Source organism: Trifolium pratense, linkage group LG5 (genome assembly GCF_020283565.1).
Source record: "Trifolium pratense cultivar HEN17-A07 linkage group LG5, ARS_RC_1.1, whole genome shotgun sequence".
NCBI lineage: Eukaryota > Viridiplantae > Streptophyta > Magnoliopsida > Fabales > Fabaceae > Trifolium > Trifolium pratense.
This window is the reverse complement of record NC_060063.1, coordinates 31,802,428-31,874,516: the sequence shown is the minus strand read 5'-3', so window position 1 is coordinate 31,874,516 and position 72,089 is coordinate 31,802,428. Positions and strand designations below refer to the sequence as shown.

Sequence of the window (72,089 nt, the reverse complement as noted above, 5' to 3'; positions counted from 1 at the left end):
CATCTTCACGCCGCGCGTGATAGCTCCACGCCCCCGGCGTAGTTGTTCCTCTTCTCTTCACGCCGCGCGTGGTCAAGTGCTACGCCGCGCGTGATCAAGTCAGAGAGCAATCCAATTCCTGAACAAAGCTTCACGCCGCGCGTGGTCAAGTGTCACGCCGCGCGTGATCAAAGTGAAAACTTGGCTCCCTGTGATCTCCATCACGCGGCGCGTGATGGGCAACGCCCCTAGCGTAGTGAAAATCAGCAATTTCCTGCAATTTTTCATGTTTTCTTGCAAAACAAGTAATCAAGCTTATGATTAGATTTCTCTTACATTTATTGCTTAAAACCTACTAAAATGCATTTAATGTTGCTAAAATAGGCATGGATTAGAGAGTGTGACGATCCGTCATCACAACCCCAAACTTAAACCTTTCCTTGTCCTCAAGGAAACAACTTTTACCTCAAGCTTTTGTGTCAAGACCTTGGCATTTTCCTTAAATTCACTCGAATCATACATACGTGAGAATCACCTGATGATCAATGATCCACCTGCAAACAATGCTCAATTGCACACTCGTTCCCGCAAAACATTTTCAAGTAATTCACACTTTCCAACCAAGGCTCTAAGATCCCATCACACTACTCACATACACTCATCAGTTTTGGTAATTCACTCAAATCAACACATCAATGCAAGTCAACAATAATTTTGCAAGTAGTCTAAGAATTCATCCGGTTCACTTTGTGCACACACTTTAGAGGTCTTTTAGGGTTATAACGTGGCTTGGCTAGGGTGGATGGTGACATTTTGGGATAAGTAGTAAAAAAACTTGGAGTTAGATCTCCCTAAGGTCAAAAATTCATAAACCAAACCCCTTCTTCTTTTGAACTATAGTGGACTAGAGAACTTTTTCAATTCAACAAGTAAAGTTTTGTAATACTTTTGAAATCAAGGCTATCACTTCTTTTTGTACTTCTTTTCCAATATTTCTTTTTTTTTTTTTTCATTTTCATTTTTCATCATTTTTTATTTTTTCATACTTTTCCTCTTTCTTTCTTATGACTAAAGCCTTGCAACATTTTTGAAATTTTTGAAATCAAAACTTTGTAAGTTCTCTAGTACCCTCACCCCAAACTTTATTTGTTGCTAATTCCAAAGAGCAACCCCAAACTTAGTGGTGAGCAATGCGCATCAACTACTAATTAGGTGCCTAACCTCCAAGAAAGTCATTCCTTTTTTCATCAACATTTTCTTAAGGTTGTGCAAAATAACATTTTCTTTTTCAGCTCAAATTGGTTAAGCAAAGGATAATTATATGTAAGGGTGGATAGAAAAGCTCAAAGATACCAAGGAACATGCCTCGTGTGTGCGACAAAAGTACCAATCAAATAAAAAGACGACAAGCAAAATCGAGAGACAATACATGAGTGGATATCACACATAGAAAGAATGAGAGTGTTTGGCTCGATACCTCACGGTTGGGTCGAATCCAAGAACCGGTCAAAAAGTGTGCGTTCCCTTCCTTTGCCTCTTGATCACAAGAGTGCAACAAGCTATTGCACTGCAAGTTTCACACATCACACACGGAAACAATCAAGCAATTGATACTCAAGTAACTAGAAGGAACATGCCAAAGTATTGAAACAAACTCTAAAAGTAAAAACCATTCCACAATCAAACAAGAGAAGATTCAAATTCAGAGTTTAAAGTACATTCATCCAGCCAATTCAAAGGAACATCAAACAATTATTCATAAAGTAGCATAAGAGTGAAAGGGAAGAAAGGACCGTAAACTCATGGGTTGCCTCCCATGAAGCGCTTCTTTCTCGTCATTAGCTTGACGCTTCATCATCACAAGTTAGGGAGGATACTTCAACTTAGATTCAACCCGGCTCCTCTTGTTCTCTTCATTCAAAGGAGCAATATTAATATCAATAAGTAATGATTTCACACTTCCCGAATCACTCTTGAGATCTTCCCCTTTGGTCTTCAAATTGGTTCTTTCCTTCTTACTAGACCGTGATGGAGATTTCTTAGAGTCTTTCTTCACCGAAGCTTTCAATGTTGAAGTGGAAGACTTTTGAGGATTGACAACCGGATTGGGCTCTTCTTCTTTGGCCACCTTGTGCAAACAATAGATAGGAACCACACCATCCAAGACCCATCCTAGGTCGTCATTCACTTTCTCCGCTTCTTTTAACAAGTCATTCTCTTCTAGTGGAGTGAGCAAATCACTTATGATCACGGGTTTCCTAGAGTCGCCACCCAAAAACACATACTTCCATTTAGGAGGAAGTTCTTTCAATTCCAGTGGCTTTTTAATCGCCTTTGACTCTTCCTCCTCCTCTAGGGGGTTATCCAAGTTTTGAAGAAAAATTTCAATCTCATGATCCCACTCTTCTTCTTTATCCTCTTTTACCACTTCCTCTAGCACTTCCACTTTGAAGCATTCGGATACCACTCCACAAAATTCAAGGTCTTGGTTATTGACCTTCTTCATCCTAGGATAAGGCATTCTAGCATATGGTGAAGGAACTTGAAACTTGGGGCCCTTCACAAGAGGTTCCTTGCCTTTCTTGGCACTAGACTCATTCTCCACTCTCTTTTCAACTTCACCCTCATAAGCTTTTTCTTCCTTACTTTTTTCTTCTTTCTTATTTTCTTTTCTATCTTCAACTACACCATCTTTACTCTCATCCTTTTTAGGCTTCTCCACTACTTCCGGTGATGAAACTTCCATACTCCTCAGATTAATGGAATTACAACTTTCATTACGAGGATCCGTGGTGTTTCCATAAAAACCACTTTGAGTTTGTAGAGAAGAGACTTGCCTTGCTAGTTGACCAATTTGATTTTCGAGATTTTTGATGGAGGCTTCATGACGTTCGCTTGACACTTCTTGGTTTGCCTTCATCACCTCAAAATTGCTTTGCGTCATCTTCATGGCTAAGATAAGAGTATCTTCAAAAGATTCAAGGTGATCTTCATAATGTTGATCTTGAGGAAATGCTTGATTTGGATTAGCTCCATAAGAACAATCCATGTGATTCTTCACTCCAAGATTGTAGGTGTTGAAATGAGGATTATTTTGAAAGGTTGCTTGCACCATACATTGAGCTTCTAGTTGTTTGGTAATGATTTGTAGAAACACATTATTGAACTTGCAACTAGTTAAAAGTGCCTCTTGATTGTATGACTCAAACATGTCTTCCTTCCGCTTTACGATTTGCTCGTGCTGCTTTCTCAATTTCAGAATCGAATTCCAGCTTAATTGGACCTGTTCTCCGCATGCACAAGGAAACACACAAGTAGAACGCTCCGGGAGAAAAATATAAAACAGAAAAATAAGGAAAACACAGAAAATATGAACACTAATGCCTTGTCGAATCAATCACAATCCCCGGCAACGGCGCCAAAAACTTGATGGATAATTTTCGCAAGTGAACGAATTACCACGTAGTAATAAAAATATCGATCCACAGGGATTGTGTGATTAAACTAGTCTAATAGTGTTCATAAACATTATGCAAGAAATACACATAAATTGGGGGTATGTTGCGTGATGAATTGTTAGAAAACGTGCTTTGATATAATGGAAAAGCGAGGTAGAATCATCGGAATCACCTAGTCTATAGCTAAACCACATGCAATCTACTATATCATAGGAATTTACTCAAGTGTTCACAACTAGATCAACAAATTAGTGAATCGCAATCTCTTGTCAAAATCCACTCTATTCGTTGTCGATACTCCCCCGATCTCTCGGGCGGAAGCTACCTACAACGAATGATATGAAAGCGCGTCGATCGTTCGCTACACTCTATGTCTCAATCTCTCGACCGGAAACACTCGAGTGCTCAATGCAATTCAGTTCAGAAATTAAATCAATACTCTCGCACGTGACTTAACTCGAAATCATTACAACACTAATGAAGGATTATAAAGCATTAAGAGACGAATTGCATTAAGTAAACACTGTTACAGAGTAAATCCTTACAATTAAGCAGATTACATGAGATTCATCTACATCCTAAGCTATCCTAGATCCAACCTCCACAAGGGATTTAGCTCCTCATGTTGCTTCGTTCGCGTCCTCGCTTCAACTTCATGGCTTGAGAATCCATGCTATTGAGGTGCTCGGAGCAATCCTATGGAGTCCTTGATCTGGATCTTGATGCTTCCAAAATCAGAGAATAGATGAATATTGCAGAATTTTCCAACCCTTTAACAGAAAAATGCAGAATTCTTATATAATGAACGCAACCACGCCGCGCGCAGATCTATCACGCCGCGCGTGGTTGCACTTTCTTCAACGACGCCGCGCGTGTAACGGTATCCCGCGGCGCGTGATCAAATCTGAGGCCTCTGATCTTTAACTCTGCCATCTTCACACCGCGCGTGATAGCTCCACGCCCCCGGCGTAGTTGTTCCTCTTCTCTTCACGCCGCGCGTGGTCAAGTGCTACGCCGCGCGTGATCAAGTCAGAGAGCAATCCAATTCCTGAAAAAAGCTTCACGCCGCGCGTGGTCAGGTGTCACGCCGCGCGTGATCAAAGTGAAAACTTGGCTCCCTGTGATCTCCATCACGCGGCGCGTGATGGGCAACGCCCCTAGCGTATTGAAAATCAGCAATTTCCTGCAATTTTTCCTGTTTTCTTGCAAAACAAGTAATCAAGCTTATGATTAGATTTCTCTTACATTTATTGCTTAAAACCTACTAAAATGCATTTAATGTTGCTAAAATAGGCATGGATTAGAGAGTGTGACGATCCGTCATCACCAAACGTGGCAAAAAAATAGGACACGCAGGCACACGTATTATTTGACCGTTTAACAGATAAAAATCTGTTCAGACTTGGTCTTAGCACATTTAACATGTGCGAATTAAGGGAAACACTTAAAAGAAATTTAAATTCAAAAATTTCTTTTTTCTTAGTATTAAAAAATTAATATATCACCCAAGCCCAAGCCCAAGCCCGAACCGAACCGAGCCGAGCCGGCCGGAATGACGGCGGCGGCGGCGCGCGCGTGTGATATTCGACATTGTGTGTGGTCTCCCTTTCTTACAAAAGTGGGTACCCCAAGGGCACACCCTTGGTTGCCAACTAGTGGTATATAAACACTACCAAGTAGTGTGATTTTTCCAATGTGGGACTCAAAGAGTCTTTTTTCAATTCACACTTTCATTACCAAGTTCCCTCCAAATTCTTCATCATGTTCCAACAATCCCCCACTTGAATTTAAAAAAGTTGTTTCAGTCATAACGTTAAACGTTTCAGTAAGATTGTGCATAAGCGAAGGTGAGCTAAGTCTTGGAACCTTCACGTAGCCAGTAAGAGCCTGATTAAGCAAGAGTGACGTTTAGTCTTGGAACTCTATCTCAGATTTTCCTCAAACCAGAACACAACCTTTCTTAAGGTGTTTTCTAAGGCCCGTGCATTAATGGCCCTGCACGTCTATCCCAGTTTCATGAATGCTCTAGGAATTCGCCCCGAAACTCCAGAGGAACCGGCCTCAGTTCCACATTCATATAGGTGATTCTATCAAGAGTACTCCTGATGTACTCCACTCCTATAGAGTATAGATTTCATTAAGAGTTATGCTAACTCAACCTTTATCATTTCAGGATTCATGCTTCTTAATTTGCATGTTCATCTCATATTACTCATAACTTGTTGTTTACCCATTGGAACCTAATTCTTGGGATCTCCAGTCTTTTAGGTTGGGTTACCATCATAAGTAATTCACTTCATAGGCATTAGTCCCATCTTGACAGATGTATTATGGACTTTCTCTCTAGCCAGTCCTGCTAGGTTATCATTAGTGCGTACATGATCCACTCTCACAGCACCTGTAGTGATGAGCTCTCTCACTGTGCTGTGCTTTCTTCTAATTTGACGTCTTTTACCGTTATAAAAACGATTCTCAATTTTAGCGATAGCTACAGTACTATCACAATGGATCAAGACAGCAGGCATAGGTTTTTCCCATAAGGGAATCTCAGATAACAAGCATCTCAACCAGCTTGCTTCTTCACTAGCAGTTGCTAGTGCTATCCTTTCAGATTCCATAGTGGACTGTGCCAAAATGGTCTGTTTCTTAGATTTCCATGATACAGCTCCACCGGCTATACTAAATATAAAGCCACTAGTAGCTTTGGAATCATCTGACAAGGTGTTCCAATCAGCATCACTGTACCCTTCAAGTACAGCTGGAAATCTCTGATAGTGTAATCCGAGATTCATGGTCCTTTTCAGGTATCTCATGACTCTCTCAATAGCGTGTCAATGCTCATTACTGGGTCTGCTGGTAAACCTACACAAGAGTCCCACGACATAGGCGATGTCGGGTCTAGTACAATCAGTGGCATACCTAAGACTACCAATGATGCTCGCATATTCTGTTTGTCTTACGCTATCACCAGTGTTCTTAAACAGTTTTACACTGGGATCATAAGGTGTGCAGGCAGGTTTACAGTTAAAGTAACCGTATTTCTTTAGGATCTTTTCCACATAATGTGATTGATCTAGGGATATCCCCTTCTCAGACCTAGTGATTTTTATTCCAAGAATTACACTTGCTTCTCCGAGGTCTTTCATATCAAAGTTGTTACTCAACATTGATTTCACATTATTTATGGCAGAAAGGTTTGAGCCAAATATCAACATGTCATCTACATAGAGACATATTATAGTGCAAATGTTGCCATCACATTTATAGTAAATGCATTTGTCACTCTCATTGAGTCTGAACCCATTCAATATCATTAAGTTATCAAACTTTTCATGCCATTGTTTCGGAGCTTGTTTAAGACCATACAGAGATTTATCTAACTTGCAGACCTTAGTTTCTTGTCCATGTATAACAAACCCTTCAGGTTGTTCCATATAGATTTCTTCTTCTAAGTCACCATTTAAAAAAGCAGTTTTGACGTCCATTTGGTGTACAATTAAGTTATAAAGAGCTGCTATTGAAATAAGTACTCGAATGGACGTTATTCTAGTGACAGGTGAAAATGTGTCGAAGAAATCTATATTTTCTCTTTGTCTAAAACCTTTGGCTACAAGGCGAGCCTTGTATTTTTCAACCGTGCCGTCGGGTTTTAGTTTCTTTTTCAAAATCCATTTGCAACCAATTGGTTTGCAGCCGGGAGGTAAGTCTACTAAGTGCCAAGTTTTGTTAGATTCTAGAGAGTCCATCTCATCATTAATAGCTTCTTGCCAAAGATCTGCATCCATCGATGACAAGGCTTCTTGAAGATTTGCTGGATCTTCATTCAATGTAAAGGTCGCATAATCTGGACCATAGTCTTTAGCAACTCTTACACGTTTGCTTCTACGAAGTTCATTTTCTACTTCGTCGTTGCTATCCGCATTTGGTATCACTGGTAAGTGACTCGACTCAGGAATATTATCCTGTTCAGTGCCCCCACTATTTCTTGATTTAAAGGGAAATTTATTTTCATAGAAGTCTGCATCATTAGATTCTATGATCACCTTTTCATTTAGGTCGTAGAACCTATATGCTTTACTGTTTGCTGCGTAACCAATGAATACACATTCATAGGCTCTACTAGCGAGTTTAACTCGCTTCGGGTCTGGTTTACGGACATAGGCTAGACATCCCCAAGTTCTTAAATAAGACAAGTTTGGTTGTCTTTTCTTTAATATTTCATAAGCGGATTCGCTTCTTTTAGATTTGGGAATTCTATTCAAAACAAAGCAGACAGTCAAAATTATTTCCCCCCACCAATGTTTAGCGGCACCAGAATTTAACATAATAGCAACAACTAATTCAGTAAGAGTTCTATTCTTTCTTTCTGCTTTACCATTCATTTCAGGGGAATATGGTGCAGTCGTTTCATGTATAATTCCGTGTTGTTTATAAAAATCATTAAATAAACTAGAATTATATTTGGTTCCCCTATCACTACGAAGTCTCTTGATTTTCGTATTAAATTGATTTTCTATTTCTTTCACAAAAAATTTGAACATATCAAAAGCATCACTTTTATTTTTCATTAAATAAACAAAAGTATAATCTGAACAATCATCAATAAAAGTGATAAAATAACGTTTGTTATTCCTAGTCATGGTGAAGGAAAATAGCATTTAAAACAGAGTAAAACGCAGCGGAAATTTAAGAATTTTCCTTCGGTGGATCCTTGCGAATGGACATGATCAGGGTTTCGATTATTACCTTTGAAGAACAATTCCTCGATTCTGAATTGATCACAAGAACCGCACGATCGCAGCACCTCTAGCCGGTCCACACGAACAGTTTCCGTTCACCTCTTAGTGCTAGCTTCAAGACGACGGTAGAGGGAGATTTAGTGCGGTTAGGGTTTAGAGAATTCTAGGATTACTCTAAAACTCAGATTATGTGTGTAACACCTGACTGAATTACATAAGGCTCTATTTATAGAGCTTATTATGTTGTCTTCAGGCCAAAGTGGTTATTGGACTTCATAAGCCCAATAACCTACTGTAACTAATCGCACCCCACTAATAAGTCATACTTATTTCTCCCGTCATTAACTGTCCTTATGTGTGTGACCCTGTAGGTTCCTATGACGTTGGCAATAATATTAATCTCAATATTATAAACAGTGAGCGGTATCTAGCAACACATCACTGCTACCCAAGTCACAAGAATGTCACGTGATCTGACAAACCTTTCGTGATAAAACTCGTGTGTATAATTACCCTTTTACCCTTATGTCTATATTGAACACAAGGCATAGTACGTCACCCTTGTTAAGTTCAATATTGGGCCCATAGACATATCTCCCGTTATGTAGGAGGGGTAAATTCCATCTAGGTCACTCATGTCCCTCAGCATGATTCGTGGAATACCCATCAACCAACCTTATAGTCATCCTGTTACGGATAACTTTGAATGGCGACAAAGTACTACACTCCTACACCTAGGGAACATAGTGGTTTCAGGTCGAAGGGTGGAATACACCACTTATCACTATGAGAATATCTTATGACATTTCATAACATACTATGTAGTATTCTCATGGTGGGTCAATCCGATATAAATATTACTCTTAATATTTATATCTATGTGAAGACTTGATAACTCTTTATCTATGATCCGTGAGATGTGATCATCAGTCTACCAACATAATAGTCTCTACGTTTTGATGTTATCCCAATTCACATTAAAGCTCGACTACGGATGTTTTAAGAATAGTGTTCTCATGTGTAATGGATTCTCACGATTAAGTCACACTTAACGTTCCATTCAATGAACTTACTATTCTAGGGACTCTATTATTATTTAACACATAAACATAATAAAGAAAAGCCTTTATTTAATAAGTAAATTATCCAATACAAGTATCATGCAATTATAAATAATTGGCCTCTAGGGCTTACACCAACAATCTCCCACTAGCACTAGAGCCAATCAGGCATACTCCTAATACCTATGCCCCTAGTGTGGCCCTCATGCTTCGGCTGAGCAAGAGGCTTTGTAAGTGGATCAGCAGCATTGTCAAGTGTTGGTACTCTGCATATTTTCACATCTCCTCTATCAATTATCTCTCGAATAAGATGATAGCGCCTGAGTATGTGTTTGGACTTTTGGTGAGATCTAGGCTCCTTAGCTTGTGCGATTGCACCATTGTTGTCACAAAATAATTCAATGGGATCCACAATGCTAGGGAATATGCCAAGTTCAGTAATGAACTTCTTTATCCAAACAGCTTCCTTTGCTGCATTTGATGCAGCGATGTACTCAGCTTCGGTTGTAGAATCAGCAACTGTATCTTGCTTTGAACTCTTCCAGCTCACAGCGCCACCATTTATGCAAAACACATAGCCTGATTGCGACCTAAAGTCATCCCTATCTGTTTGGAAGCTAGCATCAGTGTAACCAATTACATTTAGCTCTTCTTGGCCTCCATATATTAGGAATGAGTCTTTAGTCCTCCTTAAGTATTTAAGGATGTTCTTGACAGCCACCCAGTGAGCCTCACCAGGATCAGACTGATAACGGCTTGTTGCGCTTAAGGCATATGAAACATCTGGTCGAGTACATATCATGGCATACATGATAGATCCTATAGCCGATGCATAAGGGATCTTACTCATGCGGTCCCTCTCTTCCTTAGATGAAGGAGACTGTGTCTTTGAAAGACACAGGCCATGTTGCATAGGAATGAATCCTTTCTTGGAATCATGCATATTAAAGCGTCTTAACACTTTATCTATGTATGTACTCTGGCTTAGGCCAAGCAGTTTTTGTGATCTATCTCTATAGATTCTTATTCCTAATATATAGGCTGCTTCACCCAGATCTTTCATAGAAAAGCAATTCCCTAACCAAGTTTTAATTTGTTGCAAGGTAGGGATGTCGTTTCCTATTAGTAATATGTCATCTACATATAATACTAGGAATGCGACTATGCTCCCACTAACCTTCTTGTAAACACAAGGCTCATCTTTATTTTGAATGAATCCGTACTGTTTTACAGTTTCATCAAAACGAAGATTCCAACTTCTGGAAGCTTGCTTCAATCCGTAGATTGATCGCTGTAATTTGCATATCCTTTTGGCTTCTCCTGGAATGCAAAAGCCTTCAGGTTGTGTCATATACACATCCTCAAGGAGACTCCCATTGAGGAAGGCAGTTTTTACATCCATCTGCCAGATTTCATAATCATAGTATGCAGCGATGGCAAGTAAGATCCGAATGGATTTGATCATCGCAACTGGTGAAAAAGTTTCATCATAGTCTACCCCATGAATTTGTTTGAAACCTTTAGCAACCAATCGCGCTTTGTAGGTCTGTACCTTTCCATCCATGTCAGTCTTCTTCTTGAAGACCCACTTGCATCCTATGGGTTTAATCCCATCAGGAGCTTCCACCAAGTTCCAAACTTGATTTGTGTACATGGAATCCATTTCAGATTTCATGGCTTCAAGCCACTTCTCAGATTCAGGACCAGTAATGGCCTCTTGGTAAGTCACAGGCTCATCTTGATCCATGAGTAATACATCACCTTGTTCCGATATGAGATATCCATATCTTTCAGGTTCTTGACGTATCCTGTTGGACCTACGTGGTTCTTGTGTTACATGAGCAGGGTTCTCTGTCACAACATCTTGTGCATCCTGCTCTTGTTCCTCCATTGGTGTGTCACTACTTTGTGGATCGTGAATTTCTTCAAGATCTACTTTCCTCCCACTGATTCCTTTGGAAATAAAATCCTTTTCTAGGAATACTCCTGTTCGAGCGACAAACACTTTGCCCTCAGAAGGATTGTAGAAGTGATATCCTTTTGTCTCTTTTGGATATCCCACAAAGAAGCACTTGTCAGATTTAGGTTCAAGTTTAGTAGAAATTTGACGTTTTACATAAACTTCGCAACCCCAAATCTTTAAGTAAGACATATGTGGTTTCTTGCCACTCCATATCTCATATGGTGTCTTTTCAACCGTTTTAGAAGGAACACGGTTAAGTGTATAAGCTGCTGTTAATAGAGCATGTCCCCAAAAGGAGTTTGGAAGATCAGCGTGACTCATCATAGACCGCACCATGTCCAACAAGGTTCGGTTTCTTCTCTCAGACACACCATTCCATTGCGGTGTTCCAGGAGGAGTGAGTTGGGATAAGATCCCACACTCTTTTAGATAGTCATCAAATTCTAGGCTTAAATACTCACCTCCTCGATCTGATCGAAGGATTTTGATTTTCTTTCCTAGTTGGTTTTGTACTTCATTTTTAAATTCTTTGAACTTTTCAAAGGATTCCGACTTATGCTTCATTAGGTATATATACCCATATCTGCTGTAGTCATCAGTGAATGTGATGAAGTACTGAAAACCTCCTCTAGCATGTGTGTTCAATGGTCCACATACATCAGTATGTATGAGAGCCAAGTGATCATTTGCCCTTTCACCTTTACCAGTGAATGGGGTCTTTGTCATTTTTCCCAATAAGCAAGATCTGCATGTTTCAAAAGATTCATAATCAAATGAATCCAAGAGCCCATCTTTATGGAGCTTGGAAATGCGTTTCTCATTTATATGGCCCAAACGACAGTGCCAAAGGTATGTAGGATTTAACTCATTAGGTTTAATCCTTTTCGTATCAATGTTATAAATTGGCATTTCAAGATCAAGAATATATAATCCATTACTCATTTGAGCTGTGGCATAAAAGATATCATTTAAATAAATGGAGCAACAATTGTTCTTTATTATAAATGAAAAGCCAAGTTTATCCAAACAAGAAACAGAAATAATATTCCTGCTAATGGCAGGTACATAAAAGCAGTTCTCTAACTGTATTATTAAACCAGAAGGTAAAGTCAAATTAAAAACTCCTACAGCTAATGCGGCAACTCTTGCTCCATTTCCCACTCGTAGGTCGACTTCACCTTTAGCCAATCCTCTACTCCTTTGCAGCCCCTGCACATTAGTACAAATGTGAGAACCACATCCGGTATCTAATACCCATGTAGAAGAAGTAGATAAATTAATTTCAATAACAAAGATACCTGCTGAATTGGAGCTCTCTACTCCATTCTTTTTATCTTCCAGGTATTTTGGGCAGTTCCTCTTCCAATGTCCAGTCTTGTTACAGTGGAAGCACCTACCCTCCTTTGCAACTCCCCCAGTGGGCTTCAAAGCTTTAGGGGTAGGTTTGGGTTTGGCAACTTCCTTGCCCTTCCCTTTACCTCCCTTCCCTTTGTTGCCCTTCCCTTTGTTTCCATTGCCAATCATAAGAACATGGTTGGATTTCCCTTTTGTTTTCATGTTCTGCTCAGCCTGCCTCAACATGCCCAGCAGTTGTGGCAAAGTCTTTTCCATGTCCGACATGGTGAAGTTCAGAACAAACTGATTAAAACTCTCCGGCAACGATTGCAGGATCAGATCAGTTGCAAGCTCATTTCCAAGTGGAAATCCCAATTTTTCTAAGTTCCCCACGTACCCAATCATCTTGAGCACGTGTGGACTTACTAGAGATCCCTCAGATAGCTTAGCTGAAAACAGGGCTTTGGAAACCTCAAACCTTTCAATCCTGGCTTGCTCTTGGTAGAGCGTCTTCAAGTGTTCGATCATATCGAACGCATTCATGTCCTCATGTTGCTTCTGAAGCTCAGAGGTCATGGTAGCCAGCATTAGGCACTTTGCATCCATGGCATCATCAAGACGCTTCTGATAAGCATCCCTTTGAGCCTTAGGGGCATTAGCCGCAGGTTCATCCTCAGGGTTAGGTTGGGGTTCCTCAATAGCATACAGCTTTTTCTCGTGCATGAGGACTATCCTCAAGTTACGATGCCAATCAAGAAAATTTGTCCCAGACAATTTCTCTTTGTCAAGAATGCTTCGCAAAATGTTGTTCGAAGTATTGGTGTTTGACATGGTGATCTACAATTGTAAAAGTGAAAATATAAGTATTTGAACAATTTTAATACACATTTAATTAGGCCTTTAATTAAACATGTGCTCCCACTATTTTACTCAAAACAAATGACCCTCGGCATTTGATTCGGAAAATCCCGTTGGAAGATTTTCTAGTGAGAATGAGATCCATATTTCACTTCGTTTTAAGTCAGCGTTGGGCTGATTACACAAAACTTAGTTATTTAGGTAGGAAACTCCTTTCCAATTGTATCTCATACAACTCTCATATCCTTTCTATTGGGCGAATAACACTTATTCTAATCCATCACATGGAATAACCCAATACTTGCTTCTAAAGTTATATAATCTTATTATATCCTCTTTAGTTAAGTTAGACCCATTAAATAGCGATCGGATAAATAAATTACCTCACCGCAACTTATCAATATTGACAATGCACTTCGCGTTGGCAAAACCTACATTTGTCGATATTGATCTTGAAGGGCGCTATTCGTTGGAAAGCAATAAAACTTAATATTAATTCCTTTGAGGGCTTTTATAATTAATTTGATCTCACCTTACCACGGCTTACATACAATGACGTCACTCCATACATAACATGCATCAACATACATAATATAATAAAATGATATGGTTATGGCCCCTAGCGTGATTGTTCCCTCAAGCCAATGAGAGAACCTATGCTATATTTAACAAAAACCTATACTTCTCCAAGATAGATCTTCATTGCTGTCCTTCCTGTCCTATTTGCTAATCTTATATTACATCACTACAAGAAACTCGTGTTCATACGAGGGAGTGAGATGAGAAAAGAAATTACATCAAGAAAATATAAGAAAGGCACGACACGCAGGCCGTATTTAAATCCCAAATAAAACGAAAAGAAGAACTAAGGCCATAACCATTCATCATGCAACTTTAATAATAATAAACACACAATTTTATTATTATTACATTAGTCCAATTAATAAAACACCATGATTGATCACCTTACGCAGAGTTAGCCGGGGGTTCCGCTGCCCGGTCAGCGGACGGTGGTTCAAAACTTCATCATTGAATCCTAATCGCACCAACACTTGATGCTTCAGGTATAAACCCTAGCCGTACTCTGCTTTTACAAAATTAATACAGTAATCATTCATCAAAACGTTTCAGGATTTTGTTCACCATAAACGATTGGATATATGATGCTTCACCAGTTATCGGTTCCGAAGCTCACGCTCACAATCATCCATGCTCACGACAATCACTTAAAACTTTCAATGAACAATATGTTCTGTTTATATATAACAACACAACACTTGTATTGTTATAAACCCTAATACAACCGCCATTCATCAAAATGTTTCAGGACTGCTAGTTCTAGATGAACGATTGGATATATGATGCTTCACCATAAACGGTTCCGAAGCTCACGCTCACAATCATCCAAATTAAACGCCAATCACTTAAACATTCGAATGAATGACACGATCAATGTATCACATACACCGATGCGCCGTATCAGAAATATATATCACATATATATTTTAAAACCGATCAATCAAATTTTATTAATCCTTGTTATTATTATTAATACCGATTCAAAACCATATTAATAAAACAGTAATAAACAACAAACCGATTCATGGTTTCACAAGTGGCTCTGATACCACTGAAGGAAAATAGCATTTAAAACAGAGTAAAACGCAGCGGAAATTTAAGAATTTTCCTTCGGTGGATCCTTGCGAATGGACATGATCAGGGTTTCGATTATTACCTTTGAAGAACAATTCCTCGATTCTGAATTGATCACAAGAACCGCACGATCGCAGCACCTCTAGCCGGTCCACACGAACAGTTTCCGTTCACCTCTTAGTGCTAGCTTCAAGACGACGGTAGAGGGAGATTTAGTGCGGTTAGGGTTTAGAGAATTCTAGGATTACTCTAAAACTCAGATTATGTGTGTAACACCTGACTGAATTACATAAGGCTCTATTTATAGAGCTTATTATGTTGTCTTCAGGCCAAAGTGGTTATTGGACTTCATAAGCCCAATAACCTACTGTAACTAATCGCACCCCACTAATAAGTCATACTTATTTCTCCCGTCATTAACTGTCCTTATGTGTGTGACCCTGTAGGTTCCTATGACGTTGGCAATAATATTAATCTCAATATTATAAACAGTGAGCGGTATCTAGCAACACATCACTGCTACCCAAGTCACAAGAATGTCACGTGATCTGACAAACCTTTCGTGATAAAACTCGTGTGTATAATTACCCTTTTACCCTTATGTCTATATTGAACACAAGGCATAGTACGTCACCCTTGTTAAGTTCAATATTGGGCCCATAGACATATCTCCCGTTATGTAGGAGGGGTAAATTCCATCTAGGTCACTCATGTCCCTCAGCATGATTCGTGGAATACCCATCAACCAACCTTATAGTCATCCTGTTACGGATAACTTTGAATGGCGACAAAGTACTACACTCCTACACCTAGGGAACATAGTGGTTTCAGGTCGAAGGGTGGAATACACCACTTATCACTATGAGAATATCTTATGACATTTCATAACATACTATGTAGTATTCTCATGGTGGGTCAATCCGATATAAATATTACTCTTAATATTTATATCTATGTGAAGACTTGATAACTCTTTATCTATGATCCGTGAGATGTGATCATCAGTCTACCAACATAATAGTCTCTACGTTTTGATGTTATCCCAATTCACATTAAAGCTCGACTACGGATGTTTTAAGAATAGTGTTCTCATGTGTAATGGATTCTCACGATTAAGTCACACTTAACGTTCCATTCAATGAACTTACTATTCTAGGGACTCTATTATTATTTAACACATAAACATAATAAAGAAAAGCCTTTATTTAATAAGTAAATTATCCAATACAAGTATCATGCAATTATAAATAATTGGCCTCTAGGGCTTACACCAACACATGGTTCCATCTAGTTCACATATATCAGAATGTATAAGGTCCATTGGTTCAGATTCTCGTATTACTGATTTATGTTTGCTCTTTGTTATTTTTGCTTGACTACAAAATTCACATTTTTCTATTTCATTAAAACTAAGTTTAGGAATTAATCCTAAGTTACTAATATTCAAGATTGAACGTTTATTAACATGACAAAGTCTAGAATGCCAAATATTAAAATCACACAAAGAGTAAACAGAAGGAGAAATTTTATTCATAACATTAAAATCAACATTGAGTTTAAACATGCCATCAGAGGCGTACCCTTTCCCAATAAAAATACCATTATTAGTGATGGTGTACATATCAGCCCCTATAGTTTGATTAAACCCAGCCTTATTCAACAGGAAACCAGAAACAAGATTCTTCTTCATCTCAGGAACATGAAGGACTTCCTTCAAGATAAGAGTCTTTCCAGAGGTGAACTTTAGAACAACATCTCCAACACCAGCAACATCAGAGGTATGAGCATTACCCATCTGCACCTTCTTATTTTCAGCATTCGTGTATGTTTTAAACATAGCACGATCATAACAGACATGGCGGGTAGCGCCAGTATCTATCCACCATCCATCAGTACCACCGACCATGTTAATTTCGGTGATCATAGCAGCATATGGCTCATCAGCCACATTCACATTAATATGTGCAAGATTAGCCGGTTTAGGCCTCTTTGGATTTATGCACCTTTTTGACATATGACCTGTTTTCCAGCAATTGAAGCAATAAAATGGCTCAACAGCGTCATTTCTAGGAGGTGGTTGTTGCTGCTGTTGCTTAGCAATATGGCCCCTAACCGGGTTACCATTCTTAACTCGGTTTTGAACGCGGCTCTGATTCTGAATTTTTAAAGGTTTGCCCGTAGGCTTCAGAGCTGCACCGAATTTCTTTTTATTGGTGTTAGAAACAACCAATATCTTTTCTTCCTCTTTCATATCTTGTTTCCGAGATTCTTCTTCTATACGAAGACGGGTAATCAGACCCTCAATGGAAAACTCCTTTGTCTTATGACGGAGCTGATTCTTAAAGTCCTTCCAACTAGGGGGCAGCTTATCAATAATGACAGAAATTTGAAACTGCTCATGTAAAGGCATACCTTCGGTTATAATCTCATGAGCAATCTTCTGCAGTTCATGTGACTGCACTTCCACCGACCTCTCATCAACCATCTGGTATTTCAAATACCTACTCACAGCATACTTCTTTACACCAGCTTCCTCAGTATCATACTTCTTACTCAGAGCCTCCCACACATCACTAGCTGTATTATAGGTTCTATAATAATCATACAGATCATCTTCCAAACCATTAATGATATAGTTTTTGCAAACATAATCATTATCAATCCAGAGCTGCCTATCTATTTCTAGTTGCAGCGCTTTTTCTTTAAGCTGTTCTACCGTGGACCGGGACCGGCTTACCCCGGGGGTGATCCTGTTATGATAAAATTGACAAGATAATTATTATGTGTGTTACACCTTTATTGTTTTATTATCATATTATGAAAACTTCAGGATTATGTCACGATTAGACTATTAGATATTCAGGTTCAGGTTAAAGTTAGAAACTATTAGTTTCAGTTGTCCCGGTGTAGTCACCAGTAGTTGGGTAGTAGGAGCTCACTGAGGCTTAGTAGTCTCATCCCACGACTTTCAATTTTTTTTAGGTAAACAGGTTAACCGGAGCAAGGACCAGGCAGGAACTGATGATCGAGGTTGATCTTGGATTATCGGATTAGAAGACTATCGTCTTCTTTGTTTTTATGTTAATCTGTTAAGTTAGAATTTAATTCTCTTCCGCTATATTGTACCAGATTATCACGTTATTCATGTGATATCTTGTAATTCAATTAATTTATTCTGTAATTTTAATGTACTCAGATTCAATTATTAATATCTCGACTAAATATTCTAGACAATTTAGTTGGGGTGTTACAACTTTTATGTTTGACTATCTAAGATTTTGATTTATTAAAGTGCAATTTTGAACAAATCCAACTTAAATTTTTGTTTTGAATAATTATAAATAATAGTTTTAGTTTAGTGTTGTATAATTAAGGTTTGTATTTTGCTCTCAAAAACATCTTCATGTGCCAACCACGTGATTTGTATGTTTGACTAATAATTGAATTTTTTTGTTGAAGGACTAACTTAGGTTTAGGTTCAGTTTGTGTATTTAACTATTGTGATCGGCTTTTATTCCATTCCAAGTGAATTTTGATTTGTAGTGTTTTTTAATTAGCGAGTGAATGAGTTTAAATGCATACACCGTTAGCCACCTATCAACTAATTAGAATTTAATGCTAGCAGACTTTAACTATCTCAACATGTTGTAATAGTTTATGCCATAATTAGTTGGCCTTAGCTAATTAAGAAACTGATTGCAAATTATTTCTTTTGTTTAAGAGTTTAGGAGACATTGGAGCTACTGTGCATTTAGTTTCACAACTTTCTTGAGTTTTGAAGTCTGAAATAATTGCTTTTCATTTGATAATGAGATATTGAGATTGATACCTACATTGATCATGTGCTAGCTAGAAAGAACATAATATGAATTTGAACTCTCTAAACTTGGGAATACCTCACGAGCCACTATTTTCATTTCACAAGGGAATTGCGCTCATTCTTACTTTCTTACAGTACTTAAAATAAATGCAATGATTGCAGTTTTGGCAAACCATATCTAACAAAATCTAAATGGTGATAGGAGCAGAAAAATCTGAATGGTGATAGGGGCAGAGAAAATTGAAAGAAGAAAAAACAGGCACAATGATGATTGTTTCGTAAAAGATAAGAAATCTCAGCTATAATGACGATTGTTTTGTAAGTTGTGTATAACACAGTCTGCTGCAGATGCTCTCCTTGATAGCATGATAGATTACTTTTAGTGCTTTTTTGTTTTGTTTTGAATTTCATCTTTTTACTTTTTTAATTAAATCATCAAGCTGAAAGAGAGTAAGAAAGAGAGTACTCTGCTGGTGTAGACATTATTGAAGGAAATAGATGTTAGTAGTGAAAAGAGATTACAAGATGAAGCACAAAGAAAGGAAGATAAGTTTAAATCATATATTGGTAATTGTAAAGTGGAAATGTATTCATAGTAGTAATTATGAAAGAAGAGATTATTATGCATTCAAAAGTCTAACACCAAATGACACTCCTTTTAAAAATAAGTGGTTTTTCATTGAATTAGCTGATATAAACTAGGGAGCATGTTTGAGAAATGTTAATTCCAGAAAAATGATTACTTAGATTTTTCAAAGAATCTCTTTGGAAGGTGATTGTACATGTTGATTTGGAGATGGATGATTTTGTGATTTGAGTAATGAGATATGAAAGTGTGATTTAAGGGTTAAATTTTTGTGTTTAACAGAAATGGAGCAATGGAAAGCAAAAGGAGAATGTGAACAATCAGTGGATCTTTCATATATTCATATGCTTCCAAATATAAATTGAGGTACCTAATTTAAATGTATATAACTGTTGTGAGTCTTATGACAGTTCGATTCCTATGCTTCCAGAAATAATGTGGATCTTTTCAATTTTTCTCTATTTTCGGTTTCCCATTCATGAAAAGTATATATCTTGATTTTAATTTGATTGTGCTCATGATTTGTGGAAATACTTTAGTTTATGATTTTATGCAATGTTATTATATATATGGATATTGTATTAATTTTGTGTGTTGATTTGGAGGTTGGATTGTTTGTGATGTGTGTCATGTTAGTAATTTTGTCTGTTGATATTGAATTAGTAAAGTTGAAAATTTTGTGTTATTCCCCATAAAAACAGGGTTGGAGAAGTGACAAATAGATGGAGAGGAACTGGATTGGTGGTCCAACAACGATGCTTAGTTCTAAGGATGGAAGACCGTATCTTCAGTTGGCGCCGGAATTTGCTCACTACAAGGGAAATCACACTTATGTGCCTATGACAAGAAAAGGATATTGGCAGGTTAATTACTAAATATAATTTTTCCCATGTATAATATTGTTATTTTTCGTAACCTTTTTTTTTTTTTTTTTCAATTTAACATGGGAGATGTAATTATTGATGGTAAATCCACTGGTATGTATAGATTGCTATCAGCATAAATTCCAATTTATTTTCCTAATATTTCATAAATTGATCTTAAGCTTTAATTTTATTGGTTTGACGTTTTCTTATTGTCATTCAGGATATTGTGCTGATGGCTGTGCGGCCATTGCTGACTCGAGAACTATTTGTTGGCGGGTCCAATGGTATGAATAAATGGCCTGTAGATATAGATCCATATTTAGCTTTTTCTTTTATTTTTTTTACTGTGGAGTTTGATAGATTGTTAGATTTGCCACTGATAGAAATTGGAAAGAAACTGTTAGATGGGATAGTGATTACTCATTTCTATTTCACTTTAAATTGTTTTCAATTTTAGCATGTTATACTATATGCAGCACTATGATTGGTTCTTTGATGATACAGTGTATCTTTTTTTGGGGGGCTTTAGAAATTGAAAATTTGTATTCTATTGTTCAATTTTCCAACTGAAAAATGGTCTTGAAGAATTTGCTAAATGATCACATGGTCTATCTTAAGAATTATAAACATTCCAATTCTCTTGAAGCAAACTCCAAATTTCAATAACCAAGCCTACGAGTGGACCTCAAAATCCCTGTTTTTAAATTGTGTTTTTATTTTATCAAAAGGTCCCAAAGAAATCAGTGGGGAGCTTTACATCTCTAGAGTGTGTTTTTAAATTATGTCGATTCTTTGTATGAGTGTAGCCATGTGTGTAGCTTTCAAGTTTTCAATAGTTTCAATAGAGGTTTTAAAAGAATACTCTTGATTCCTTTTGTCAAAAGTGTTTTCAATGATATGGAATGTTTTCATTTACTTTGATATTTTCCTTTAGCTTCAATATGTTGATTCTGAAATTCTGGCACACTAGTATAAAGATGTTGTACTCAACGCTTCACCACTATAGTATACTTTTAATGCGTGAATCAATGATCCAACATCCAACAGCGCATACACAAGGAATAATAAACTAAACAAAACTGAAAGTAAATTAACACAGTAATTTGTTAACCCAGTTCAGCATAAGCCTACTCTGGGGGATACCAATCCAGGAGAGAATCCACTATGATAGTATTAGTTTGAAGCCCTCAATAAACCTCCCGTTTATGACTTCTCACCTAATCACCACCCGTGCTATATCCTACCTAAGACACACCTAGGTATGAGAACCTCCGCTCACCTCCTCTTGACCACAGCCACTGTGATCGTACAATACTAGATTTAATATGTGAAGACACACTTCATAAAACACTCACACCACTTCCGTGCTTAAAAGCTTTGGAATGGTATACACACACTATCTCCTTGCTTAGAAGCTCCAGAGATATTACAATGCACAAACACACAGTTCCTAGTCTAGTGGGAAATCAACACAAGACTTAGAACACAATAGACACAATACTAAAACCTAAACTCACGCTTTGTAAGACTCAAATCTGGTTTCAGTTATTTGAACAAAGGCTTCAACCTTCTTTAAATAGCCTTCACGAGCTCAGGCTAGGTCTTCAGTTAGGCTTCAATGGCATAGCTTGATTAATGGATCCTTCAAGGAATATTCTTCGATTAAAATGTTTTGTTTCCTTAACTTGAAGATCTGATTAGTAAGCAAAACTTGATCACGAGATCCATTAATAATTATGCGTGACAACGCTCCTTATCACAAACGATCATTTATTATGGATTCCATATTTAGAACTTAGGCGCGAGATCTCAACATACACAGGCCCGGCCTACTGGATGTGGTATCCAATGTTGAAGCATTGTACCGAACATCTTGCTTATACTGGATGGTGGAAGCATGTAGTTCCACATCAAGAAAGATCACATGTTTTAGCAAAATGAGGCCAACCATACAGCGCCAACAATCTCCCCCTTTGGCAATTTTTGGCTAAAACATCCTAAGATAATATTTCAACCGTCCTAAAGGGATACACAGACTACCTTTTCTTCAACTCAACGTAGGCACACAATCATGAAGTAAAGTAGAATAATTTAACATGCTTGTTTTAATAACCCCTCAAAGACAAATAGCATATTTATCATGTATCACATTAGAACTTCAGAGGCATGCAACAGCGGAAGGATAAGCACAAGAGCCTCATAGAGATTTGCCAATAGAGAGTATAAGATTCTCATAAAAGAAACACTGGGGAAAAATAAATTCCCTCAAAACTGAGAAAAATAAATTCTCAGGAACAGATGATGCTTCAACATGCAGTAGCACATTGTGTGCTAAGCAAGAATATTGCTCCCCCTCAAGAATAGAATCGAGTACCAAGTTCGTCTTACTCCCCCTTAATTCATGCATAGGAGTATTCAGATGATCCAGCATCTGATGGCACATCAAGCTCAGCATCTATTATGGCATACAATAACTACTCCCCCTTTTTAGCCATAAAATAGACAAAATGGGAACTGCATAAAAAAAATATCCAAAGACCGTGCAGATAGTAGCAGAACAGAAAGTGCAGACAAAATATTACAAACCATGCACACTAGGTGCTAAATTCAGGGCTCAGCCCACAGACATGCAAAACAAAAAGATAAAATCCAAATAAGAAAACATCAGAATTACACAGAAGCACTTGGGGAGGAATCACTTTCTTCTCCTTCAGTATCTGAGTCAGCTTCTTCTCCACCACTAGAACCATCATCATCTGCATCAGCTGCTTGAGCTGCAGCCTCTTCAACCCTGAGAGCATGTATCATCCTTTCAAACTGCAACTTCTTTTCATCTAGCTCTTTACAGTTTGCTTCCAGCATAGCAATCATCTCCTTCCTTGTCATAGGAGTGTCAGCAGCAGCATTTGATGGTCCAGCAATATCTGGAGCATGCTGTTTACTGAACAGCTTCTGATGAATGGACAAAGGAGTTGCCCTTTTCTTAGCAGACTCATCCTCATGCCTTATATTCGGATGTTGGGACAAGATGATGTCACAGATCAAAGTTGGAAATGCAATGGGTTGCTTGGTGACAGAGGTTTTAGCATGCTGCACAACTTGATTGAAAATATATAGACCAGCATTAAACTTAGTACCAGTACCAATCATATAAATGAGCTTACCCAGATTAGTTGCAATATCAGATGCATGTGTTGTAGGAACCCAGTTGACAGATGCAATACGATTCAAGATGGCATACTTTTGGGTTAGCTTGACAGCAGGTACCTTCGCCTTCTTTGGCCAGGTTTTCACCTTTTCAGCTGTGATAGTTTTGCAGACCACATTGTCAGATACATCTATGTCAGGGTGAGGATCATCAGCATTACCTAGTACCTTGTTGATCACACTTGGAGAAAATGTCACACATTTTCCTCGAACAAATACCTTCTGAAATTCTTTGTCCAAGGGATTGTCACAACCTATAGGAATGTTGACAACAAACTCCCTAACCAGCTTCTCATAGCAGGAGCCTAAGCCCCACACAGTTTTGATCAATCCAGCATCATTGATCAAACTCACAATCTCTTCACATTCCAGAATATCTTTACCTAGTTCCCTTTCCAGAGCCAATCTTCGTTTGCAAATGATTCCCCATCGTTGAGCATAGGATGGAAGATGAAATGAAACATTGTCACAAGGAAAGTCTTCAATGTCAGGAGCAACAGATTGAGGCATGGCCTTCTTAGCAGACATAGCCTTCTTAGCAGGAGGCTTGATGCTTGAGTCATCCTTTTCAGCTTCAAATTCAGAGTCACTTGATGGTGCACTCTTTCTTTTCAGTACACCCTTTTTCTTTTCAGGAGGAGGTATAGACTTGCTCCAACTTTTCTTAGGCCCATACTTGACAGGCTTCAGAGTAGTGTCCTTTGCTTTCTTGGTGACAGCAGGGGTAGTGGTAACAGCAGGTGCAGGTGTAGTGGTCCTGCTTCTCAGTCTTCTCCCAATTCCTTTCTGAGTAGGTGGAGGTTGCAGATCTTCTTCAGAGGGGACTTCATCAACATCTACTATGTCCTGCTCTTCATTGGTGGTTTTCTCAGAATCTTCACCAGCTTCATTTTCTGGTTCAGAATCAGCCACATCTTCAGGGGTACATTCTTTGTTTACTTCCTCTTCAGTGGAAGCTTCAGTATTAGATCCACTGCCAAACGACCCAGTGGCAGTGTTAGCATGTGGGCTAGATCCTCCTTTGGATGCTTCAACATCCTTCTCAGCATCAGTTGGTATAGAGGATGGTTCAACATCAGTTGGGGCATCGGTTACAACAGCCTTTTCTTGAGATTTTTCAGCAACATCAGTTATGACATTCGTGGGAACTGTCATACTCTCAGGAACACTAGGATTATTGCTCACACCAACATTCTCAGCAATATTTTGGGTTTTTCCTAGGGTTTCAACAGAACTAGGGTTTTCCTCTACAGAAGGGTTTTCTTGATTCACCTTTTCAGACACAGACTTAACAGACGATTCAACATTCGCATTTTTGCCGGAGACAACATCATGCGATTCCACATACGCCGTTTCAGAAAGATCCTTATTCAAGTATAGATCAGACATGCTCAAACCCCTTTTTATGGGAGATTGGGGTTTCTTCTTCTTAGACCTAACAGAATCAGACTTAATAGAGATTGAGGGAGACGATTCACTTACTTTCTTAGTGGATTTTGCAGATTTCTTCTTCTTAGAAGTAGTTGCAGGAATACTTGATAAAGGCATCGCATCTACCACAACAGTTGTTCCTTCCTTCTTAGACTTTGATCTTGTTTTCACAGTATCAGCAATTTTGTTTTTGATCTGAGCGGAACCGGAAGATTGAGACATTTTCACAAAGGACTTGTTGAAGTTTTTGAGATTTTTGATGATTTGAGATGATGATTTGTGTTTGAGGATCGCAGCAGAAAGTTCAGAGGAAGTTGAAAGTTTTGGAACGAAATAATGATGATATGAGAGTTGATAGCGTGTAATAGAGCAGTTATGGAAAGTATTTTTTGTCTTTCCCTGATTTACGTGCGCCAATAGATGAAATTTGGAGAACAAAACGGTTGCGCGCACATAATGCCTTAACTGCTATAATTCCTCATATAGGCAAATCCCCAATTTGCCCCTAAGCCTTTCAAACTGATTTGCATCTAAAGCTTTGGTAAAAATATCAGCTACCTGTTCTTCAGTTGCAACATGCTCCAATTTCACAATATTCTCTTCCACCAAATCCCTGATGAAGTGATGGCGAATGTCAATATGCTTTGTTCTACTGTGCTGAATAGGATTTTTTGAAATATTTATGGCGCTTAAATTGTCACAGTACAATGTTAGAGCATCCTGTTCAACATTGTATTCCTTAAGCATCTGCTTCATCCACAATAATTGAGAGCAACTACTCCCAGCTGCAATGTACTCAGCTTCTGCAGTGGATAGAGAAACACAGTTTTGTTTCTTGCTAAACCATGAGATAAGATTTTCTCCTAGATAAAAACATCCTCCAGAGGTGCTTTTTCTGTCATCTGCACACCCAGCCCAATCTGCATCACAATATCCCATCAACCTAGCATTGTTGGTATGGGAATACATTATTCCATAATCAGAGGTTGCATTGACATACTTCAAGATTCTTTTTACTTGTGTAAGATGGCTCATCTTTGGCTCAGCTTGGTACCTAGCACATACACCAACAGCAAAGGTGATGTCAGGCCTGCTTGCTGTGAGGTACAGTAGGCTCCCTATCATGCTTCTATACAGGCTTTGGTCTACATCTACACCTTTCTCATCCTTGGTTAATTTTAGATGTGTGGCAGCAGGTGTTCTTTTGTGTGCAGCATTTTCCATGCCAAATTTCTTTATGATATTTTTAGCATACTTGCTTTGAGACACAAATATTGTGTCTTCCATCTGTTTCACCTGTAATCCAAGAAAATAGGTTAATTCTCCTACCAAGCTCATCTCAAATTCAGACTGCATCTGTCTCACAAAGTGTTGGACCATCGGTTCCGCCATCCCTCCAAAGACTATGTCATCAACATATATCTGTGCTATCAACAAGTTTCCATTCATTTCTTTGACAAATAAGGTCTTGTCATTTCCACCTTTCTTGTATCCTTGGTTAATCAGGAATTCAGTTAACCTTTCATACCAAGCCCTTGGTGCTTGTTTCAAGCCATACAAAGCCTTTTTCAGTTTGTAGACATGATCCGGATGATTTGGATCTATGAAACCTTTGGGCTGTTCAACAAATACTTCTTCATGAAGATACCCATTTAGAAAGGCGCTCTTGACATCCATTTGGTAGAGTTTGAGTTTGAGGATGCAAGCTACACCAAGAAGCAGCCTTATGGATTCTAGTCTTGCCACGGGAGCAAAGGTCTCATCAAAGTCAATTCCCTCCACCTGAGTGTAGCCTTGAGCTACCAGTCTTGCCTTATTCCTTGTTACTGTACCCTTCTCATCAGACTTATTCTTGTATATCCATTTAGTGCCTATGACATTTACTCCATGTGGTCTTGGAACAAGGTCCCAGACTTCATTTCTCTTGAATTGATTCAATTCCTCTTGCATTGCTTCAATCCAGAACTCATCAGTAAGAGCCTCTTTTATGTTTTTAGGCTCAAATTTTGATACAAAACAAGTGTTTGAGATAGCATCAATCTTTCTTCTGGTAGCAATGCCCTGGTCTGGATCACCTATGATTAGATCTTTAGGGTGATTCTTCTGTGTCCTAATAGATGGTGCTTTTGCTGGGGCAGGTGCAGAGTCTTGATCAGATTCATCACCTTTTAATTCAGACTTTTCACTTTGTGTCATCTCATCAGAGTTGTCAGGAGATGGTTCAACATCAGTTTCCACATCCGATGGTTGAGTGGATAGTGCATCATCAATCACAACATTGATCGTTTCCATAATGACTTTGGTTTTTGTGTTATAGACCCTGTAGGCTCTGCTATTCAAGGAATATCCCAGAAATATACCTTCTTCACTTTTAGGATCAAGTTTTCGTCTTGGTTCTCTGTCAGCAAGAATGTAGCATTTACTCCCAAAAATGTGAAAGTGTTTCACAGTTGGCTTTCTTCCCTTCCATAATTCATACAAGGTTGCAGATGTTCCCTTTTTGAGTGTTACACGGTTGTGTATGTAGCAGGCTGTACTCATAGCCTCTGCCCAGAACTGATATGGAAGACCCTTGGCATGAAGCATTACCCTAGCAGACTCTTGAATGGTTCTATTCTTTCTCTCTACTACACCATTTTGTTGTGGTGTTATGGGAGCAGAGAATTCATGTTGGATACCTTCTGCTGCACAGAAATCATAGAATTTGCTATTCTCAAATTCCTTTCCATGATCACTTCTGATCCTTATGATGACAGACCCCTTTTCTCTTTGAAGTTGTACACATAAGTTTCTAAATGTTTCAAAACTATCTGATTTTTCTCTAAGGAAGTCTATCCATGTAAATCTAGAGAAATCATCCACCATAACAAAAGCATACCTTTTTCCTCCAAGACTTTCAGTCTGCATAGGTCCCATCAAATCCATGTGTAACAATTCAAGTGTTCTGGTAGTAGATTGATGTTGAAGCCTTGGGTGCGCCACCTTGGTTTGTTTGCCTATCTGACATTCTCCACATATTGTTCCTTCGTCTATCTTTAGCTTGGGTAATCCTCTGATTGCTTCTTCAGCTATGACCTTTTTCATTCCTCTCAGGTGTAGATGACCCAACTTTTGATGCCAGAGTTTGACTTCCTCATTTTTGCTTATGAGGCAGGTAGACATATAATTTCCTTCTTCAGACACCCACAAGTAACAATTGTCTTTGGACCTTACTCCCTTCATTATCAGTTTTCCTTCTTCATCTGTAACAAGACATTCAGATTGTGTGAAGTTCACCTTCATGCCTTGGTCACATAGTTGACTGATGCTAATCAAATTTGCTGTAAGTCCTTTTACTAACAGAACATTGTCTAAGTTTGGTAACCCATTATCAATTAGGTTTCCAATTCCTTTTATTTCTCCCTTAGCTCCATCTCCAAATGTTACAAAGCTTGTGGCATAGGACCTTAGGTTGGCTAGATACCCTTCCACTCCAGTCATGTGTCTAGAGCATCCACTGTCAAAATACCAATCTTGTCTAGATGATGCCCGCAGTGATGTATGAGCTATCAAGCTTACACCATCTTCCTTCTTCTTCCATTCTTTCTTGACATTCACGTTCTCAGATTTGGGTTCAAGTGGCCTTGAATTCTGTGGATAGCCGTACAGTTTGTAGCAATAAGGTCTAATGTGCCCTTTCCTACCACAATAATGACACCTCCAATTCCTTCTTTTAGTCCTAGATCTTGACCTGTTGTATTGATGGTGAGGCGGGTGTTGAGGCATCGAGTTAGTCTGGACATGCTGCTTGGGTTTTAACCATGTGTCAGTTCCCTGATGTGTGGGAGGGTGAGGAGGTAGTAACCCACCACTAACAGGAAAAGTTTTATCAATGGGGGTAGTGATTGTAGCTTTGTTGTAACCCATTTCTTGATCCACTATCTCGTAATCAAAGCCAATAGGTTTCTTACCAGCACTTTGTTTTAGCAGCATGGCTTGAAACTTTTCTTCTCCTGATGCAAAAACTCTAACTTGTTTTCTAGCATGCTCCAAGTCTTCATTCAGCTTTTCAATCTCTTTGTTGAGAGTCTTAATTATATCCAGACATTCATTCTTCTCGGCCTGAAGTTGACAATTTGTCTCCTTTTGTTTTTCCAAGGCTTTGCAGAATTCATTGCTCCTGATGAATAAGTCCTTATAGGTAGCCAGCAGTTCTTCATATGATGTTTCATCGCATGATTCAGCATCAGATTCATAGACACCTGTCAATGCATTGACAAGTTTAGCAGATTCACCTTCATCTTCTTCTGAATCATCCTCATCTGACCAAGTAACAGCAAGACTCTTCTTCTTCTTCAGAAAAGTAGGACATTCAGATTTGATATGGCCAAATCCTTCGCACTCATGACACTGAACTCCTCTAGATGAAGTACCTTTGTCATCACTTCTGGTCCTCCTTTGAGTAGATACAGGTTTGTTGGAGTCAGATTTGGTGCTTGGACCATTGAACTTATTGTTGAAGTCAGATTTGGTGTTTGGACCATTGAATTTATTTCTTTTATCCATCCTCTTCATGATACGATTGAACTGTCTACCAAGTAACACCATGGCTTCAGATAAACTTTCATCACTCTCCATATCTATCTCATCATCTTCTGTAGTATTAGAAGTAAAAGCCAAACTTTTGTTTTTCTTCTCTTTTCTTTGGTTTATGCTCATCTCATAGGTTTGAAGTGAGCCTATTAGTTCATCCACTTGAATGTTGGCCAGATCCTGAGATTCTTCTATTGCTGTTACTTTCATGTCAAACCTCTTAGGTAGAGATCTGAGAATTTTGCTCACCAGTTTTTCATCTGATATGGGTTCTCCCAAGGCATCAAATGAATTTGCAAATTCTAAAATATTCATGTGAAAGTCATGAATAGTCTCTTCTTCCTTCATACTCAGATTTTCAAAATTTGTGCGAAGCATCTGAAGTTTGGACAGCTTTACCTTGTTGGTTCCTTCATGTGCTTTCCTGAGTATTTCCCACGCCTGTTTGGCTACAGTGCATCGTTTAACAAGTCTGAACATGTTGATGTCCACCCCATTGAATATGGCATTCAAGGCTTTTGAATTTCCCAGAGCTAGGTCATCCTCGTCTTTGGAATAGTCTTTATTAGGCTTGATTTCACCTGTTAGCTTTCCATCCTTATCAATGACCATAGGGGGTTCCCATCCATTTTCTACAGCTTTCCATGTTCTGCTATCAATGGATTTAAGAAACACCATCATCTTAGCTTTCCAGTAGTCATAGTTCTCAGGCCCAGTTAGCAGTGGTGGTTTAGAAACCGTTCCTCCTTCCTTGTCCATCTCACCAGAATTTTCCGTCCCTGAAGCTCACCCTGAGTTTCGAGCAGGGTGCCTGCTCTGATGCCAATTGAAATTCTGGCACACTAGTATAAAGATGTTGTACTCAACGCTTCACCACTATAGTATACTTTTAATGCGTGAATCAATGATCCAACATCCAACAGCGCATACACAAGGAATAATAAACTAAACAAAACTGAAAGTAAATTAACACAGTAATTTGTTAACCCAGTTCAGCATAAGCCTACTCTGGGGGATACCAATCCAGGAGAGAATCCACTATGATAGTATTAGTTTGAAGCCCTCAATAAACCTCCCGTTTATGACTTCTCACCTAATCACCACCCGTGCTATATCCTACCTAAGACACACCTAGGTATGAGAACCTCCGCTCACCTCCTCTTGACCACAGCCACTGTGATCGTACAATACTAGATTTAATATGTGAAGACACACTTCATAAAACACTCACACCACTTCCGTGCTTAAAAGCTTTGGAATGGTATACACACACTATCTCCTTGCTTAGAAGCTCCAGAGATATTACAATGCACAAACACACAGTTCCTAGTCTAGTGGGAAATCAACACAAGACTTAGAACACAATAGACACAATACTAAAACCTAAACTCACGCTTTGTAAGACTCAAATCTGGTTTCAGTTATTTGAACAAAGGCTTCAACCTTCTTTAAATAGCCTTCACGAGCTCAGGCTAGGTCTTCAGTTAGGCTTCAATGGCATAGCTTGATTAATGGATCCTTCAAGGAATATTCTTCGATTAAAATGTTTTGTTTCCTTAACTTGAAGATCTGATTAGTAAGCAAAACTTGATCACGAGATCCATTAATAATTATGCGTGACAACGCTCCTTATCACAAACGATCATTTATTATGGATTCCATATTTAGAACTTAGGCGTGAGATCTCAACATACACAGGCCCGGCCTACTGGATGTGGTATCCAATGTTGAAGCATTGTACCGAACATCTTGCTTATACTGGATGGTGGAAGCATGTAGTTCCACATCAAGAAAGATCACATGTTTTAGCAAAATGAGGCCAACCATACAGCGCCAACAGATTCTATTACTAATTAATTTAACTGCAACTTAGTTTATAAAAAATATTATGAAAGAGTCCGAGAAAAATGGCAAGATAAGTAAGGTCAATGGGTGCCACCCTTGAAGATTTGGAGTAAGTTTGTTTGTCTAACTCGGTTAGTGCACTTTATTCGATCATTGTTTCCAGTATTCTTATGCATTTGGTTCTTTTTCATTGTAGAGGGAATATGATACACCGTACTTTATGGGATAATCATGACCCATCACTCCCTGTAATAATTATACTTCAGCTGTGCAAACTTAAGAAGTATCTTGGTAAGAAAAATTTGAATATGATTTTTATGATCTACTTCAGGTGAATTTGTTTTCCATGGGAGTTTCATGTTGAAGCTGCACAAGAAATTGATCAATCTCAAGGTTCATGTGTGCATAATATACTTAGCAGCGTTCACATTTTCCATATGGAATATGATCCTCATAGTGTAAGCCTTTTTTTGTTTCCTTTCCTCTCTATGTCTATATAAAAGATTGGTTTCTGTTTTGTGTTTAGGCAATTTAGTGGCAAATATTAGATTCATGTTTGGTACAAAAAAATCATGGTTTGGACTGATTTTTCCAGCACTGCATGCTATTTTATTGTGCTATCTTTGATGCTTTTATATTGCAATGGAAACAATCATCATGTCTAGAGTGTGTACACATCTACATATCCATGGCCAATCAAGAAATTAACATATATCCATGTAGCTTAAATTTTGGCGTTGATGCTCAGGGTGAACTTGCTTGCAAGGTGCTTGGCAGTTGGGCGGATTTATGCAGAGGACATCGCTTGGTCCAGGGTGACAAATTTTGTTTTGCTCTTAATGAACATGCGGTAATTATGTCATGTATGTCTTTGTTTATCCTCTGATAGGGATAAAAACCACCCTTAGTTATCCATTGAATGATGGCTCTTATTTGCCTTTGTATGTCTCCCCACAATATTTTGTGGCTTACTCTTGACTTGTGTTAGTGTGGTTTGGTCACTTTGGTGTACTTTTTAATGTATTAGTGTCTTTGTTTCAAATATTTGGTACTCAATGAAATGTATCCAATCTTCAGTTAATAACTTATTACAAATATTCCTTTCTTTGTTATTATGCAGTTTGAAGTTTTAAAATTTAGGTTCATCATGTTTCACATCAATTGTTCATACAAATATTCATTTCTTTGTTATTATGCAGTTTGAAGTTTTAAAATTTAGATTCATCATGTTTCAAATCAATTCTTCAAATTGCTATAGATCTGATATTCTAGTTCAATTTACTTTTATTAATGAAATGTATTCAATTTGCATTCAATGTTTTCAAATTTATAGTACTGATATTCCAGTTCAATTTTTTTATTTTCTCTTTGAATAAGTTTAAATTTCCATTGTTTTAGCATTCTAATGACACGGTTGAAAGGGTTGGAGAATGGATGGTCGCTACTTTGAGATCTTTTGGGATCAAAATGACAAACAATATAAGCAAAGATGGTTGTAATTTGAGGTTCAACCTCCATGTCTTAACCTTTGAAAGAAATGTGTTATTTGATAACATGGAAAGAAGTAAAAATAATCAGAGATTGGAGTATCTAATTTGATAACAACCACAAACATGAAGTAATCTATGTGTATACATGAGGATGATAGGCATTTATGGTACTATTTTTTAGGGATGGCTATAGATCATGATTCATAGCTATCTTTCAATTTACTAGCCAGCTTCAATGATGACACTCACCAATGATCTAACCTTCTCTTTTACTTATTGCCTCACGTTTTTCCCAAATACTTAATATTTAATCATCATGATTTCTTATAATTAAGGCTAATTTTTGATATAGTTTCTTAATCTCTACACCATATATAAATCTCCATATATCACTTAACATGCCTATGATTGTTAGTTCATAATTGGATACTCATGACCTATTCGCAAGTGTACGAATTCGACACGTAGTAATAAAAAGAGTTGTCGATCCACAGGGATTGCGCGACTAAACAAGTATAATAGTGTCTATAAACATCATGCAATAAGAAAACATAAATTGGGGATTTGGTTGAGTAATTTGACGGTAAGAAAAAAACGTGCTAATTCAATAAGTGGAAAAGCGAGGTAGAATCATCGGAATCACCTAGTCTATAGGTTAATCACATGCAATCTAATGTATCATATGAAATCACTCAAGTATTCACAACTGGATCAACAATATGGTGAATCACAATCTCTTGTCAAAATCCACCATATTCGTTATCGATACTCCTCCGATCTCTCGGACGTAAGCTACATACAACGAATGATTTGAAAACGCGTTGATCGTTCGCTACACTCTATGTTTCAATCTCTCGACCGGAAACACTCAAGTGCTTAATGCAATCAGTTCAGAAATTAAATCAATATTCTCATACGTGACTCAAATCTAAATCCATTATAAAACTAATGAAGATTCATAAGGCATTAAACTCAGATTTGCATTAAGTAAATACTATTACAAGAGTAGTTTCATACACATACAGCAGATTACAAGCAATCAATCTACATCCTAAGCTATCCTTGATCCTACCTCCACAAGAAGCTTAGCACCTCATGTTGCTTCGTTCGCCTCCTAGCTTCAACGTCATGGTTTGAGAATCCATTCAGCTGAGGTGCTTGAAGCTATCCAGTGAGTTTCAGGATCCAAAAGGTATGAATGCTCCGAAATTCAGAATGCAGATGAACCGTAGCAGAAAATCGAACTCCTTGAACCAGAAAATGAAGTTTTAATATATAGTAAACGCAACCACGCCGCGCGCCAGATCTACCACGCCGTGCGTGGTTGCAATTCTCCTGGTCACGCCGCGCGTATAACTGCCTCACGCGGCGTGTGATCATAACTGAGGTCTCTGGTCTTCAACTTTGGCTCCTTTGCGCCGCGCGTGATGGCTCCACGCCCCCGGCGTAGTTCATCTTCTTCATCACGCCGCGCGTCATCAACCTCCACGCCGCGCGCAGTTGAAATGGTGAAAAACCCCTCTCTGGTCCATGAATTACGCCGCGCGTGGTCAGGTCCCCACGCCGGGTGTAATTGAAGATATAATTGGCCTCTCTGGTGCAGACTGATACGCTGCGTGTGGCACATCACGCCCCCAGCGTAGTGTAACTCTGTATTTTCTTGCGCATTTTCCTGCTTTCTTAGAGAACAAGTAATCCTGCTTCCGAGTAGATTTCTCTTGAATTTATTGCTTAAAACCTACTAAAATGCATCTAATGTTACTCAAATAGGCATGGATTAGAGAGTGCGACGATACGTTATCAGATACTGTAATCATGCTCCATCTCTGAGTATCAACAAATGTTAGTAATGCTGATCATCGATAGAGATTCGCGGATTTTTTTTATCCTTACCCCGAATATCAATATAGATACTAATTTATGCGCGCTACATAGTTTCGTAATTTTTGTATCTTTTAAATATAGATGTGTATAATTTGCGCACTGCGTGTAGAGTTCCTAAATTTTTATCCGCTAAAGGCCAAACTCAGAATCACTTCATGCTCTAGAATTCCGTCTATTTAACTTTGAAACTATCTTACTCTTTTTTTTTTTTTAATCTTGTATTTTGAAATTTGTATCGAACTTGACTTCCATGTTCTTTTGAATGCTTTGTCTTAATTTCCATATATGCTTATGACTAACTCCTATGACTCATAGCATCCCTGATTGACATATAAATGCCAAGTTTGCCCCGTTTGATTGATAATAACCATGATTGTTATTATATACTAGGGGTAAACCCGTGCGTTGCACGGGTTCGATTAAATATATAATTAAAATATTTTTATAAATGAAAAATAATAATTGTTATAAATATAATAATATCATATAGTTAAATGATAGATATTAAAATAGCATATTTAACTCCTCTTCGATGTATTATTGGTCAAAAAAGAATAAGAAAATATGAGACATAAGAGCAATTTAAAGTTCGCTTATAGATATGTCGTAAAATAAATTATAACCTTTAACTTCTAAACTTTTGCATAGATCATATACATTCAAATTATTTCTAATGTAGTTGAGACATACATTTTTTTTTTTACAAAACATACCAAATCCATGATTTAAATAGAAGAAAAACTTCCGATCAAATGGACGTGCTCCACAATCATCACACTGCAATGACCACATTTATTGCATAAAGCAATCTTTAAACTTCAGTCCTTAAAAAGATGAAAAATGGATATTGAAAATAGAATAACATTCATATATATATAGACATAATTTGCTAAAATATCTATACATAGAAAACATACAAAATAATTTAAATACAAAAAATGAGAGAGCATGACTAAACAAAAAGTATGTGATACATGTGAATAGATATTAGTTATATAAGGATCATGGTTACATTGAGAAGCATTCCAACAGTCATAAGATTTAATTGTAATGAGTGTTTAGTTATCATTGCATTATATTTTTACAAATTAACTATGCAAATGTTAATTTAAAGCATAAGAAATTAGATCTCTTTATGCAAAAACCACAATAACACATGAAGTTTAATTCTTTTCATTTTAGTGTGCTGTTTCTTTTGCAGATAATCAAAAGTCACACTATTAATTGGTGTTTCCAATTATTTGCAATTAAGCATAAAATAAATCTCATAACTGATTTCAATTATTTTTTCTTCTATGGACCAATAATAAACATGTTATTGTTCTCGTATTTATCAATTATCTTTTCTAAAAAGTCCGGTATCAAATATAAAATTATATTCATAGTTATACAATAACTTTAGTAAAATTGCATATTATTAAAAAAAAATTCTAAGGAAGATTTTTTTTTTTATCAGAGAATTTTTTAGTAAAGTTGGACGCAAAAATGTCAATATGGCGCAATTCAGTTTTTTCTCAATTACATTATATACTATCATTTATCATTATAAGTCCAAATTTAGTAGAAAGCTGAGACAAATAATATAAGAATACATCATTGTTTGTTGATATATCTTCTTGTGATAATTTCATTTTAGAATTCCAACAATCATGAGAATTTGATGGTCATAGTATCATTTATGTCTCTCTCTAAACCATAACCGAGATATAAATTTGTAGGTCTTATTATATTAGTTGGTCACTTTTAATTAAATTTTTCATTTTTCATTATTGATATATTCTTTTGTAAGAAATTCTCTTAGAGGTGTCACATCATCACAAAGAAGGCATAAAAGCAATTCAAGCTTCCTTTTAATAGTAAAAGATGTTATGTCAATTTTCAAGATATAATTTGGTCGATCAATATAATAGATATCCAACCATAAAAAATATGGATTAACATATATGAAGAATATGAAATACAAAATGGATAAATAATAAAAGGGTGAAACTGAATATACAATAGATGATCAAATATTCTTATATGAGTGACTATTTGTTTTACAAATTTCTCGTAAGGATGCATGAAAATCAATAGATATTTTAGTCAATATTCTGCCATAGAAATCAATAAATTAGTGAAGGCATACATGGAAAGTAAGAAAAGAACATAAGACATTATTAAAAGTTGAAGAATACGTACCTAAGAGTTATTTTGGAGAAAGTAAATGATGACTCAAACAAAAAATTTATAAATTAGTAAATACCTTTTTCTTCCTCTGGTTCTATCACATGGATCTGGAGTAAGTAGACTAAAATAATATAACGTGCTATGTTCTCGATAACAAATGAACAACCAATATCAATAAATAAATGAGAAAAATAAGATTGTTTACTTACAATCATTGTTATGATAAAAAATATATTTTAAAGATAACTTTTAAATGAACAATATAATTTGATAAGAGTAATTGAGTATACCGGCCTTTTCATCCATTAACATTCTATTGTAGTGAAAAATTATTTCTTTCAACCTACACATGAAGAACAAAAACTAAACATTAGTACAAATGAATATTGTTGGATATCAATACATAGCACCATGGTAGAAATACGCTCAAAGATTGAGTGAAAATATCAATTATTAAGATTTAAAAATAATAAGTAGAAAAAGAATGTGGGGTGATGGTTATAAAGAGTAAGAGTGAACCTATTAGTCACTAAACTTTCTCATTTTATAGTAAAGTGTTTTTCTAGCTCATACCACTTTCTAGCTCTAGAATTTGAAAGAAAAACCTATCATAATACATAGCACATACCACTTTTTTTTTTCCTTAGTATTGAAAGAATATATTTTGTGGTTATATTGGTCCCTTTTAATTCATTTAGGAACCAATTAACTTGCAATGAAGAGAGACACACGTTTTTTTAATATTAAATTCAGCTCTTTAAGGGATTGATCAAAGAGGTTTGGAATATCAAAGTGACTCACTTGCTTGAAATATAATGATTCCTTTTTTTTATTAGTATTAGTATTGAAAGAATTCCAATAGTCATGAATATTTTGTGGTTATATAAATCTTATATATTAGTTGGTCCATTTTAATTTAATAATTTTTCATTTTAGTTAGTTGGTCCCTTTTAAGAAGTTATATAGTGCTAATTTGATATATTGATAATTAAAATTAAAATGATTTAATTAAAGATAATTAAAATTAAAATGATTTAATCAAAGGAGATGATGAAAAAGTTTTTTAATAGAGATTGTAAACTTGATAATTTGATATATTGATATATTGATAATTTAAATTAAAATGATTTAATTAAAGGAGATGATGAAAAAGTTTTTTAATAGAGATTGAAAACTTTTCTCGTAGAGTGCCACATCATCAAAATACTTGATTGTGAGCAACTCAACATTCCTTTTACTTATAAAAGATATGGCGTTCTGCCAAACCCGTGCAACGCACAGGTCGCTTTCTAGTTGTTGCAAATAGTTGAGTTGAGATATTATCGTATATTTGATTTGATAAAAAAAATTCTAGAAAGGAAAATAAAAAAGAAAGTGAAACGGGTTAAAAACAACCCAACTCATAAAAGCCCAACAATTCACTCGTAAAATGAAAGTCCGGCCCATGTTGTGAATTAGGGTTTTGAGATTGGTTAAATTAAAAAGCAGAAACCTGAAACATTTGATAGCTTCTTCGGCTGCAAAAACCTAACAGACACCGACCGGCGAGAGAGGCGGAAGAGAACACAGGCGGGCGGCAGCAGCAGCAGCAGCCATGGTTCACGTTTCATATTATCGAAACTGTAAGTCTTTTCCATCACCGTTTCTCTATCAATTATTTATTTATTTATTTATTTATTTATTTATTTATTCTTTTTTCCTGATTGAACAGATGGGAAAACCTTCAAGAAGCCACGTCGTCCATACGAGAAGGAACGTTTGGATGCTGAGTTGAAGCTTGTCGGAGAGTACGGTCTTCGTTGCAAGAGAGAGCTATGGAGAGTTCAATATGCTCTTAGCCGTATCCGTAACAATGCTAGGAATCTATTGACACTGGATGAGAAGAACCCTCGTCGGATCTTTGAGGGTGAAGCACTTCTAAGGAGAATGTTTAAGCATGGTCTTCTTGATGAAACTCAGAATAAGCTCGATTATGTTTTGGCTCTCACTGTTGAGAACTTTCTTGAGCGCCGCCTTCAGACTCTTGTTTTCAAATCTGGCATGGCTAAGTCTATTCATCATGCTAGGGTTCTTATTAGGCAGAGACACATCAGGTACTTTTCTCAATTGAATGCCTATCAATCCTCCTTGTCCTTTGTATATATAATAATGATAATTTCTTTTCTATGCTTTCTGTGTTTTCTGCATATTTTATTGTCTTTTTTTCTTCTCTAATTTATTTATATATATATATATATATATATATATATATATATATATATATGTGGAAGAGAGTTTACAGTCATAACTAGTCTTTAATTGGTCTCTTTAGTGTTCCTTGCATGTTTTGTGGCTACTGTACTGCCTTAATCACCAACTATCAAACCCGTAACTTCATCTACGATTGGAATGTTTTGCATTGTTGAATCATTTTCTCTCTTGTAAGGCTAACTTTGGACGTTCTCCTTCATCAACAATATCTCGAGTTTTTTTAAACCATGTGCACGGTAGATTTGAGTCATCCAACATGTTTTTTAGATCGTCTACCAATGAAAGGTCAAAATTATCATCCTCATCAATCATCATCATTAAGTGATCTGCTTCCATATACATGTTTGATAAAAATTTGATGTTAAATTCAAGTTGATTTACGACAAAAAAAACTGGATTTATGTTCATTGGGCTGGGTTTAATTGTGTTTCAGGGCCCATAATGGTATTCATTAATTGTTTTGCTCCAAATTTAAATTTGTAAGAAGTGGTGGGAAAATTCAAATATTTGGTAGTGCTCGTTAGCTTAATTTGGTAAAGGAATGTGAAATTGAAGTGAATATAAGTACAATTTGGTAGTTCAAAATGTTTGGTAGTGCTTTTGGTTCAAAATGTTGACACAATTTAAAATTTTTGATTTCGCCGCACTTTTTTTTGTTGCTTGAAGGTGATTTCATTGCACTTACCTTTTAAGATTTTGACACAATTTAAATGTAAAAGTACTCCACATAAATTTCACATGAGTGTGTTCAAAATTAATATTGAGATACAAACATCTAGATGTTTTGAAAACTAAATCCCACATCATAATTAAATAAACCTAAAATGTTCCTCTATGCATAATTCAGTCGTAGAGACATTGAGTTGCAAATATATAAGAATTGAAATTCGAAATTGAGATTCTCTAACATAACATCCATATATTGATATTTTTAAAAAAGGCATATTAGAGTTTGTCAAAAAAAAAAGGCATATTAGAAGAAATAGAGGTGCAAAGCACAAGGCCCAATTTCTTTTAAACTAAAAATTAACTATTTTATTTCATGGGCCATAAAAAATAACCTAATTCAGACCAAACTGTATTCCCTATTCAGCATGCTTGAGTGAAGGTAATTAGGGTTTGACCTAGCCGCACATAAACCAGCAATGTATACAAAAACAACATACACCGTCCGATCACTCTTCTACTAACCGTCCGATCAACCATCTATTTCATTATATAACCAACCACACAATACACATTCTTCATGCGCCGATCTAATCCACTTCTTTTCCTCTTAGCCCCTTTTCTCAAATTAGGGTTTTCAATTAGGTTTTTTTTTTCAATTTTTTTAATTTCTTATTTTCTTAGCATGTTTATAATGTAGCAATTCGGAATTAGTAGTAGGCTTCACTATCTGGTCGATGTGGATCAATTCAATTCCCATTCAGACTCGTTCCCTTGAAGCAATAGTAATATGTGTTGTTCTTTCAATTCACTTCCAAAATCCCTTTTTTTTGGTTTTGGGAGCACGCTAGAACAACTAAATTTTAAATTTCTTTGTGAAAAATCGTTTTTTTTATTAATGGGTTTTTTGTTTTTGAATCATTTGAGTAAATGGGGTTTTGGTAGTTAACTGTGATGAGTCACATACAGACACAGACCTGTAATGATTTGCGGCTATGATCGCAGATTTATTGAACATCTAAGGGACTGAGTTAACTATTTCTTCTCCCAATTTTAATTTTAATATTTAAGTTGTTTTAATTTTTTTGTAATATTATGGTTAATTAGTTAGTATGTTTTAGTGGCTTCAAATCATGAATTTATTAATGCTTGCATATTTTTGTAATGTGTTTGCAATGTTTTATTGAAGCCTATAATTGTGTTCCCCTCGCTATCCACTACAGCAATTCTAATGCTGTAATTGGACGTCGGGGAACAAAATTTCTCAATTTATTATAAATCTATTTATTTTATTATTATTTGAATGTGTATCATTTATAGTATATATGGTAGATAAGGATGAAGCAAAATATATAATCCAACACTTGATCTGATTTAGTGATGTAAGATATATTACTATGTTTCTGAATCTACATTGTCTACTAAGTTTCATACTCCTTAGGATAAATCTTATGTTGTTATGTAATATTGTTTTATGTTGTTGGGTCATGTGATGAGTTTGGAATAAATCTTAGGACACCTTCCTACACAACAAATGTTGTGGATGAGATGAAATTTCCTTTCTGATGATGTGCCTTAATTGTTGTTAATATGAAATATGAAATTATTATCTTAACATGTATTAATTATAAATCTAGATACTGATTTTTTATATGTATGCTTATGGGGTGCTCCTTATATATCTTCTTTTATTTATTTATTTATTTATTTATTTATTTATTTATGACCCAGGGTTGGGAGGCAAGTCGTGAACATCCCATCCTTCATGGTGAGGGTTGATTCACAGAAGCACATTGACTTTTCACTCACAAGTCCCTTTGGTGGTGGTCTTCCTGGTCGCGTGAAGCGAAAGAACCTTAAGGCTGCAGCTAAGAAGGCTTCTGGTGGAGATGGAGACGAAGAGGATGAAGATTAAATTGTGTTTTTCTTGTGTTTAAATCGAGAGATGAAGATTAAATTATGGTGGCCTTTTTTATCTGTCTTAGACTTTTTAGATATTTTATTATGCATTTACCATCTTGTTGTGTGAGGAAATATTTGCTTGAGATATGTTTATGAATTTTTCTTTTCCAAGTAATAAGTTTTGCTTCTATACCTTTGATGTTGCTTAATCGTGTTTCTAATAGAATATTATTACATGGCATTTTGAATTTGGCTATTTTGATGACATACTTATTTATTCACACAATCAATGCTTCTACTTATTTAACTACGGTGTTGGTCCTGTGTTTTCTGAGAACTTATAATTGTTAAACTTGATTCAAGACTTAATTGTTCTCCGTACAAGTTATAGTTGAAAGATATATAGTTTATGATTTGTACACAAACACCTGACATTTTAGACACCAACCAAACAATTAATAAATGAAATTCTTTTTTTATAATGAGTATAAGTCTTTTAGTACAGAGTTGAATGATGTTCAAGTTTGCTTAATAATCTATACCTATAAGTTTCTTGGATGAACTTTTATTTATTCCACTATACCCTTTAAACATCAACCAGTCTTTGAAGGATTAAGGACGGAGTTCTCAAAAAACTAACTACTGTACAATAAAAAATACATTGAAACTGAAGAAATGCAATTGGCATTTTGGGTGTTTATTTAAGCTTTAAAAAAATTCAGAGATTTTTTTGGAGAGATTTTGAAGAAAATAAAAATACATTGAAACTGAAGAAATGCCAAAAAAATCCAGAGATTTTTTTGGAGATTTTGAAGAAAATTTAAAGCTGCTTTATGTTTGTTTACATTCATAAAAATCTATTTTCTTCTATTGACTTCACTTTGCACATAGTTTGTGATTTGAAAAAAAAATAGATTTTTTAAAAAAACCGTTGAAAATAGTTGTTCATTTTGAAGGAAAAAAATGATTTCTCTACTAAAATGATTTTTTTAAAAATCTGAAACAAACACAAGTAAAATAAAAAAAATGATTTAAAAAATATATAGATTTTTGCAAAAAAAAAAACTGACACAAACGGGACCTTTATGTTCCTTTAAAAATCATCTAACAATGAAAATTTCTCTTCCCACCCCCACGTTTCGGTTATACCCCCTAACTGACGTTTGCCCAAAGTATTTCGGTTTCTATGAATCGATTTTTTTTCATCATTTAAAGATTTCGGTTAATAGAAACCACTCCCTAAATGTTTCGATTTTTGTTAACCGGAGTTAACTGATATAGAAACAGAAGCACAACTTATGTCTTCAGTTACGTTTTTTGAAAAATGAAGCTCCACTAACTCATCTCTTCCTCTCTTGTGCAATTTTGAGCCTCACTTCAACATCCAACTTCAAATCATACTTCATCAAGTAAGTTCCGTACATTTTTTTATCAATCTATGTGTTCGTCTTCAACATTTTCAATTCTATGCGTTTTTTGTTCCTCCCTAAGCAAATTTATATCTCTGAGTTTGTGTTAAATTGTTGATTATCGGTTAGTAGTTACATTGGTTAGATATTAGCATGAATGCATGTTCTATATTAAGTTAAATGTGAACATGAGGTTAATTTTATTATATTGTACTCTAAGTGCTTGACAAAATGTCTGAGTCAAATGGAATGTTTTTCCATATGAATTATGTTTCCATTGGTATAAGAATTAAATGTTTGATTGAATTATAAGTTTGAATTTATCGTAGATTATATGTTTTTATTGATTGTGAATTTATTTTTCTATGTTTAGATATGGAAGAAGATCTTGGTAGAGGTAGGCCTAGAAGAAAGAGTAATGTATATTGTTCCGCTCGTAGAGAGCTTGCTGCAAATGCTCCTGTTGCGAAAAGAGAGCGTCATAAGCAAGGACCACCTCCGGTGCAAGGAACACATGACGCAGAAGCACCACCAATTTAACGAAATGTAGAAGTAGGTTATGGAGGAGGACCAAGTGATTTGTCCCTATTATCGCAGTACCATAAGCAAAGGGCGATTCCGATATGGGATGCACACCCTAATGACCCCAAGGTATAAAACTACGATTATTTTATTAATGTAATAATTGTGTTGTTATTGTAATTAGGATTAGTTAATAAATATTTGTGTTGTTGGATTATTCTAGGTTTTAAAGAAAAATCTACGTTGCAAAAGCCTAATCGTCCAAAAGCCTAATCGTGACGTTGCGTGGTTTTGGGTTCCTATTGAAGCATCGGGGTTGGGGCCGCTTACCCGAACCAATTATAGCATACTTGACCATGGGCTTCTAACGACTTTTGCTGAAAGATGGCATCCGGAAACGAGTACCTTCCACCTTCCAATAGGTGAGTTAGCCATTGAACGGTGTCCAATGTATGTTGCACATTCCAATCGAGGGAAAATCTTTGAACCATAGGAAGATGACAAGGGACAGAGAGGCAGGCATGGTTGGTCATTTCTAGGACTTGGCCGGGAAAATGTGATGGGTTATTTTACAGAAACCAACGGACCACATTTGACGCATGGGACCATGAAGCTGTATATATGAGGTGGTTTTACACAGTGTTACATCCCATAATGCATCTCGTACTGTGGAAGAACCACCAAGGCCACCTAACTTAGAGGTGTTGATAGCATAACAGGAAGAAAATAATGTCCCGGATGCATTGGAGATATGTCGGGATGTCGGGGGGGGGGGGGGGGGGGGGGGGGGGGGGGGGGGGGGGGGAGATTCAGAGGTCACTTAACGCAAGTGAGGCGGAGGAAAGAACTCTAATTTATGTTTGAAATTCCTGGAACACAGTGGACAGGTGTTAAAGGTGCACCAACACTTGTCTACAAACAGAGCAAATAACATAAAACGATAAAGACAATAAAGTAAATAACACACAAGAGTTGTTAACCCAGTTCAGCCTAACAGCCTACTCTGAGGGATACCAATCCAGGAATGAAGTCCACTATCAGCAGCATTACTTCGAAGCTAAACTCACCCGTTTACAACTTCTCACTTAATCACTACCCAATGACACTTCTACCTAGGAACTCCTAGATATGAGACCCCGTCCCAATTCCCACCTTAACAACACACTCAGCGTTATTATAAACTTCAACGATTACAAAAGGTGGAGACACACTCCTATGAAAACTAGGATTCACTCTTGCTTAAAAGCTTGTGAGCAAACCACACAACACACTAGAACAATCTCCGTACTTCAAAGCTTAGGAGAAGTTCACACTTACAACTCAATAAACACAGGTCCTAAGCTTGCATCAATGAGACACAAGAAAGGCTCACAATTAACACTCTAAAATCCCTAAAACACACGCTTTGTAAGAACACGATTTTAGATGCTTGAAACCACATGCTTGCCTTCGTATTTATAGTAGTAGAACGACTTGGGCTTCAAGACAAAATTAGGGCTTCTAGAATTGCAGCTGCAGCTGATATATTTTTGAAAATAATAGTTCTATTTTTGAAGCACAAAAATATATTTTCCAAAAATATAATTCCCTTAGAAAATATAACTAGGGTTTGGCTGCCTCCTGAAACACATTAAACACGTGCGCCTTCCTCTGTAAGAAACCTTGAAACAATTCTTCAATCAAATCTTCAAAAGATTGAGTAGAAAATAAAACCCGCTAGCTGGCGCACACAGATACACAGACAGGTGTTGTTCCAAAGTGTACCCACATTTGTCACAACACTTGGGGTAAGCACATATGTCTCAACACTTGGCTAAAATATGTTTTTGCAAAATGTAGCCAACATACAAAAACCTAACAATCTCCCCCTTTGGCAAATTTTGGCTAAAACAATATTAGACCAGTATATAGAGAGATACAATATTACCTTTCCTTCGAGTCAACATGATCACACAACTAGGAAAGAAAGTAACACATAGTAAAACTACTTCCAAGAGAGGTAAGTAGCATCAGAGGCAATGCAACAGCGGAATAAAAACACAACTAGCCTCATGGAACAACACAAGGGAGAAATAAACTCCTAATAGTTAACGCACATCCATTCATCATAAGAACATCCGGAAAAATAAATTCCCATAAACATCTGAGAAAAATAAATTCTCAGTCATAGTGAATAGTGGACTCATTAGTTAGATGCCATTACATTTGGCACAACACTTGTCATCAAATACATTCAGGCGATCAAGAGATATTATCACTCACACTCCCCCTGAATTTATGCATACTTATCATTAGATAGAAAGAATATTCACTACTCCCCCTCAACACATGCATATTACTCACACTCCCCCTCAATACGAGCATAGATCATTAGCACAGAAACAGTCACCAGATGTGGGAACATCTGTCCACACACTTGTCACACACACACACACACTACTCCCCCTTTTTAGCCATAATTTTGACAAACAAGATGCATATCAAAACACAGAGTAGCAGACCATAATGCAAGAAGTATTAGAGTGCACATATTACAGACCATAATGCACACACAGGTGCTAGAAATCCAGGGCCAAGCCCACAAAAGTAACAAAAGAGAAATACCAAGAGTACATCAAAAAACATAAGAAAACATCAGAAACTCAGACAGAAGAACTTTCATCAGAGTCCTCCACCATATCATCAGAGCCACTAGTTTCCACACCTTCTTGTCCATCAGGCTCACCCTCAGCAGTCTCAGCAGCTTCCTCAGCCTTAAGGGCCTCTATCACACGATCAATTTTCAGTTTTCTGGCCTCAAGTGCTCTGCTAGCCTCAGTCAGATCTGCAATCATCTGCTTCCTAGAGAGTACCCCAGCCTGGACAGATGTGCCAACACTAGCTGCAACATTTGTTCCTTCAAGCAGCCTTTGCTCAATGGTCAGCAATCCTTTCCTTTTACAAGGAATATTAGTACTCCTCAGAATATCTGGATGCTGCTCAAGGATGATATTACATAAAAGTGTGGGAAGAGCTACTGGCTTCTCAACAGCATAGGTCATAGCATGGCTTAATGTTTCATGAAAGAAATAGGACCCATAATCAAACTTTGCCTTAGTACCCACACCATAAATGAATTTTCCCAATCCTCTGGCCACATCACCTGAGTGGGTTGTAGGCACCCAATTGTGTGCAGCAATCCTATTTAAAATGGCATAAAATGGAGAGAGAGATGTTGCAGCCAACTTAGCCTTGCTAGGCCAAACCTTTATCCTGCCACCTGTGAGGACCTTGCATACCTCATTGTCTGTGACCTTTAGATCAGCCACCTCATCAGAATTTCTTTGCAGATATTGGTTAACCACAGTTGGTGAGAATTTGACACATTTCCCACGAACAAATACTTGCCTATATTCAGGACTTGCTGGATCATTACAATTGTCAGCCACATTAATCAAGAATTCTTTGACAAGCCTGTCATAGCACTTGTCCAAACCACAGACAGTCTTCATCAAACCTGCATATTCAATAGCTTCAACAACACTTTGGCATTGAAGGATATCTTCTTTCAGATTCCTTTCTAGAGCCAACCTCCTGTGATACACAAACTTCCATCTAGCAGACCCATTCTCCAGATGGAATGACACATTATCCAAAGGAGCATAGGGAACAGATTGAGGAACTTTCTTTCTTCCTATACTCTTCCTAGATGTGCTGCCAGATGCAGCAACATCTGTCTCTGGTTCAAACTCAGAGTCACTAGTTGGTGGAGCTTTCCTTTTCTTAGCTTTTCCTTTCTCCTCAGTTCTAGGAACCACCTTACTCACAGGTTTTGGAGGTCCATATAGGGGCTTTTTACAGTACCTTTTCCATCCCTAGATGGTTTGGGTGTTTGGACAGGTGTGTTAGCAGTTTCTACACTTTTACCAGCCCTACTTCAAGTCCTCCTAGCTACACTAGCCTCAGAATTTGTAGGAACAGACTTATCACTAACAGTTGTTTCATTCACAATTATAACATCAGGATTTTCATTAACATCCTTATCAGCAGCAATCTCTTCATCAGCAGACTTAGGTTTGGGACTCTCATCAGACTCAGAATAGTCCACAAGGTTTTCTTGTGCCAAGGATGTGGTAACATCTGGCACAACATTTGGCTCAGCGTCAGGTGTCACAACACTTGACGCAGCATGAGTCTCAGGACCTGTTTTCTTCAGAGACTCAGCAGCAACTTCATCATTGGTCTTAGTAGAAGCACCAATATTAGCATCAACAGTAATAGGGGGTTAGGAACATTTTTCCCCAAATTTCCAGATATAGCAGGGTTCTCTACATCTAGGGTTTTAACAGATTTTGGCATATTAAGACCTATATTGACAGAAGTCTTACCAGGTGCGATCACATTCTCAACTGCAGGATTAGCGACAGGCGTTGCGACACCACTTGATGGAAGTGGATCAATGTGAAGCTCAGACATTGTAAAAGGCTTACTCGATTCAACCTTCCCTTTCTTGCTTTTACGCGTTGAATCTTTAATCGAAGCAGGAGAAGAAGGATTTGTACTTGTTCATGATGATTTATCCTTCTTTGCAGTTGATTTTCTCCTCTTTGTCAGACTTGTAGGAGGTATGGTGCTGAGAGGAATGGCATCGATTACCATTTGTTGTAGCAATGGACCACCATCATTCATCGTTGGTGAGGATTTTGCAGAATCAGACATGATGTTTGAATTAAATTTTCTGAGAAAAATAGAAGTTAGAACAATGTTGATGAGGAAGTTGGAGAGAACTTGAATATGAGAGAGATAATGGATGAGTATAAATGATTGTGGTTGATAGAGGTTATGGGAAGTTGAATAAAAACTTCCTTGATTAGCGTGTAACTTTAAGTGGAGAGACAGGTGAGAGGTGGTTACACGCATTACATGCTGTAACTGCTATTTGTCTTCAAAAAGGTAAATTCCAAGTTTGCCTCTCAATTTTTCAAATTGATTCGCATCTAAAGCCTTTGTAAAAATATCTGCTAACTGTTCTTCAGATGCAATGTGCTCAAGTGTAACAATTTTTTCTTCCACAAGCTCTCTTATAAAATGATGTCGTATATCAATGTGCTTAGTCCTACTATGCTGAATAGGGTTTTTAGAAATATTTATAGCACTCAGATTATCACAGTAAAGTGTCATGACATCTTGCTCGACACTATACTCCTTCAACATTTGTCTCATCCATAATAATTGTGAACAGCTACTACCAGCTGCTATATATTCTGCTTCAGCTGTGGATAGAGACACACTATTTTGCTTCTTACTAAACCAAGATACTAGATTGCTTCCCAAGAAGAAACATGCACCAGAAGTGCTCTTTCTATCATCAACACTTCCTGCCCAATCTGCATCACAATAGCCAACTAAGGTAGAATCATTACCATGAGAGTATAATATTCCATAGCCACATGTTCCATTGACATATTTGAAGATTCTCTTTACTTGAGTCAGATGACTCATCTTTGGTTCAAATTGATATCTAGCACAAACTCCTACTGCAAACATGATATCAGGTCTGCTAGCTGTCAGATATAATGTAACGACCCGTTTTTCGTATTCGTATATTTTATTAAATGTATTTTATTTATTAATTGGCTTTTATTATTTTAGTGAGCGACGAATAATTATTTAGCCGATCGTAAGTTATTAGGCGCGAGAACCTTGTTTTGGGCTTAATGGGGCGTGAGAGGCATGGGCCTAAGCCACTTGGGCTTGGTTCATGACACATGAGAAGTAGTATAAGTAGCAAGTCCAACTTATGAATAGTATCATAACTTCATTTCTTGAGTTTGAGTGAGTAGAAGCAAGATAGAGCAAGAGCTAGGGTTTTGGCTAAGAGAAAGCTTGAGCAAGAGAAGGCTTGGATCATCATCTTTGCTTAAGGTAAGAGATTAGAATTCATGATTCTTGAGTGACAAGGAGGGGGGAGATTGTCTATGTCTCCGTTCCCGAACTCTCCCACTCAATTTCTTTTAGACTTTGATTAAGCTTTTGTATGTGAGTCTGATGTTTTTCATCATCACTTTGTATGTGTTAATCACTAGTTTGATTCCATGATGAATATGTATGTGTTTGGATCATTTTTGAAAAGTTTGAGAAAGTTACTTAAAACTCAAGTAATTGCCATGATTTTGATTGTTAGAGGTATTTGGATGTTTGGAAGGGATGATTAATGTTCCTTGATACCATATATGTTTGGAATGGCTGTTTATATGAATTTATAACATGTTTAGATGAATTTTTGAGTTGATTTGAGGTTAAACCGCCTTAGATAACTCAAGAACAGATATTCTGTTCTGGTGAGGTTCGCTAAGCGACCAGGGGTTCGCTGTAGCGAACAGGTTCGCTGGATCTCGCCGAAGCTCGCTATGAGCAGGTGGTTCCCGGGTGAGGTTCGCTTAGGCTCGCTAAGCCTTCGCTCAGCGAATAGTTCGTTGAAGCTCGCCAAGTCTCGCCAAGTCTCGCCATGAGCAGGTGACTTCCTGGTGTGGTTCGCCAAGTCTCGCTAAGGCTTCGCTTAGCGAAGGCCTCTGTGACAGCAATTCTTGTTGATGTTTCTAAGTGTATTCAGGCACTTGTAACATGGTTTTAGAGTATCCTTACATGATTGTTGATAGGGGTGATCGCGGTGCGGTTTGGTTCGGTTTTGAGCATAAAAGTCATCCTAACCGCGAGATAAAAATGCATGCGGTTCGGTTTGGTTCGGTTGATTTTTAAAAAGTCATCCAAACCAAACCAAACCAAACCAATGCGGTTTGGATCGGTTCGGTTGGTGCGGTTTAAAACATAACGATTGTACCGAACAATTGTAAGCATAAAAAAAAAATAAAAAATTGAAGTTCCAAAATAACATTGTAGTACCAACAAAAATTATTTATCCAAAATAACATTACAGTAACTTACAATTTTAAATATATAAAAAAATTGAATTTTCAAAATAACATCACGGTACCGATAAAATTTGTTTATTTAAAATAACATTACAACACCAAAATAAAATTTCAGTACAAAAAATAAAAACAACTTGAAGTTCGATTAATTTGGTCGACTGACTTGGTAATTGGGCATGTATATTGGAATATAAATATATTTTCTTTTACGATATTGGAATATAAATATATAATAGTAACTTAATGCGGTTTTTGCGGTTATCCGCGGTTTTTGCGGTTTGCGGTTTTGCGGTTTGCGGTTCAGTAAGAAAGCCATCCAAATACATCCAAACCAAATGCGGTTTTTGCGGTTTTCGGTTTGGTTTGGTTCAATTTGCGGTTTTACTTTTGGATTGGTTCGGATACGATCACCCCTAATTGTTGATACATGTTGATACTGTTAATGCTTATTGTTAATCGTTATATGATTGATAAACGTGTATGCAATAAGTTGTAGCTTAAAGTGAGCAATGTTATGTTTTGGCATTAATTTGCAATGTTAAGTGAATGTGTTAGGATTGTGTTCCCGCATTCATAAAAGAGTAGCTTCGAGCTAGAGAATATCATATGGTTGATATGTGTATGCATACATGCATTCATGATTGTATGTGAACATTGGAAACTTGGGTTCCAATAACGAAAATGGATTATGTGTCCATAATGAAGCCGAGGATCGGATTAGATGAATCCATGAGTCCAGAGCTGCTATCCAACAGGATATAAAACTGTTTTGGCTTATCCAAGGGAGATAAGATGGTTCGGTAAGTTCCGACATATCCAGCATGATATAAAACTGTTCTTGGTCCACCGTTGGTGAGACATTTTGGTACCACATGCATTTAGTTATGTCTAGGGATGGCATGACAGTGAATTAATTGGCATTAGATACCTTAGGGTAAATGCGCATATATTTGATAAATGGTATGTGACATTATCTGGTTGAATGGTGTTGAACTTTATTAATTGATAATCGTTTAGTGCGATGTTTTGGCGTGAGTTAGAATATGTATGATGTAGTTCGAAAGTGTAAGGTCTTTCTTATGCTCGTATGATATGCGATTATGTTTTCTAACTCTCTGCTTTGTGTTATTTGCTGGACCTTTGGGGGTTCAGATATTCAGGCTGAGGACTGTGCCGACGTTTAGACTGCGGTATTAGCTGGGTGTTGAAGATACCTTTTGGTGAGGAGACTTAGCATAGATTACTCCTCTTAGTACTAGCTTTTGACTAGAGTTTGTAAATAGTGAATGCTCTGGTAATGTAACATCGAGTCGGGGTTACGCTTGGATTTCATCGTATATCGGTGTTACCTTTTGATATGCTAGTTCTTGTATAAGTGACATCCTTAGGGATGAATATGGCTTATGTATATATATATGTATATATATGCATGCTTGGTTTGATTGAATCCGCTGTTGCTTTTCATGTTAAATTTCATGACGCTCTGTGTATATGCTTGTGTTTTAATTACCGCGTGGCACTCTGCCTTTACACTTGTTGAAAAGTTTTTAAAATTACGTTTTTAAGGGTAGTATGGGTTAGGGTGTTACAATAGTGGTATCAGAGCAGGTCGGTTCATGTGAACCAATTAGGACTTTTCTTTTCCCCGTATGAGCATGTGTAGGGAACACTGTTAGTACTTTCTAACGTCTAGTTGTGATTCGTTCAGGAATCATGGCTGCTGCGAGAACGAATGCTCAGATTGCGGAAGCTTTGGCCGCACTCACCAACATTGTGGTTAGAGATCATCAACCTGGAAGAGAGGTAGAGATGAGGTTGGAAAGGTTCATGAAGCAGAAACCGCCAACATTTACCGGAGGTTACAACCCGGATGGAGCTCATGTTGGAGTAAGCCCTAAAAGCCAATCTATTTTGATAGAATCGTCTTTTGTATGATGACTTTGATTTATATATTTAATATATATAATAAGGCATTTCTTTATTATGTTTGTTTCAAGCTAATAAAGTCCCTAGAATAGCTAGTCTAATTAATGGAACATTAAGTGTGACTTAATAGTGAGACTCCATTAAACATAATGACACTATTCTTAAAGTATCCATAGTCAAGTTTTACTGTGATGTGGGATAACAGTAAAACATAGAGACTATTATGTGAGTAGACCGATGACTTCATCTCACGAGTCATGGATATGAGATATCAAGTCTTCACATAGATATAAATATTAGGAGTAATATTTATATTGGATTGACCCGCCATGAGAATGCTACATTGTATGTTATGAAAAGTGTCATAAGTTATTCTCATAGTGATAATGGTGTATACCACCCTTCGACCTGAAACCACTATGGACCCTAGATGTGGAGTAGAGTACTTAGTTGCCGTTCAAACATTGTCCGTAACAGGATGACTATAAAGTCGGTTGATGGGTACTCCACAAATCATGTTGAGGGACATGAGTGACATAGATGGAATTTGCCCCTCCTACATAACAGGAGCAATATCTGTAGGCCTCTTGATGGAATATGACTGATAAAATGCGTGGCCACGCCGAACTAAGTCAATATGAGATATTGAGCTTATTCGTTGCTCAGTATATTCTGGGATCAAGAAATAAGATATTGAACCATACAAGGGTGACACAATCTATGCCTTGTGTTCAATATAGATATAAGGGCAAAGGGATAATTATACACACGATCGTTATCACGGAAAGGTTTCGTCAGATCACATGACATTCTCGTCACTTGGGTAGCAGTGATGTGTTGCTAGATACCGCTCACTGTTTATAATATTAAATATGTGATTTAATATTATTGCCAACGTTACGAGAACCTATAGGGTCACACACAAAGGACAGATAGATGAGAGAAATAAATAAGTAAGACTTATTTATAAAATAATAAGTAGGACTTATTAGTAATTAAATAATTAAGTATGACTTATTATTTAATTTATGAAAATAGAGAAATGTGGTCCACCGTAAGGTACGGTGCAGTGCTTGGCTTGATGACCACACAAGTGGTTCTATAAATAGAACCCTTGTGATGAAGTTTTATAAGCTTAACCTAAGAGTTAGTCCTAAAATTTAGAAACCTAGCCGCCGCTCTCTAAACCCTGTTCTCTCTGAATCTCTGGTGGAATTGGCTAGCACCGGTCATCGGAGAAGTTCTGTTCGTGTGGACTGAGTAGATGCATCGCTACCTTGCTTTGCTCGTGATCAGAAATAGTTTCTACTTCAAAGGTTCTGCACTTCAAGAGGTAAACACATAAACTTGTGGTTTTGTGTTCGTTGATTTGTGATTAATGGTTTAATCAAGATCCGTTCATCGGGATTGTTCCGCTAAGAGGATTAATTTTTTGAAAAACCCCTCTTAAATCCCTTCAGTGGTATCAGAGCACCGGTTCCGATTAAATTATTAATTCGAAACTGAATAATATATGATGATTATATTATGATATATTCCTATATAGTGATATACATGTATGATTAAAACTGTTTAATCATATGCTCTAAATTGAATTTGGATTCGGAAATTCTATGTCGTTAGAGAACTATGTGCGTAGATGAGTTTCCATCAGAATTGGTTTTGAAAGATTGTTACATGATTATTGAGTGCCTTTTGAAAGGAGTTTCAATTTTGTTTATTTTAATTTAAAATAAAAGAATAGGGCCACGTTACCATTATTTGTTTTGAGATTTTGAATTCAAAATAATCATAGTTAATCATGGGAATTAGCAACTCACAATTCTTCTATACCTGTTCATGTATTTGAGGAAACTTTTCAATCGTATATACGGTTGGGTTGTTCTATTAATTGGATTAATATGAACTGTGAATGTGGAGACATTCGTTTTCTTCGACTGTTCATGATTTATCAATTTCAAAATGTTTGAAATTTTTGAACAATAATTCTGTTAATGTATCAGAATTTGATCGGTTTCCAAAAGGATTTTCAAACTTATTGGCAGTACCTTAATTTTTATTGGTAGTACGTGAATTTGAAACCAATTTGACTCTTTGAAATCAAGCACATGTGATATGTATTACTGTTTGGTATTGATCAATTTCTCAAACCTGTTTGCTGCTAATCCGTGAAAAGTTTTTAAGTGCAATCAATTAAATTGATTTGTTTTCAGAATATGATATTTGATTTGGCCACATAATTAATTTTGACTTTTAATTTGGAATTAAAGATATTATTATTTATTGGTAACAAATCAGAAGCTATATGTGGTATAAATATATTTGTGAGACAAATAAAACTGTGATTTGATTTTTCTTAATGGTTAAGAGATCTTTGAATCAATTGCCCGTAATTTGTTGCGATTGGCTCATAATTATTATGATATGATTCAATACTATAAAATTGATTATGAATCAAAAGAGTTTTGATTAAATTACCATATTTGATAATTGGAGAATTGTCAAAGATTTAATTCCAAATATTTAATTTAGAATTAAAAGATTTGAATTAAACTTAATTGATTCGGTACTTTCAAAGCCATTGTGAATCAAAAGGTTTGATTCTATTTTAAATTAATTATTTAAATTCATTTCATATATTCAAATTTGATTTGGTTTGTTTTTATTTGATAAAGTATATACATGATATGATCATATATATTTTGTGTGCTGCTTTGGATATAGCGTGATATACGCATGCTTTATGTCCAAAACAAAACGTATAAAGTCAATGCTTTTAAAATTATTGATATTGTCATTAACATTTTAAAGTAGAAATTAATTACGTGAAAATCCGATTTACATATATTAATTTAATTTATAATGATAACTATAATTTTAATTAGAGGTGTATAGTTATGGCCATAGTTTGTTTGATTTTATTTTGTTTGGTTTAAATACGACCTGCGTGTCGTGGTTTATTTAAAAATACGGCCTGCGTGTCGTGACAATTTATTTTATTTATTTAAATATTTTGTAAATTGTAAATTGCTCATGAGATGACCGGAGACAAAACCAAACAACGACGCCGGCGGAGTAACTTGAGAAGTCTGCTCGAGGGTCAAAGAATTGTAATAAATTAGTTTATTTAATTCTTTCGTTATTAGAAGGCCATAACTATACTACCCATGTTTATTTTATGTATGTGATGCATGAGATGTATGTTTTAATTATATTTGCCATGTATGTTTTATATAATTATTAAACGCATATTTACATGAATGTCATGTAAAGTGAAACGCGTGTATAAGATACACATGTCGGTGAGATCAAATTTAATTAAAAATCCTTCAAGTACTCATAAAGACTAATATTGAAGATGTAGGTCTTGCCAACGCAAGGTGCATTTTCTATACTAGTAAGATGTGTCTATATTAAGTTTTATGCTTTCCAAAGAATAGCACCCTTCAAGATCAATATCGATTAATGTAGGTTTTGCCAACGTAAAGTGCATTGTCAATATTGATAAGTTGCGGTGAGATAACCAGTTTATCCGATTGCTAATTATTGGGTTTAACTTAACTAAAGAAAGATATAATATGATTATATGACTTTAGAAGCAAATGTTGGGTTATTCCATATGATGGATTAAAATAAGTGTTATTCTCCCAACGGAAAGGATATGAGAGTTGTATGAGATACAATTGGAAACAGTTTCCTACCTAAATAACTACGTTTTGTGTAATCAGTCCAACGCTGACTTAAAACAAAGTGAAATATGGATCTCATTCCCACTAGAAAATTTTCAACGAGATTTTCCGAATCAAATGTCGAGGGTCATTTGTTTTGAGTAAAATAGTGGGAGCATATTTAATTAAAGACCTAGTTAAATATGTTTTAATCATGATACAAATATTCTTATCTTCATAATTAGATATATTTGGCATATAGTTTATATTTCACTAAAGGTCCTTACGAAGGACATAAGGTTCGGAAAAGAGTTTCTGAATTGGTACATATATTGAGAATTGTTCTCAAATACGAGAAAAACTACTAATAGTTTTGAAAGAGTCAAAATGGAAGAAAGAAGTAAGACTTCTTCATACATCTTGTTATAGAAAGTTAAATTATTTACTTTTACATTTAAGGTATATGATACTAGATGCAAATTTCATATTTGTTGAAATATGAAATTGTTTTAAAGAAGTAAAAATTTGACTATAGATAAAGTCAACTTACGTTTAGAATGAAATAGTTTCATTGATCGTATAAGTTGAGTTTGACATGGAACCAAATAATTGTTATTAAGTTTCATTTAATAATAGAAGCATTGAGCCTAAACCTTGTATTGACAAGAAAAGGACTACTTGTTTCATTTCTCTTACTTCATTTACATTGCTAATAAGTTTAATAGATGTGAATATGTGTATTTGACACAAACTATGATTCTTTGAATTTGTTCAAAGAATTCATGAATGAATGAAGTAAAGGAAATTTTGAAAAGTATTTAGACCATACGAACATGTCGTGATGGTAAATGCTTAAATAAGAAGTATAATAATAACTAATTATATTACATCATGTTTGACATGTTTACATATGAGATAGTTCATTTATATCTCTTACGACTCTTTTTGAAAAATTATTTTAATTACAGTTATTCTTTACCCACAACAAGTTCCAATAAATCAAATCATAAAGACACCATATTCGATATGGAGGTAAGAGTACCTTATTTGACTTTATGATAGTTTGAGATTGTAAGGTTTATTAGATAAACTTAATCCCAAATTGAATGAATGTGTATTTGTGGAAGTACCTAAGGGATACTAATTTTACGACACTCTCTAGGATAAAAGTTGTTTTATTACATGAACTGAAATATTTCTTTAGAAGAAATATGTCTCTAAAAGAGACAGTGGGAGTGACGTAAAACTTGAGTAAATTCAAGTAACACAAAACACATGTCCTTTCAAAATTAGAACACGAATGAATTCCACAAGGTTGTTGTTGGACTACCGGTTCGAGTAGCACAAGAACTAGATGAGTCTAATATGTCCTATCAAAAGTTGAAGGACATGGCCTCACCATAACACTTCTGGCGGATAGATAACGAGGTTCTATTCCTTAATTGGAATGACATTACATATGTATTTGACATATAGATAGGGTTTTGTTAATCTAAAGGATGCTAGAAAAGTATATAAATTACAAAATTCATTTGTGAATTTGTTCAAATTTCTCAAAGTTGAATTATCAATTTTATTGATCAAGTTTTATGAAAACAAAGATTAATAAAGGAAATCTTGTGCACACAAGAAAGTCAGTGGGAGTATTTAAATTAATCTGGTATTGTATGTGGATGACGTACTGATCATCAAGACAATTTTCATACACTACACATGTAAGACATGATTAGGTAATTGTTTCTTGATGAAATACTTAGGTGAGACTTCCTAAAAGTTAGGAATCAAGATCTATAGAGATAGATTGTTGACATATATCAACCTTAGCCTATGTACAAATTTGATGAAGTGTACAGACACCTCATGTGCTTAATTTTATTGAAATTATTGCATACATCACATGATGCATTTTTGTCTCAAAGACAATAACCAACCTCATTGGATGAGAAAGGGATGCATGAGAAGTATCCAAATGCTTTGGCAATTGGATTGATCATGTATATTATGATATGTACTAGACCAGATGTACTATATGCTATTAGCATAAACAATATGTACCAATTATTTCTAGTGATTGTCATTAGATCATCATCAAGAATATCCATGGTTATCTTAAAATCACTAAGGATGACTTCTTGATCGGATCTGGAAATGATCATTGTAAATGAGTTACAATGATATTGATTGTCCAAAACTGAAGAACAGTATACCCAGATTGTAGTCTGGAATAAACTTTATGCTCGGATGTCAAATCTGTAAGCTTACAAGCTTCAGAAGATTGATATATCTATTACAAAGGTCAAATATATGATTTGAATCGTTTGTCTCATAAGATGAGGCAGAAAATTGTTTTCCTTACGTTGCAGATTCCCTTGACCTCATTAAAGATGGTAATGGTTTAATCTTGCAAGCAACGGAAAACCAGATCTCACCAACGATTCAAATACAAGTTTTGACACTTGATTTCTTTTTATAGAAGATCAAAAGTGTAAATTGGAAGATGTAATGTGTACCAACATAAGAAAGAGTTTCTTATCCACTAATAGAAAATCTTGCATAGAAGATGCTTGATGATGACGCTAGTCCAATAGATGTTGAGTTAATATCTGATTGGCTTTAGTGCTAGTGGGAGATTGTTGGAGTAAGCCCTAAAAGCCAATCTATTTTGATAGAATCGTCTTTTGTATGATGACTTTGATTTATATATTTAATATATATAATAAGGCATTTCTTTATTATGTTTGTTTCAAGCTAATAAAGTCCCTAGAATAGCTAGTCTAATTAATGGAACATTAAGTGTGACTTAATAGTGAGACTCCATTAAACATAATGACACTATTCTTAAAGTATCCATAGTCAAGTTTTACTGTGATGTGGGATAACAGTAAAACATAGAGACTATTATGTGAGTAGACCGATGACTTCATCTCACGAGTCATGGATATGAGATATCAAGTCTTCACATAGATATAAATATTAGGAGTAATATTTATATTGGATTGACCCGCCATGAGAATGCTACATTGTATGTTATGAAAAGTGTCATAAGTTATTCTCATAGTGATAATGGTGTATACCACCCTTCGACCTGAAACCACTATGGACCCTAGATGTGGAGTAGAGTACTTAGTTGCCGTTCAAACATTGTCCGTAACAGGATGACTATAAAGTCGGTTGATGGGTACTCCACAAATCATGTTGAGGGACATGAGTGACATAGATGGAATTTGCCCCTCCTACATAACAGGAGCAATATCTGTAGGCCTCTTGATGGAATATGACTGATAAAATGCGTGGCCACGCCGAACTAAGTCAATATGAGATATTGAGCTTATTCGTTGCTCAGTATATTCTGGGATCAAGAAATAAGATATTGAACCATACAAGGGTGACACAATCTATGCCTTGTGTTCAATATAGATATAAGGGCAAAGGGATAATTATACACACGATCGTTATCACGGAAAGGTTTCGTCAGATCACATGACATTCTCGTCACTTGGGTAGCAGTGATGTGTTGCTAGATACCGCTCACTGTTTATAATATTAAATATGTGATTTAATATTATTGCCAACGTTACGAGAACCTATAGGGTCACACACAAAGGACAGATAGATGAGAGAAATAAATAAGTAAGACTTATTTATAAAATAATAAGTAGGACTTATTAGTAATTAAATAATTAAGTATGACTTATTATTTAATTTATGAAAATAGAGAAATGTGGTCCACCGTAAGGTACGGTGCAGTGCTTGGCTTGATGACCACACAAGTGGTTCTATAAATAGAACCCTTGTGATGAAGTTTTATAAGCTTAACCTAAGAGTTAGTCCTAAAATTTAGAAACCTAGCCGCCGCTCTCTAAACCCTGTTCTCTCTGAATCTCTGGTGGAATTGGCTAGCACCGGTCATCGGAGAAGTTCTGTTCGTGTGGACTGAGTAGATGCATCGCTACCTTGCTTTGCTCGTGATCAGAAATAGTTTCTACTTCAAAGGTTCTGCACTTCAAGAGGTAAACACATAAACTTGTGGTTTTGTGTTCGTTGATTTGTGATTAATGGTTTAATCAAGATCCGTTCATCGGGATTGTTCCGCTAAGAGGATTAATTTTTTTGAAAAACCCCTCTTAAATCCCTTCAGCTCATAAGTGGCTGGAGGAACTTGAGATAATTTTTGAAGCAATGGATTGTTCCGAGGAAGGGAAGACAACCCTTGGAACATATGTGTTGCGTGAGGAAGCGAATGTGTGGTGGAGGAATGCCAAGTTGAGGCTAGGACCCGGTGGTATGGCTATACCATGGGCAATGTTTAAAAGAGAATTTTTGGTTAAGTATTTTCCTGTGGATGTGAAGAACAAGAAGGTGGTGGAATTCATGGAATTGAAACAGGGAAATATGACGGTAGCTGACTATGCCGTCAAGTTTGAAACTTTGTGTGCGTTTAGCCCGCATTACAACACTTTGGAAGCGGAGAACGACAAGTGTGTGAAGTTTGAAAGTGGTCTACGTCCAGACATCAAGCATATGATTGGATTTTCGCAGATAAGGGATTTTGCGACACTTGTGAACAAGAGTAGGATTTGTGATGAAGATGGTAGAGCTAAGGTGAACTACTACAAGGCTGTGAATGACCGAAAAGGGAAAGGACAAGAGCGCGGGAAACCTTATGATAACCGCGGTAGGGGTAATACAAGTGGTGGTAAGAAGCCGACGAATGGAAGTTGTTACAACTGTGGAGAAAGGGGTCATATGTCTTATGATTGCCCTAAGAAAGGAGATAGATGTAAGAATTGTGGAAAGCTGGGCCACAAGACCGAAGTGTGTAGGACAAAGGTGGTGTGTTTCAACTGTGGTGAGGAAGGCCACAAGAGTCCGACTTGTAAGAAGCCCAAGAAGTTGATGGGCAAGGTGTTTGCTTTGAGTGGAGAGGATGCTAGCCTTGAGGACAATCTCATTAGAGGTACGTGTTTCATCTATAACACTCCTTTAATTGCGATTATAGATACGGGAGCGACGCATTCTTTTATTTCTTTGGATTGTGCGAAGCGTCTTAGTATTCCTTTAACGGATATGATGGGTAGGATGGAAATAGAAACTCCTGCTAATGGTTCAGTGATTACCCGACAAGTATGTCGTAACTGCCCCGTAACCATTTTTGAGAGGCACTTTGGTATGGATTTAGTGTGTATTCCACTTAGTGGTATGGATGTAATTTTTGGTATGAATTGGTTAATCTTCAACCGAATTCATATCAACTGTCGTGAGAAGGCCGTTGTTTTTCCGAAGCCGGAGGAGAACTTGCATTTGATGAGCGGGAAGGAAGTATCGGAAGCGTTGAAAGAACATGCCGAGATGTTCATGATGTTTGCATCATTGAAACTCGAAGGAGGAGTTAAGATAGAAGAGTTACCGATCGTTTGTGAATTCCCAGATGTGTTTCCGGATGATATATCTGACGTGCCTCCAAAGCGAGAGGTAGAGTTTTCTATCGACCTAGTACCTGGAACTAGTCCGATATCGATGGCGCCGTATCGAATGTCAGCGTCAGAGTTGAATGAGTTGAAGAAGCAACTTGAAGAGCTGCTTGAGAAGAGGTTTGTTCGACCGAGTGTTTCGCCATGGGGAGCGCCGGTATTGCTTGTGAAGAAGAAAGATGGAAGCATGAGATTATGTATAGACTATCGTCAGTTGAACAAAGTGACGATCAAGAATAAATATCCACTTCCGAGGATAGATGACTTGATGGATCAACTAGTTGGAGCTTGCGTGTTTAGTAAGATCGATTTGAGATCTGGATACCATCAGATTAGAGTGAAGACGGAAGACATACCTAAGACTGCATTTAGGACGAGGTATGGGCACTACGAGTATTCAGTTATGCCGTTTGGTGTGACCAATGCACCTGGAGTTTTCATGGAGTATATGAACCGAATTTTCCATTCATTTTTGGATAGATTCGTGGTGGTGTTCATTGACGACATTTTGATTTACTCAAAGTCCGAGGAAGAGCACGAAGGGCACTTGAGGATTGTTTTGCAAGTCTTGAAGGAGAAGAAGTTGTATGCCAAGTTGTCGAAGTGTGAATTTTGGATGAAAGAGGTGAGTTTCCTAGGGCATATAATTTCAAGTGGAGGAATCGCGGTAGATCCTGCGAAGGTTGACGCTGTGTCACAGTGGGGAACGCCGGAATCTGTTTCAGAGATTAGAAGTTTCCTTGGTTTGGCCGGTTATTATAGAAGATTCATCGAAGGTTTTTCGAAGTTGGCTTTACCGTTAACCAAGTTAACGAGGAAGGATCAAGCGTTTGTTTGGGATGGTATTTGTGAGAAGAGTTTCCAAGAGCTCAAGAGAAGATTGACTACTGCACCCGTGTTGATTTTACCTGATGCCAAAGAGTCGTTCGTCGTGTATTGCGATGCTTCGAAGTTAGGACTTGGTGGAGTGCTTATGCAAGGGGGTAATGTGGTAGCTTATGTTTCAAGGCAACTGAAGGTTCACGAGAGGAATTATCCAACGCATGATTTGGAGTTAGCCGCAGTGGTGTTTACTTTGAAAGTATGGAGACACTACTTGTATGGATCGAGGTTTGAAGTGTTTAGTGATCACAAGAGTCTGAAGTACTTATTCGACCAGAAGGAGTTGAATATGAGGCAACGAAGATGGCTCGAATTCTTAAAGGACTACGACTTTGGATTGAGTTATCACCCCGGAAAAGCCAATGTGGTGGCTGATGCATTAAGTAGGAAAACTTTGCATATGTCATCATTGATGGTGAAAGAGTTAGAGTTGATTGAAGAATTCCGAGACTTGAGTCTTGTGTGCGAGGTTACTTCTACAAGTGTGAAGCTTGGAATGTTAAGACTGACGAATCCTTTTCTTGAAGATATTAAAGAACGTCAGAAATCGGATAAGAGATTGATGGAGAAGATGGTACTCATCAATGAAGGCAAGGAGACCAATATCAAGATTGACGAGAGTGGAGTCATGAGATTTCAAGGAAGAGTTTGTGTACCGGATGTACCCGAATTGAAAAGAATGATCATGGAAGAAGGTCACAGAAGTGGTTTGAGTATTCATCCTGGAGTAACCAAGATGTATCAGGATTTGAGGAAGTTATTTTGGTGGCCGGGAATGAAGAGGCAAATTTCTGAATTTGTTTATTCATGCTTAACTTGTCAGAAATCGAAGATTGAGCATCAGAAGCCGTTTGGTTTGTTACAACCAATGTTTATACCCGAATGGAAATGGGATAGCATTGCAATGGATTTTGTGGGAGGTTTACCGAAGACCAAGAAAAGTAACGAGGTGATTTGGGTAGTGGTAGATCGTTTGACGAAGTGTGCTCACTTCATTGCTATTAGGAAAGGTACTTTGGTGCCTAAGTTGGCCGAGATTTATGTGGAGCAGATTGTGAAGCTACATGGTATTCCAACAAGTATTATTTCGGATAGAGATCCGAGATTTACTTCCAGATTTTGGGAAAGCTTGCAAGAAGCTTTAGGAACGAAGTTGAGGTTGAGTTCAGCATATCATCCTCAGACAGATGGTCAGTCGGAGAGGACGATACAATCCTTAGAGGATTTGTTGAGAGCGTGTGTTTTGGAACAAAACGTGAATTGGGATTCTTGTTTGCCGTTGGTAGAGTTTACATACAACAACAGTTACCATTCTAGTATCGGAATGGCACCGTTTGAGGCTTTGTATGGGAGAAGGTGTAGGACACCTCTGTGTTGGTATGAAACTGGAGAAGGTGCAATTCTTGGACCAGAGATTGTACAAGAGACAACAGAGAAGATTCGGATGATTCGTGAGAAGATGAAAGTGTCTCAGAGTCGACAGAAGAGTTATCATGATAAGAGGAGGAAGGATATTGAATTCCAAGAGGGGGATCATGTATTCCTACGAGTTAAATCGACTACTGGAGTAGGACGTGCGTTGAAGTCAAGGAAGTTGACGTCGAGATTTATTGGGCCGTTTGAGATTTTGAAGCGAGTTGGGAAAGTTGCGTATAGGATTGCATTACCGCCATCATTGGCGAATTTGCACGATGTTTTTCATGTATCACAGTTGCGCAAGTATGTGTCTGATCCGACACACGTGATTGAATCGGACGATGTTCAAGTGAGGGATGACTTGACCATTGAGACTGTACCCTTGAGGATAGAAGGAAGAGAAGTGAAGAGGTTGAGAAACAAAGAGATTGCATCCGTGAAAGTCGTGTGGGGAGGACCGGCTGGTGAGAATGCAACGTGGGAGTTGGAAAGCAAGATGAGAGATTCTTATCCCGATCTGTTTCTAGGTAATTTCGAGGGCGAAATTCTTTTAAGGGGGGTAGGATTGTAACGACCCGTTTTTCGTATTCGTATATTTTATTAAATGTATTTTATTTATTAATTGGCTTTTATTATTTTAGTGAGCGACGAATAATTATTTAGCCGATCGTAAGTTATTAGGCGCGAGAACCTTGTTTTGGGCTTAATGGGGCGTGAGAGGCATGGGCCTAAGCCACTTGGGCTTGGTTCATGACACATGAGAAGTAGTATAAGTAGCAAGTCCAACTTATGAATAGTATCATAACTTCATTTCTTGAGTTTGAGTGAGTAGAAGCAAGATAGAGCAAGAGCTAGGGTTTTGGCTAAGAGAAAGCTTGAGCAAGAGAAGGCTTGGATCATCATCTTTGCTTAAGGTAAGAGATTAGAATTCATGATTCTTGAGTGACAAGGAGGGGGGAGATTGTCTATGTCTCCGTTCCCGAACTCTCCCACTCAATTTCTTTTAGACTTTGATTAAGCTTTTGTATGTGAGTCTGATGTTTTTCATCATCACTTTGTATGTGTTAATCACTAGTTTGATTCCATGATGAATATGTATGTGTTTGGATCATTTTTGAAAAGTTTGAGAAAGTTACTTAAAACTCAAGTAATTGCCATGATTTTGATTGTTAGAGGTATTTGGATGTTTGGAAGGGATGATTAATGTTCCTTGATACCATATATGTTTGGAATGGCTGTTTATATGAATTTATAACATGTTTAGATGAATTTTTGAGTTGATTTGAGGTTAAACCGCCTTAGATAACTCAAGAACAGATATTCTGTTCTGGTGAGGTTCGCTAAGCGACCAGGGGTTCGCTGTAGCGAACAGGTTCGCTGGATCTCGCCGAAGCTCGCTATGAGCAGGTGGTTCCCGGGTGAGGTTCGCTTAGGCTCGCTAAGCCTTCGCTCAGCGAATAGTTCGTTGAAGCTCGCCAAGTCTCGCCAAGTCTCGCCATGAGCAGGTGACTTCCTGGTGTGGTTCGCCAAGTCTCGCTAAGGCTTCGCTTAGCGAAGGCCTCTGTGACAGCAATTCTTGTTGATGTTTCTAAGTGTATTCAGGCACTTGTAACATGGTTTTAGAGTATCCTTACATGATTGTTGATACATGTTGATACTGTTAATGCTTATTGTTAATCGTTATATGATTGATAAACGTGTATGCAATAAGTTGTAGCTTAAAGTGAGCAATGTTATGTTTTGGCATTAATTTGCAATGTTAAGTGAATGTGTTAGGATTGTGTTCCCGCATTCATAAAAGAGTAGCTTCGAGCTAGAGAATATCATATGGTTGATATGTGTATGCATACATGCATTCATGATTGTATGTGAACATTGGAAACTTGGGTTCCAATAACGAAAATGGATTATGTGTCCATAATGAAGCCGAGGATCGGATTAGATGAATCCATGAGTCCAGAGCTGCTATCCAACAGGATATAAAACTGTTTTGGCTTATCCAAGGGAGATAAGATGGTTCGGTAAGTTCCGACATATCCAGCATGATATAAAACTGTTCTTGGTCCACCGTTGGTGAGACATTTTGGTACCACATGCATTTAGTTATGTCTAGGGATGGCATGACAGTGAATTAATTGGCATTAGATACCTTAGGGTAAATGCGCATATATTTGATAAATGGTATGTGACATTATCTGGTTGAATGGTGTTGAACTTTATTAATTGATAATCGTTTAGTGCGATGTTTTGGCGTGAGTTAGAATATGTATGATGTAGTTCGAAAGTGTAAGGTCTTTCTTATGCTCGTATGATATGCGATTATGTTTTCTAACTCTCTGCTTTGTGTTATTTGCTGGACCTTTGGGGGTTCAGATATTCAGGCTGAGGACTGTGCCGACGTTTAGACTGCGGTATTAGCTGGGTGTTGAAGATACCTTTTGGTGAGGAGACTTAGCATAGATTACTCCTCTTAGTACTAGCTTTTGACTAGAGTTTGTAAATAGTGAATGCTCTGGTAATGTAACATCGAGTCGGGGTTACGCTTGGATTTCATCGTATATCGGTGTTACCTTTTGATATGCTAGTTCTTGTATAAGTGACATCCTTAGGGATGAATATGGCTTATGTATATATATATGTATATATATGCATGCTTGGTTTGATTGAATCCGCTGTTGCTTTTCATGTTAAATTTCATGACGCTCTGTGTATATGCTTGTGTTTTAATTACCGCGTGGCACTCTGCCTTTACACTTGTTGAAAAGTTTTTAAAATTACGTTTTTAAGGGTAGTATGGGTTAGGGTGTTACATATAACAAGCTTCCAGTCATACTTCTGTAGAGACTTTGATCCACATCAATTCCTTTCTCATCTTTGGTAAGCTTCAAATGTGTAGGTGCAGGTGTCCTTTTGTGACTACCACCTTCCATTCCAAACTTCTTTACAACGTTTCTTGCATATTTTTCTTGAGAAATAAATATGGTGTCTTCCATTTGTTTGACCTGAAGACCTAAAAAATAAGTTAGTTCCCCTACAAGACTCATTTCAAATTCAGATTGCATTTGATGTACAAAGTGTTCCACCATTTGTCTTGACATTCCACCAAATACAATATCATCCACATATATCTGAGCTATCATTAGCTTCCCTTTTTCCTCTCTTACAAACAGGGTTTTATCATTGCCACCTTTCTTGTATCCATGGCTGACAAGAAACTCAGTCAATCTTTCATACCATGCTCTAGGGGCTTGTTTTAAACCATAGAGAGCTTTCTTTAGTTTGTAGACATGGTTAGGAAAGCTTGGATCTACAAACCCTTTTGGTTGTTCAACATATACCTCTTCATTTAGATAGCCATTTAGGAATGCACTCTTTACATCCATCTGATATAACTTGAATTTTAAGATGCATGCCACAGCCAAGAGCAATCTTATGGACTCCAAACGAGCAACTGGAGCAAAAGTTTCATCAAAATCTACTCCTTCTATCTGGGTGTATCCTTGTGCCACAAGTCTGGCTTTATTTCTAGTAATATCACCATTTTCATCAGTTTGGTTCTTGTAGACCCACTTTGTACCAATAACATTTATACCATCTGGTCTAGGTACTAGATCCCATACCTCACTTCTTTTGAACTGAGTTAGTTCCTCCTGCATAGCATTGATCCAGTATTCATCAGTCAAAGCTTCTTTAACATTCTTTGGTTCAATCTTGGATATGAAGCATGAGTTAGAGATTGCTTCTTTTGATCTTCTTGTTGCAATTCCTTGATTTGGATTTCCAATGACAAGATCCAGAGGGTGATTCTTCTGTGTTCTAGTAGATGGTCCTTTGTTAGGTCTCACATTCTCTGTGGCAGATTCAGAATTTTGATCAGATTCAGGTTCAGCTTGATCATCAGCAGGTGCGGCGACAGGTGTGATGACATCTGTCTCTTCAGCTGGATCTGCACTTGTCGTATCAGCATCATCAACAACAACATTTATTGATTCCATCATAGTTCTTGTTCTGGAGTTAAAAACTCTTTAGGCTCTACTGTTGGTGGAGTAACCTAAGAATATCCCCTCATCACTTTTGGGATCCAATTTTCTCCTAGGTTCTCTATCTGCCAAAATGTAACATTTTGATCCAAACACATGGAAGTATTTTACAGTAGGCTTTCTATTCTTCCATAGTTCATACAATGTTGTAGCAGTACCTGTTCTTAATGTACTCTATTGTAAATGTAACATGCAGTATTCATGGCTTCAGCCCAGAACTTGTAAGGAAGATTTTTGGCATGCAACATAACTCTAGCAGATTCTTGTAAAGTTCTGTTCTTTCTCTCAACAATCTTACAATACCACAATCTTTCTCCTTTTGAAGTTGTAAGCAAAGATCTTTGAATTCTTCAAAAGTCTCAGATTTTTCCCTAATGAAATTGACCCAAGTGTATCTAGAGAAGTCATCAACAACAACAAAAACATATTTCTTACCTCCAAGACTCTCAACCTGCATGGGCCCCATCAGATCCATATGTAGTAACTCAAGAACTCTAGAAGTGGACAAGTGTTGCAACTTCTGGTGCGACACCTTGGTTTGCTTCCCAATCTGACATTCACCACAGATGTTTCCTTCCTGTATCTGCAAACTTGGTAGTCATCTGATAGCTTCCTCAGATATGACTTTCTTCATACTCTTCAGGTTAAGGTGTCCTAATTTTTGATGCCACAGCTTAACCTCATCATCTTTAGTTATGAGACATGTAGATACATTGGCTTCTTCTAGAGGGACCCACAAGTAGCAATTATCTTTTGATCTAGCACCCTTCATAAGGATGTCTCCATCATTATTGCTGACAAGACATTCATTTTTTGTAAAGTTGACTTGCATGCCTTGATCACATAGTTGGCTTATACTAATTAGATTAGCAGTTAGCCCTTTTCAAGAAGAACATTTTCAAGCTTTGGCAGACCATTGTCAATCAGTCTTCCAATACACTTAATTTCTCCCTTAGCTCCATCTCCAAATGTCACAAAACTTGTTGTATAAGATTTTACCTCTTTTAAGTATTTTTCAACACCAGTCATGTGTCTGGAGCAACCACTATCAAAGTACCAATCTTCTTTTGATGAGGCTCTGAGAGAAGTATGAGCAATCAGACTTATCTCACTACTTTCAGCTGTACATTCCTTGATGTTGGTTGTACCCTCCTTTTGTTTCCACTCCATTTTTGTTTTAGTAATGAATGGATCAGACTCGTGAATGAATTCACTTGGGTACCCATACAATTTGTAGCAGTTAGGCCTTATGTGCCCCTTTCTTCCACAATGATGACATCTCCAAGAGTGATACTTGCTTCTGTGTCTAGGTATGAATCTAGGTCTCTGCCTTCTTTGCTGATGTGGTCCCATGTGTGGTAACACTTGGCTATGCTGTCTGGGAGACAAGTGTGGTGACATCTTGCCAAACATTGCTGCAGAAGGTTGCTTACTTAACTCAGGCATGCATTTCCCTTCTTTGTTGTAATCCATGATCCTGTTAACATTTTTGTATTGATACCCAATGCCTGTTTTGGCTCTACTGGGAGTAGGTAATGTTTCTAGGATTTCATCTAGATCAGTTCCTTTAAATAACCTAAGGACATGCTTCTTTAAATTCTCAAGGTGAGAGTTTAATTCAGTTACCTCTTCATTCAGTTGAGATATTTCTGCCAGTTGTTTGACCTTGTCTGCTTCTAGGCTGATGATAGTTGCCTTCTGTTCCTCAATGGTTCTCAAACTCTCTTCACATTTGGCACTAAATTCAGAGATTTTTGATAGATTGGCAGTTTTCTCAGTTTGCAGCTTAGTAATTATTTCTTTTTGCTTTTCTGAGACTCTGCAGACTTCTTCACTCTTCAAACATAGTTCTCTATATGATTTAGCAAGTTCATCAAAGGTCAGCTCTTCATCACATGATTCAGTGTCAGATGTGCATAAACCTGTCAGTGCATGTATAGCCTTTGCAGCATCAGCTTCTCCTTCAGAATCTTCATCTGACCAAGATACAGTTAACCCCTTCTTCTGTTTCTTCAGGAAGGTTCCACATTCACTTCTAATGTGACCATACCCCTCACATTCATGACATTGGACACCTTTATTTAGAACTGATTTCTCATCTGTTACAGGTTTTCTGAAATTCCTGTAAGTGTTGCGACCATTGTCAGCTGCACCTGTCTTTGAGCGTTTGTCTATTCTCTTTAGAACCTTATTAAATTGTTTTCCCAGAAGAACCATTGCATCAGAGATGCTACTTTCAGACTCTGTGTCACTCTGTTGGTCTTCTTCCTCAGCATTCGAGACAAAGGCAATGCTTTTGTTTTTCTTATCCATCCTTTCATTTATAGCTACCTCATAAGTTTGTAATGAACCAACCAGTTCATCCAGCTTCATTTCTGTGATATCTTTGGCTTCTTCTATAGCTGTGACCTTCATATCAAACTTCTTAGGTAAAGACCTAAGCATTTTCCTTACCAGCTTTTCTTCAGGTATCTTTTCACCCAAGGCATCAAACTGATTATCATAATCAAGTATGGTCATGTGAAATTCCTGAATGGTTTCATCATCATTCATCCTTAGATTCTCAAACTTAGTGGTAAGGAGTTGTAGCCTTGACATCTTCACTTTAGAGGTACCTTCATGAACAGTTTCAAGGATGGTCCAAGCTTCCTTAGCAAAGACACACTTTTTGATGAGTCTGAATATGTGCTTGTCAACACCATTATACGGTGCGTATAATGCTTTTGAGTTTGCAAGAGCAAGCTCATCCTCTTCTTTGGACCATTCTTCATCAGATTTCAACTCAAGAATTGGTTTACCATCTTTGTCCATCTTCACAGGTGGAGTCCACCCTTTCAAAACTACTTTCCATGTCTTGCTATCAATTTGTTTTAGGAAAGCCATCATACGAGACTTCCAATAGTCATAATTTGAAGCACCAACCAGAAGAGGTGGTCTGGTAACAAGCCCTCCTTCTTTGTCCATACCTGCCAGAAAAAGTTTCCCTGGAGCTCACCCTAAGATTCAGAACAGGGTTCCTGCTCTGATGCCAATTGAAATTCCTGGCACACAGTGGACAGGTGTTGATCAAGGTGTATCAACACTTGTCTGTTTTAGAAAGATGTTGCTAAAGGTGCACCAACACTTGTCTACAAACAGAGCAAATAACATAAAACGATAAAGACAATAAAGTAAATAACACACAAGAGTTGTTAACCCAGTTCAGCCTAACAGCCTACCCTGGGGGATACCAATCCAGGAATGAAGTCCACTATCAGCAGCATTACTTCGAAGCTAAACTCACCCGTTGACAACTTCTCACTTAATCACTACCCAATGACACTTCTACCTAGGAACTCCTAGATATGAGACCCCGTCCCAATTCCCACCTTAACAACACACTCAGCGTTGTTATAAACTTCAACGATTACAAAAGGTGGAGACACACTCCTATGAAAACTAGGATTCACTCTTGCTTAAAAGCTTGTGAGCAAACCACACAACACACTAGAACAATCTCCGTACTTCAAAGCTTAGGAGAAGTTCACACTTACAACTCAATAAACACAGGTCCTAAGCTTGCATCAATGAGACACAAGAAAGGCTCACAGTTAACACTCTAAAATCCCTAAAACACACGCTTTGTAAGAACACGATTTTAGATGCTTGAAACCATATGCTTGCCTTCGTATTTATAGTAGTAGAACGACTTGGACTTCAAGACAAAATTAGGGCTTCTAGAATTGCGGCTGCAGCTGATATATTTTTGAAAATAATAGTTCTATTTTTGAAGCACAAAAATATATTTTCCAAAAATATAATTCCCTTAGAAAATATAACTAGGGTTTGGCTGCCTCCTGAAACACATTAAACACGTGCGCCTTCCTCTGTAAGAAACCTTGAAACAATTCTTCAATCAAATCTTCAAAAGATTGAGTAGAAAATAAAACCCGCTAGCTGGCGCACACAGATACACAGACAGGTGTTGTTCCAAAGTGTACCCACATTTGTCACAACACTTGGGGTAAGCACATATGTCTCAACACTTGGCTAAAATATGTTTTTGCAAAATGTAGCCAACATACAAAAACCCAACAATGTTACTATGCAGCGGCTTATTAGGATTGTTGA

The 72,089-nt window shown here is 37.0% G+C and overlaps 2 protein-coding genes and 3 non-coding genes across 5 annotated transcripts; 4 read left to right on the top strand and 1 right to left on the bottom strand.

The window, feature by feature from the left end:
• The first annotated feature begins 38,374 nt into the window (after positions 1-38,374).
• Positions 38,375-41,926, top strand: LOC123882845 (40S ribosomal protein S9-2-like). Its single transcript, XM_045931482.1, has 3 exons — positions 38,375-38,538; positions 38,628-39,009; positions 41,564-41,926. Exons 1-3 carry the CDS (start codon positions 38,511-38,513, stop codon positions 41,745-41,747), a joined length of 594 nt encoding a protein of 197 aa, XP_045787438.1. The 5' UTR covers positions 38,375-38,510; the 3' UTR covers positions 41,748-41,926.
• LOC123887762 lies at positions 40,777-40,868 on the top strand. Its single transcript, XR_006801760.1, has one exon. It is a non-coding gene; the product is annotated as a small nucleolar RNA SNORD25 (small nucleolar RNA).
• Positions 40,953-41,095, top strand: LOC123887876. The gene has a single exon (XR_006801865.1). It is a non-coding gene; the product is annotated as a small nucleolar RNA snoR136 (small nucleolar RNA).
• LOC123887840 lies at positions 41,162-41,245 on the top strand. Its single transcript, XR_006801831.1, has one exon. It is a non-coding gene; the product is annotated as a small nucleolar RNA snoR31 (small nucleolar RNA).
• A 4,381-nt stretch (positions 41,927-46,307) lies between the features above and the next one.
• On the bottom strand, positions 46,308-48,363 carry LOC123886451. The gene is made up of 8 exons (XM_045935766.1): positions 48,261-48,363; positions 47,938-48,173; positions 47,795-47,887; positions 47,606-47,713; positions 47,376-47,519; positions 47,162-47,273; positions 46,944-47,068; positions 46,308-46,499 (listed from the first exon to the last, which is right to left on the bottom strand). Exons 1-8 carry the CDS (start codon positions 48,361-48,363, stop codon positions 46,308-46,310), a joined length of 1,113 nt encoding a protein of 370 aa, XP_045791722.1.
• Between the last annotated feature and the right edge of the window lie 23,726 nt (positions 48,364-72,089).

Coding starts and splice junctions, on each gene's coding strand:
- LOC123882845 (XM_045931482.1), top strand. CDS start 38,511: ATGGTTCACGTTTCATATTATCGAAACT. Junction 38,539..38,627: donor CGTTTCATATTATCGAAACT/GTAAGTCTTTTC, acceptor CTGATTGAACAG/ATGGGAAAACCTTCAAGAAG. Junction 39,010..41,563: donor ATTAGGCAGAGACACATCAG/GTACTTTTCTCA, acceptor TTTATGACCCAG/GGTTGGGAGGCAAGTCGTGA.
- LOC123886451 (XM_045935766.1), bottom strand. CDS start 48,363: ATGTCTGATTCTGCAAAATCCTCACCAACGATGAATGATGGTGGTCCA. Junction 47,714..47,794: donor CACCTGACGCTGAGCCAAAT/GTTGTGCCAGAT, acceptor CCCAAACCTAAG/TCTGCTGATGAAGAGATTGC. Junction 47,520..47,605: donor CTGTTCCTACAAATTCTGAG/GCTAGTGTAGCT, acceptor CAAACCATCTAG/GGATGGAAAAGGTACTGTAA.